Source organism: Lissotriton vulgaris, chromosome 7, assembly GCF_964263255.1.
Source record: "Lissotriton vulgaris chromosome 7, aLisVul1.2, whole genome shotgun sequence".
Classification (NCBI taxonomy): Eukaryota; Metazoa; Chordata; class Amphibia; order Caudata; family Salamandridae; genus Lissotriton; species Lissotriton vulgaris.
The window spans coordinates 988,845,251-988,917,339 of record NC_141695.1 but is presented as its reverse complement, the minus strand read 5'-3'; positions in this window follow the sequence as shown (position 1 = coordinate 988,917,339).

The following is a 72,089-nucleotide window of genomic DNA, read 5'->3' as shown; positions in this document are numbered from 1 at the left end:
TCAATGCCGTCTCATCATTCTGCTTCAACACCCTGCGAATGCTCCACACCACCCCAGTTCAGACATGGCCATATGCAAATCAGTCTGACCCTGTGCCTCATGGGAACAGTCCAGCCCAAACTGCCAAGCCATGCCTTCCCTGGACCGGAAACAAGCTTCCGAGGACCGGTTTCTGGCATTCCAGCCGTCTTCATCCCGGCTTGCTTGAATCCAGTGGTGTGGAGAGCATGCATGATGGATGGATGGATGGGTGGATGGATGCATGATGGATGGGTGCATGTATTGGTGGCTGGGTGGTGGATGCCTGATGGATGGATACATGATGTATGGCTGGGTGGATGGATGCATGATGGATGGGTGCATGGATTGCTGGCTGGGAATCATACATTTTAAGTCAAGTTCATATGTTTATGCTGGCATTTATTAAATAGCGGTAAAGAGCTTTTTAGGATAACATGCTAAATGAAGATGTGAAATCATGGAATAAACAGTAGAAACATTATTTACATGTAGGAGAAAGCTATATTGAATATTTTGACAGCCACCAGAATCAGAGGAACGGTCTGTGCGCCTCTCTTATTGATTTCTGTTGGGACAGGAATATCCTGTCTGTTGTTGATATTTAATAGTGGGTGTGATTGATTTTGTGTCAGTACATTTGCTGTGGGTGGATAGATTGGTGGCTGGTGGTGGATGCCCGATGGATTGGTGCATGATGGATGGATGGGTGGGTGGATGGGTGGCTGGGTCATGGGTGGGTGGGTGGGTGGATGGTGGATGGATGGATCGGTGGATGGATCGGTGGATCGGTGGATGGATGGATGGGTGGATGTGTGATGGGTGGATGGATGGATTGCTGTCTGGGTAGTAGATGCCTGATGGATGGATGGGTGGATGTATGAATGCATGATGTTTGCGTTGAACTGTGTGTCACTTACAGAGTGTAAACTTCATGCTATTTGTATAGCCATTAGTATCTCTAGTACGTTTTACAAAAGATCAAAATCTTGTGCAGACTGAAACACACGAAGTAGGGGTATGACCAATGGGTACTTAAGTATTTAGTACTGATGAGATTGATGAGTGAAGAAAAGCTGTAGAAAATATAACGGGTGAAGTAAGCAGACAGGCCATTTGAACAGACCCTGTTCCATGATTAGGAGCCATTTATGAAAGACATTGATATTATTCTGTTTGCTTCCAGGTGAGTTAGTTTAAATCAATACCTCAACAGTGAGTTTGACCTGCAGCAATTACTTAATTCAACTTACTGGAAATGGCGGGGTCTGTACGCAGGGACATTGGACTCACGTTTGCCCAGCTGGACAATACACTCCAACATGGCTGTGGGCAGGGTGGGCAACTCCTTTTGTAATCCCCCCAATACGTGTTGAAAACATTGCAAGGTAAGCATTTAAAAAATACAGGCATTTCAATTCTTAAATATACAAAATAAATTTACACACACCCCAAAAAAAATTACACAGAATAAACACAGAAGAATTAACGTCGGGAGACGGGGGTGGGGGGCAGTGGGGGCCAGGGGTGAGAGGTGGGTTCATGCTACTGATCAAGAAACACTGTTGTAGGACACGTAGATAATGCATGTTATGGAGTGCGAGGTCATGTAGGGCCCAATAGAAAGCAACCCATTCACGTTGCAACAGCTAGCGATGTAATAGTACGCGATGTAGGGTTCTGTGAGATGTAAAAAAAGTGTGGTAAACGCACGCGATTAAAAGGAGAGCGATGTATCGTCATACACCCCCCCCCAACAGCCCCAGGGACTGTCACCCCCGGGGCTTTTATTAATTATTTTGCAGGGCACAGGCCCGTCGCTGCCCCGGGGACTGCCACCCCTAGGGCTTTTATTTTTTTTTAAATACACCTGTGTGGGGGGGGGGGCTCGAGCTCGCCGCACTCCCCGGGGATCACCATCTACCCGGGCACTAATATGCAAATGCAGGGGTCTGTTACGATGCCCGAGCCCCGGGGACCCCCACCTCCCCGGGGCTGTACAATAGGTGGGAGGGGGGCTGCGCAGCCCCCCTCCTGGAACCTTGGGCCAGCTCCTGCAGTGTACCGGGGTGCCCACTGCTTTTTGCAATGGCAGGGCGGGAGCTGCGCGGCTCCCCTCCTGTCATTGCAAACTGCTTTGCTTCATTGAAGCGAGAAACCTGCTCTCTTCAATGAAGCAAAGCAGATTGCTTTTCCACAAGGGGAGCTGCATGTCAGCAGCTGCCCATGTCGAAATGCAATGCTGGCTCCTGCAGGACGCGGGGAGCCGGCCGGACCGTGGGGGCATTGGGGATTCGCCCTCGGTCCCCAATGGATAGGGTCTGCCCCGGGAGATGGGGAACCCAGGGCTAGAAGTGTCCCAGGATGGGGGCCCCATGGCCCCCACCCCAAAAATAAAATAAAGCCCTGCCCGAGGGATGGGGTCCCCGGGGCCAATTGAGGCCTCAGGAGGGGGGCCAGGCATCCCCCCATCCATAAATAACAAAAACATACGTGGCCATGCTCCGGGGGATGGGGTCACCGGGGCTCGAATTGGCCACAGGAAGGGGGCCCACCCGGCCCCCTTCCCATTCATATATATATATATATATATATATATATTTTTAATGGGGTCAGGCCCTGGACGATGGGGTCCCCAGGACCCAAAGAAAGTAAAAAGAAGGGGGTGCCACAAAGCTCCCCTTCTAAAAAAAAGACGCGATCATGCCGGAGGCCCTGCTCCCTCTCAGCAAGAACTCTGCAAACACGCCCTGTGGTGCATTTTAAGTTGGGGAATTAATTCCTCTTCAATCCTGAGGGTCCCTGGGGGCCAACTAGCCCACCAGGTACCTCCAGTAAGCGCCACAGGGCTGTGTTGCAGAAAGGTGGTCCAGGCCATGCCCCTTTTTACACCTCTCTACAACGCATCTCAGTGGCGCTTACTGGAGGTACCTGGTGGTCTAGTTGGGCCCCAGGGACCCTCAGGATTCAAGGGGAGTTTATCCCCAACTTAAAATGCTCCATGTGGTGCGTTTGCACAGTGTTAAAGGGAGGGGGCGGGGCCTGAGTGGACATGTGTGCAAACACGCCCTGTGGCGCGTTTTAGGTTGGGAATTAATTCCTTTAAATCATGAGGGTCCCTGGGGGGCAACTAGCCCACCAGGTACCACCAGTAAGCACCACAGATCTGCGTTGCAGAGAGGTGGTCCAGGCCACGTCCCTTTTTACACCTCTCTGCAATGCAGTTCTTTGGCACTTACTGCCGGTACCTGGTGGGCTAGTTGGACCCCAGGGACCCTCAGAATTCAAGCGGACTTAATTGCTCAAGTAAAAAAGCGCAAGGGGGTTCTTTTGCAGAGTGGTGGAGAAAGGGGGCATGGCCTTTGTCTACCTCTCACCAATCCCACTGCTTGGGGCTTACTGGAGGTAATAGGTAGGCTAGTTGGCCCCTAAAGGACCCCCAGCAGTGAAGGAGACTTCCATCCCCCTCCAAGAGCATGCCAGGGAGTGCGTTTGTAGAGTGGTGGGCAAAGTGGGCATGGCCTGGTATGAGTACTTACCAATGCCGCTCTCTGGGACTGACTGGAGGTATCAGTTTGGGAAGTTGGCCCCCTAGGATGTCCTTGGGGGGCCAACTCCCCTCTTGTTACCTCCAGTAAGTCCCACACAGTGGGATTGCTAAGACAACTTGGGAGGCCATGGCCCCCTTTCTCTACCACTCTGCAAATGTGCCTCGTGGCAGACTACAGGATGGGGATGAAGTCCAATTTAGTCCTGAGGAAATTTGGAGTCCAAGAATCTCTCCTGGTTCCCTACACCGCGGAATTCCTGAGCGTCGGTTGGATGCTCAGCACCCTTTCTTCACCACTCTGCAAACGCCACTACTAGTTAAAGTAGCATATTTCTGCACCTCTGATTTAGAAGTAGTTTTAATTCCCCGGCCCTATTATGTACTAGGGCCTTACAGAGGAGGTCAATGCTAATCACATCGGTTACCCAACGCATAGTGCTCCCTAGTGTATGTAGGTGTTTTCACTGTATTCTAATTGTCTTTTAGCATAGCACTGGCTCTAGGCCTGGTTAGTCAGAGTCAGTTACCACCAGTACCTGTCTGAAAAAGTTGAGGGCACAGGATGATTTTGCAACACGTCCTCTTTCTGCTTCTCTGTTGGTTCTTTCTGCACATGTCTTGCTTCTTCCTGCACTTTTCTTTGTCTTATTGGACTTCTGTTGCATCTTTCTGGATTTCTTTTGCTTCTTTGTTTGCGTTTTTTTCTTCTTTCTTCACGTCCTACCTCTGTAGGAATAGTTAGAAAGTAGCGTTTAAAAAACCTTAGAAAACACAAGGTTGAGGCAAGATGGCGGCCGTGGGCGTGGGCTGTGTAAGCAGCTCGATCCCCTCGCTCCGGACCGTGGAGAGAGAAGCAAGTCAGCTACTGTTGCGGCGAGCGGCGAGTTTACTTTTGTGTAAAGACGTGACACTGCGGTGCTGGAAGCATTCGGAGTCGCTTTCTCTTCTTTGGGTGTCCGAAGGCGGACGTCTTTTTTCCCCGGTTGCTGGTTCCGCGTTGAGCCTGAGGAGGAGCCCTCTGTTTCTGTCGGACATATTGGAGGTGCTGCTCTACACCGGCTTACTGGAAAAACGGCTGAATGGTGTCTGGACTATTGCTTTTCCGTTTGATTGGAGCCCCGGCTTGGCGGCTCCCTGCTCTTCTTTTCGGCTTTCAGAAGAGAGTGGCTCGAGGGCGCGGAGGCATGCAAGGAGCCACTTCGAAAAAAATGCCATCCAAGGTAGTGACTGGAGGTGGAAAAACAAAAGCTCCGCCGGTGGCAGCGGAGAATAATGAAGGCAAATACGGTGAGAGGGGGAAGGCGGAAACGCTACCCCCCAGACTGTTCCGTGAGTGCAGGTTACGTCTATGACAAAACAAGGGGCTCAAACTTTGCCGGCATTATTCGAGAAGCAGATGTTGAAAAGTGCCCCATTACGGTCTCCACGTGATATAACAGTAGCCGCGGGCAGTTTTGATACACTGAATCAGGAAGCATACAGCGCTTCCCTGCCTCGTGAAATTGTATCTTTGGAAATAAGCGATGAAGCTACAATCTTGCTGATAGCTAGCTCTGAGCAGGAGAAAGAAATCCTAAACAATGAAAGCATAGAGGGAGGCATTGTGGGAGATGTGGTCCTCAAGACTGTTTTATCCGGAGAGCTGCTTGCTAGTGTAGATAGCCTGGTGGCAGAGACTAATGTATTGTCACTGCAGGAGTGCACATCCTCTCATGATTTGACTGGGTCACAAGAATCAGTCGATAATTTCTATTCCATGTCGGATCCTTCATCTGATGAAAGCACTAATCTAAGCAAAGACTGGGCAGACTACCATGATGAGGGTAGCAGTAAAGATGGGCTAAGATCGAAGGAGGACTCCCCTGTCACAACGGTTAAGAAGTTGAAAACCAGAGGAGCGCGAGGCTCGAATTTAAAGAATGAGCAGCGAGATGGTGAAACAGTCTTTGCTGAGAATATGCCGGTTGAGATTGAGATAGAGCCAGTAGAAACTATAAATCTTGATTAGGAGTAATCAGGGCTGAACAGAGCTCGGCTCAGGAAATAACCTTGTCTATGATCTACAACACTATGATGGAGCATAGAGCTGAGATAAAGCTAAAGAATACCCGCACAGAAGCAACATGCCGCAAGGTACAAAATGCTGTTCGGCGAGTAATCAAAATCTGTTCTGATACGGCCCTGAGAGTTACAGAAGCTGAATCTAGAATCTCAGATCTAGAAGATGATCTGGATGCTCAGAAATCGGAATTAAGCTCTATTAAAGCTCATCACGATGACATTAGCTACAAACTGTCTGAGTTGGAAAATCAAGTGCGTATTTTAGGCATCCCAGAAAAAAAGGAAGAAGCGGATGTTCGGAAGTTTGTTTGTGAACTTTTTACTGAGGCATTTCCGGAAATGACTCTTTGGGACTGGTCTATAGAGATATCAAGGGCACATAGATTTCCATTTACTGTGAGGAAACCCAGGCAAGGCGAAGAAGATCGCCTAAGAGCTATTCTTGTGCATTTTAAGAATTTCCTTGCAAGGGAGGCTGTTTTTGGGCTGGCAAGGCCGGATAAAAAAAGGCTTATGAAGGAATGTAATTTTTTCGTCAGACCTGTTACTAAACGCTGGCATTTGCGCCAGTTTATACCTGGGTTCCAGGAAAAAGGAGTAACTGTTTATCTCCAAAATCCTGCCAAACTTAAAGTTATAGCCAAAGGTCAGACAAGGTTTTTCTTTTCCGAGATTAAGGCTAAAGAGTTTTTGATTTCTCTGTAACCAGTGTTGGGTCTGGTATGCACCTGTTACAACGCATTTTTTACAACGCACTACCACTACAACGCAGGCATTACAACGCATACCATTACAACGCATAGCGCTGGGGGGCGCTCTAGGATAAGAGGTAAGTTTAATTTACTATCCAACACCTTCCCTAGGGTCCACGGGGACTGGAGTTAGAATAGTAAATTATACTTACCACTATCCAGCACCCCAAAGCGCTATGCGTTGTAATGGTATGCGTTGTGAATACCGCGTTGTAATGGTATGCGGAGTAAAAGTATGCGTTGTAACGTCATACATCCGTTGGGTCTTGTATTCAGCGATTTCGTTTCTTTCTTTTGTATAAGATACTGTCTAGGAAAAGCTTGTTTTTTTATATATTAAGATTTGGTATTCTCTCTTCAATCTGGTAGGGGGGGGCGGCAATCCATCTCTTCAGGGACTGACAGTCCTTGTGTCTCGTGTGTTGGGTTGGGTGGGGAGGGTGGGAGGGGTGGTAGAAATGTGCCACAGGGTGGGGGATGAGGGGAAGGGGTGTGGGTGCGGGTGGAGGGGGGGGGGTGAAAAGTTAGCAACAGTCATGATGGTCTTCAAAATAAGTTTATGTTTTCTCCAAAAATCATCTCGCAGGGATGGGTCAGATAAAAAAACGGTAGAAAGGCCGATAATTATGGTTTTTCATTCCGGGAAATGTTTCTGTTTTCTGTTGAGATATGGATAGAAAATTAAGGATATGTTCACTTAATATCTGTGGGCTTAATGATTTAAAGGAAAGAGAAATGTTAGCTAAAATTGTTCAGCTGTCATCAACTGACATATTATGTTTGCAAGAGATGCATATAGCATGGGGAAGAGGGGATGTCTGAAGAATTTGGGGTTAGACCTGGTAGCTTGTTCCAAACAAACTGGGGTGAAGCAAGGGGTAGCTATCCTCCTGAAGCGGGGTCTTGGCTCATGTATAAGGCTCATGGAAGACAAATGGGGCCACTGGGCAATCGTTGAGATTAAGATTGGTCAACAAAGATTTATGTTGTGCACAGTGTATGGTCCGAATCTGGATGACTCTGAGCTCATGAGGTTTTTGAATACGGAATTGGCTCAGTGGCCTCAACCAGTGGTTTTATGTGGTGATTTGAATATCCATATTGAGGCTAACTTTGGTATTAGAATGAACACGCGGCATATGGGGAGAAAGCAGCGGGTATCTACAGCTTTACGAGAATTAGTGATGGATCATGGGCTGTTTGATGTCTGGAATAGTACATATGTAGATCAGCCAGGATACACATTCTTTTCGGCCCCACATAGCAAATTTGTTCGGCTGGATTATTTTTTCACTTCATCACAATTTAGAGGGAAAGTTAATTTGGAGATTTTACCTAAACTTATTTCTGATCACAATCCCATAATCTTTGAAGTTAAATTGGACTCCCAGATGGGAGAAGGTATCCGCCCTTGGTCTTTTGACAGAAGTGTGTTACTGGGTGATGAATATTGCCAATCTATGGCAAAGGTGCTTCAGGAGTTTTTTAGATTTAATAAAGGGACGGCATCAAGTAAAATAGTTTGGGACACTTTTAAGGCCACTCTTAGGGGAGAAACTCTTAGCTATGCAAATATGCGGCGTAAAAAAACACGAGATAAATATAAGGACTGCGCAATGGTGATTTTAGCAGAACATAAGTTAGCAGATGTAATTAGGCAAGGGCTTGACGTGTCCATAGCTCAAAGAGAGCTTATATTAAGAGAGCAGCAGTTTACTCTAATATGGCTGATCAATTGGCGGCAAAGTATTCCCAAAATAAAAAAGAGGCATATGAATTTGGGGAAAAAAACGGGCAGAATTTTGGCAAAAAGACTAAGGCAAAAAGTAGCGTTCAGTGACATATCCAAGATTATCGATATAAATGGTGTACGTCAAGAAACTAATGAGGGTGTTTTAGAAGCATTTCAATGTTTCTATCAATCACTGTATAGTGCTCCGATTGATGAGATAGGGGGTTTAAAAGTTGGGGATTAACTGAGAGATTTAGAATCTATAGATCTTATAGAAGTGCAAAGAACACTTTTGTCTGCACCTATAACCTGGGAAGAATGTGAAATTGCTATACTAGGTTTAGCTTCAGGTAAGGCTATGGGCCCTGACAGTATTCCTTTGGAGTTTTACAGCACTTTTAGACATATTCTTAAAAAAGAACTAGTAGAAGTCTGTCAGCAATCCTTTATGGGTAACCCCCCTGATTCTTGGTCGGAAGCTGTTATAGTAATTTTTAAGAAAAAGGGTAAGTCAGAATTGGATATGGGGTCTTATAGACCAATTTCACTGCTTAATGCAGATAGCAAAGTCTATTCTAAAATAATTGCAAATAGGTTAAATGATATAATGCCCAGTTTGGTTTTTAAAAGACAGCATGGGTTTGTAAAGAATCGAGACACAACAGACCATATTAAAAGAATTATTTCCATGTTAGATTGGTCGCAAGCCACTAATTTCCCTGTACCGATAGCCCTGTTAGGTGCCAAAAAGGCATTTGACAGGGTTTCGTGGTGGGTTTTATGGTCTGTCTTAGTCGGAAGGGTTTCCCGAGAGAATTTATAAGGGCAATTCAGGCTTTGTATGCTCAGCCAAAGGCCTCTATCCGTATTTCGGGTAGGCTTTCCGGAAATATAGTAATAACAAGGGGGACGAGACAAGGCTGTCTCTGTTCCCCCTTGTTATTTGCGTTATACATTGAGCCCTTTTTAAATAGACTAGAAAATAACATTGGAATTGAACCTGTCAGGATACATAATGTAGCATACAAGGTGTTCGCATATGCGGACGACATTGCCATAGTTACGGCAGACATTAAGAAGGCGATGCCCACGATAATGGAAGCTGCAGATATATTTGGGGTACAGTCGGGGTATAAATTGAATGTAGCAAAGACACAGTTACTTCTTTCAGAAGCTGGGCGTCCAAATGATATGGATTTTGACTCAAGTGCCATATATTTAGGAATTAAAATCTCACCAAAAATATATAAGATTCTTCGCCTAAATTTTGACCCAATTTTAGGTTCAGCGAAAAAGACCTTAGAGCGTCTAAATAATCTTCATCTTTCTTTGTACGGGCATAGTAATGTTTTAAAAATGCTCATATTTCCAACATTTTTGTACGATTCCTCTACTTGTCCCTGCGGCTGTTTTTGCAGAAATCGATAGAATGTGTGGTAGATTTTTGTGGAACTTCCGCAGGACTAGGAGGGCCATGAAATAGTGCATACTACCTATAGTCAGAGGAGGTTGGGGGATACATAGCTTTCGTTTATATTATTGGGCTGCTTTATTGCAACATATGGGGGTCCTGTTGTTACCAGATGTTGATAGGGAGGAGGCATTTAGCCCTTCAATATATGAGATGGTACTGGGTGAAAAGGTCTGACAATGTTTAGTACGAATAATTAAACCTAGTTATTACAAAAAGACCAAATTTAAAATTATTTTGACGGCCTTTGACATATGGCGTAAGGTAAAAAAGAAAATTGGCTTACAATTGAATTTGAGTGATTATACTCCCTTAAGTAACCGTCCCTTATTACCAGACATCTTTAGAGACCAAGTAATTATCAGATGGAACCGGGGAGGTATACGTCATTTGGGGGATTTAATTCAAGGGGGTCAGGTAGTTTCTTTTCTATTTTTACAACAGAAATATAATATAGCATGAATGGAGTTTTTTAAATATCTTCAGATTCGAAGTTTTGTCGAACAGAAAATATCTCAAAATCAGGTTATATTAAATAAAGTCAAAATTCTGGAAGCTGTTTGCTCAAGATCAAGAATTGGTACAATTTATCAACTAATGATTAATAATTTAGAGGATGATATATCAGTTTGGGAGGAAAAATGGCAAGGTAGATTAGTGGTGGAAAAAGTTGACATGGAAAGAATAATTGAAGTGTCTATTAAAGTATTATTCAATGGGTCGCTGAGGAGTCAGCATTTCATGTCAATATTTGACCTATACTATACCCCCGGAAAAATAGCCAAATGGAATTCTGATAGAGGAAGCAAATGTAATCGATGTGGGGAAGTCACCGCAGATGCTATACATATGTTCTTTCAATGTCCTAAACTGAGTAAGTTTATTAAGGATATAGAATAATTTTTTAATATCAGTTTAGGCATTTGTATACAATTGTCGGCGGAATTTGTTATATTTGGTTTGCAAGAAAATGTAGGGGGGGCTAGGTCTGATTTGGAGGAAGGGTTTATTTTCATATGTATGTCAATTTATCGACTTTGTGTAACAACTCAATGGCTTGATGTAGATCCACCTGTTTTTAATAACTGGCAATCCAGACTACTATCTATATATCACCTAGAGATGGCAATGTATAAGTCAAAAGGCAGGAGAAGAAAGATATTTGGTCAGAAACTGTGGTCCCCTGTATCAAAATGGATATGAAATTATGAACAAATGATCTACTGTGTGTTTTAAGGAGGTAAACTTGTAACTAGAAATCAAGGATCGATTGTAAGCTTTGTTATCGGTATTTGATCTGTTCCTTTTTGGTATTTTCGTACTGTGTTTTTTTGACTGCTGACAAAATAATTAAACAATTAAAGAAAAAAACCTTAGAAATTCACTTAAAAAACCATAGGGGTCAGGCACGGTATAGTTAGAAATTAGCATTTAAAAAACCTTTAAAATTCACGGAAAAAAACAGGTTTCAGGAACGTTATAGTTAGAAATTAGCATTTAAAAAACCTTATGAGTTCACTGGAAAACTTTACAAAAAAAAATCATCCACTTAAGCTCTTTCATGGAAAGTTTTTGGGTGCTCCATCCAGCGAAAAGGGAATTCCCAAAATGCAATTCTGCGCCTGTGTGGCACATTCCGATCGCGGGTGCTGTCATGACGGCCGGGAGCCGTCATCAGCACACGAGCACTGTGTGCCATGACGGCTCCCGGACGTCATCAGCATGGAAGGGGTTAAGGGTCAAACCAATATTGATATCTTGACGGTTGGGCCCGCGAAATTCTCGAGAGATACTTGTGTGGTTGGAAGTATAAAGTCGGAGCATTCTAATTGGCCCAAGGGGCTTTATTTCCCTTATGGCATCTCATTCCTGAGGGAGTCAGACACCAGAGGGAGCGGATGCTCTGATTGGCTGCCAGTAACATGAGAAAATGAAGTGTATTGTATAGGGTTAATGTTGCAAATAACACATGCTTGCTTTACCTATGGTGGTTGTATGGATGATAGCAATAAAGGCGCATCATATTTGTATGGATGATAGCAGTAACTGCGCATCATATTCTGAGCTATTTTGCACTTTCTTTCATAGCTCTAATAGTATATCCATTAATAGAGCAAAGTGTACAAAACAAGTTTGGATGAGGTCACTAGTGATATCATCAATGATGTCATGACTGATGTCATTTGAAATGTCAAGAGTGATGTCATAAATGATGTCATGCAACATATCATGAGTGGTGTCATGTGTGAGGTCATAAGCAGTGCATGGCGGTGGTAAAAGTTATAGTTAGCAGTGCTTACAATAACTGGTGAATTTCTGTGTTTTTTCAGTTCAAAACGTTATTGTTGGCAATGACAAATTCACCTAAATATAAGGCTACTTTAACCTATACATGGTCCCCCTCTCCGAGACTTATTATTCTGTGTGATTGCATGTGGGTTTGTGAGCGTGTGCATGCATGTGTGTGTGTGCGAATATATGTGTGTGTGTGCGAATATGCGTGTGTGTGTTCCAGGGCACAGAGTTTGAAGTACTTGGGTTTCCTAAATTTCTTATCCCGTTTGTAACCCTTCAGTCATTTAAGTAAACAAGTGAAGCACAGAGCAAGACTCCGATAAAAGGTTGCTCATTTTACATTCTGCGGTGAAAGCTCCATATTCATTTCATTCATCACTCAAAGACAGATAATCAGGAAGTCATTACGGTGCTGAGACCGGGCCGCTGCTCAATTGTGGTGTAATTGAGCACCACAATATGCAAATATTAGAGATAATAAAGCAGAAAATGGGCTGCAGTATTGGACTTGTCCTTTAATGCATTAGGGTGTCATATTCAATTCCTGTTGGGGATGCGAAACCGGAGAGAGCCGTTGAAGGTCACTCCTGGAATGGATCCTGACAGCCATCAGGATGCTCTTGGCCCTCCTCAGAAATGTTTTTGCAAGTTTTCTTTCTTCCAGAAAGCTATGCTAATATGAAGGTAAATGTAACAATAATTACGCCCATTTAGGACAATTTCAGTAATAGTCCTGCAAATCATCAGTCGGCATCCTGCTCGGAACTAGGTTAGGATACGAAATTATCTTTAATTAAGGAGAGACCACTTTTACTTTTTGTAGATGACCTTTAATTATGCTGGGCATTACTTTTGAAAAAAAATCTATTTTGCAGCGTATTGACTTGCCATACTGAAAAAATACTGCCCTGTCAGTACTGTTTTGTCACTTCTGAATGTAAAAAGGGAATTATTGTACATTTATAAAGGAGGCATGAAATGACAATCCATTTAATAATGCATTGCTCTTTACCGAACATTTTATTATGTTTACTCTTTTAAGAACCCTTTCTTCTAAACAGACACCATTTACTTTTAAAGCCTAGGATATTGAAAAACACAAACACAGACTCCTAAAGTACTTTTTGACCTTTCTTTTTAAACAGCACTTCGTGTTCCAGAGCGAGGTTTTCTGTGTGCTCTGTGTCCCGTTCTGCACTTTCAGAGGCGAAGAAAGTTACAGCCAGTTTTATACGTAGTAGCAATATGTCCCAATGTGGCATTTGTTTTTGTTCATTTTTTGGGGAACGTTTTCATAAAGGGCCAAGATTTCCGAGGGAACCTCAAGGCTTTGTAGGGTCTTCTTTGAATAATAATCCTTCACAGACACCTCTTTGCACAGGTATCCCGGTTACAAGTGGTGTACAGTTAATCGATTCTGGCAATTAGAAGGTGCGATAAAAACCCACCTTCGGAATATTTAGGCGGGGTAAACTTACTAAAATTTAGCAAGGTACGCTGCCCGCCAAATGGTAAGCTCCATTTTTTACGTCAGCAATTGCAATAGGTGCTATTTACTGCCCCTGCTACTTGGGCATCAGACTATAAATTGTGCAATAAATAGCCCCTTCTCTTCCAGGACACTACTATTAAAGGGTGGCGCATCCAATACCGCAGGGAAAAAGAGAGAAGAGGGCAGGTTTTATCTTTTCAATATTATCATTACATTTATTTGGTATTACAAACCTAACTCTAAAGAGCAGCTAGATTTTCACAAGATTTTCACAATTCAAAACCATTCGCACACAACACAAATACAGTTATTAAATGCATTTATTTAAGTTTAGAAACATAGAAATATAATGTGATTTGACAAAAGTTTCACGGTTTTTTGTCAGTAGTTGAGGACAAATGGGAACTCAGATTTTCCTCAGTAACGATGTCGAGTGGATAAAATATATTTAGATGATGTTCCAACACAGCAAAACTTGAAAGAGATACAACTCCCTCTCCAAGCAGAGGGAGTCTAGCTGAAAGACATGCTTCCAATTGAGAAAGGAATTTTACTGTGCTTGGGTTAAAGCAGAGATAGGGCAAACCTTACTTGACATACCAGGAGTCATTTTACAGATTCTCCTATACCTGTATTATTTAGCGGAGACAGCTCGTAGCCCCATACAACTCCTGCTACAAGCATCCACACTTGAACGCATGATACAAGTATAAATGCGATTTTGAGAGGAAGGTTTACAAATGGATCAGTCATTGACTAATTGGTCTGCTGAATGCAAATAAGGCAAATAAGACCCATAATTATCTATACAAGGTTGACTAGGGATAGAGCGAGAGAACCACGCACTATAGTCTGCTTTCTGTCAGGGCCAGCACATTCGTGTTTTTTTTGTTTCTATTATAAGTAGTAAAGCTAATTATAGTTATACATAGCATAGGGTGGGCATAGGGCTACAGTTGATCATTGTATTGGATTAACAACCAGTAGAACACTAAGCCAGGTTTGGAGGTAGTTTATGATAGAAAATTCCCTGAATTTGTGCACATTCCCGGTGAAAGGACTGAGCCCATAAGTTCTGGAACTGTTCTGGAATCACAATCCAATGGTTCTTTTTAGCAGCATGTAAGTGTAGAGGTGAGAAAATAGTTAATAACGCAAATCAATCCATTAAGAATTTCTCGAGAAACATAGTAACCACAGACAACTACGTAAAGATTTATTACAAAAGCCAAAAATAACTGGACATAAAGACACCTACAAATGAAAGTGTAGAAATACATTGGAATCAGCATAAAGACAAATCTACCAAAGCGAAAGTAACTAATTTGCATACTATAAAGTATATGCAAACAGGCACCCATGATTACTAATTCTATACATTTGACCCTCCAACCAAGAAATATTGTCTAACCATGACATAGACTCAGCGACAAAACTGTTTGATTACGTGCCTAATAATTCACCTACCTGAAATTCTCTCAAATTATTTACAATTGACAAACCATGGTGTCCTCCTATGCCTATTGTGCCATAATATTCACCTATACTTTATCCAAGTAATATTATATAACTCTATGCAACTACCTACACCATCAATTGTGATGAGAGTGTTCTCGGTGTTTCAAAAGGAGATATGTCATAGTGCCTTATGGTGAATTGTATTACACCACAAATATTTATTGCAGCATTCCCTTACGTGGGCATTTAATTAAACAGTTAACAGTTTCTCTTCTCTCTTTGGCTTGTGTATCATAGAAAGGCACTAGATATTGGCAAACTCTGTGGTTCTAAAAATCCTTCATAGTTTCATACTCTAGTCATAGGCATAGTGTAAAAGGGAAACCCTGGAATTTCTAGGGACTTAGGCTATGCATGTGTTCCAGAGGTCAGTGGTCTCTACTAAAGATCAACACAATATATTACATCCAAATGGTTTTTTATTCATAGTCAAAAAAAATGAAGGAAGCAATAAAAACAGTAACACAGTGGGCGCTTAGTGAAAAAACGTCATTAGTGCTCTCTTATAAGTTATACACACAAGTGAGAAATCATGATCATTATGTGTATCAATAGAACAAGAATTGCACGGTTCTTTAAAGATGTAGGGGCCGTGTTTAAGTTTGACAACATTTCTATCCTTGTGAGAATCTATGGATAATTATCAGGACAGAGTGTAGAGGAGCCAGAAGAAGAGATAGTTAAACCGTACTCTGCGGTCTCTAAGTCTTGTAGAACGCCTAACTGATTTTTATTCGAGAACCTACATCCTGACAACGCGGACAGCCTGTTGGCCATTTGGCTGCCACATCTTTAGGTATCATATCGCCCCTGTCCCATCAATCTCCATTATACAGGCAGCTCCATTGGTTATATTCCTGGCTCCATCACAGCCCATCACAGCCCTTGGTCCTAGACAGACCCTCTTTTAGTGTGACCTGCACACATCTCCAATGCTTTGAACTGTGTGTTCTCGGTGGGGGGAGGGAATGGAGATCTCATGCGGCAGTCCTCCTTGGAAGCAGGGCTTTTGATAACGCTAGTTGCGCCAAGGCTGGAAGGGGGGGTAGGAACTGTCTCTGTGTACCGCGCAGACCGCAGACTCTGGCAGGGATACCTTCTTGAATGCAAGGGGCGGTCGTGTAAATCACCACGATCCGCAATTTGAGAACAGTGTCTCGATGGCCGTGCAGGGTTGCACTGAGGGATCTGCGCTGAAGCTTGTATGTGCTACTCTGGGAAACACTGCTAATATTGATTATAAACAGTGCCCAGTTCTCTCACTCTTTTTGCCTGAAGAACCTTTTCTCTGACTTCCTTCCTCTTTATTCTTAATTCTCTAGTACGGTGCAGGACTGAGCCTTACTGAAAAAATTGTTTGTTGCTAAATGTATCTAAACTATTAAACACTTGGATTCTTTTATATTAAATTCCCTGTCCGGCTGGGCAAGGAAAATATATAGCAGCTTATTGTGGTCTATATAGCATTTGCTCTTTATATTCCTTTTCAGCTTTGGACCCTTGTTTTTCTTAATATTTGAGAGAGTCCAGGGCCAGTGAGGAGAAGCCTGAGCCACTGCGCAAGGAGAAAAGAGGCCAGAAGTAGAGCCAGGTAAAAAGGTTGGTGCAGGTAGTCAGTGATGACAGCTCCTTGAGGAGCTCTTCCTCCTGGAGGTCAGGAGGGTGGTACAAAATGCTCCAGGTGGCAAGGACTGGCCACCAGGGCCAAGGAGAGACCAAAATGGTGCAAATCGGTCCCCTGGGGGCTGAGATAATCCCCCAGAATGTAGGCAAACTTAGACCTCTAATCGGACTGATGACGAAGAATGTGGGGCTCCACTGCCGGTCTTGGATGTGCCCCCGGTGTGGGTCAGGTCCCACGGGCTGAACCCGGAAGAAAGGAAAGTCAGGAAGCACCCTCGTGCTCCCCATGAATGAGCCCCAAAGGAGGGACCAGGAGCCTACCTTGGCTTTTGACGAAGTAGAAGTCAGGGAGTGCCATCGTGCTTCCTGTGAAGGTGCCCAGGATGTGCCAGGAGCCTACCCCTGCCCCCGACGAAGTGAAGTAGTCCCAGGGGCCGGGGGTCTCCAACTCAAGGCCCTGCCAAAGGTGAAGTCGGGAAGGAGAAGAATTCTGGGTCCCTGGACCTCCAACTCTGGGCCCCGGTGGCTGCCTTAAGGAGGGGGGAGTGCCACTGCACTCCCCCGCAGTATGGGGAGATGAAGCTGGTGAGTGCTGTTGCACTCCTCATAAAGACCTCCTGAGGGCCCGGGGGCCCCAACTCCTGGACCTGGTGAAGCTGGAAGGGGGGGAGTGTCACTGCACTCCCCAGAGCAGGAAGAAGGCAGGGGTAGTGCTGTTGCACTCCTCCGCAGGCCCGCCAGTACAGGAGCAGCCTCCGTGTCTGCCCGCAGGATGCTGGCCAGACAGGGAGCCATCAGTAGCAGCAGGGGGTGGGCTCCTCGAGCTGCAATGAACCTCACCTGCAAGAAAGGGGTCCGGGTCGGACCGGGCCCCAAACAAAGGTCGGATACAGCGTGAGACTGCCAGTCAGGACAGCACGGATCTCCCTGGGGCAGCAGGAGAGACGTTGCTCTGATATGTGCTCTGCACAGAAAGCGCCCCATAATGCCATGCAAGGCATAGGGATTGCTGTGTATTTAGGGTGCAAGGTGGCCCCCGGAGGAGGGGGCTACCCCCCTTTTTTGGAAAAGAGGCAGAGGGAGCTGCAGGAGCATGCAGACACCACCAGCACAAAGAAGGGAAGTCCCTACCCTCAGTCTATGGAGGACTTAAAAGAAAGAACCCCTCAAGGGTCAGCCATGGTTTGTTAAGCTAATCCAACAATGGAACTTTTGTTCTGCAGCTGGGAGCTGAAGCTTGGGACTGCAGCGAAGGGTGCACGGTTAAACCTGGATGGTTACTGAAGTGATACCTCCTAGAGATGTTGTTTCTTTTGGGGACTCGAAGTCACATGTGATATGTGAATTAATAAGTCAATTGGGATGATGCTGCTAAGCATTCCGGCTAGGGTACCTGGTTATAAATGCTGAATTCTGTGGTCATAGCAGTGATGCCTAGTAGGAGTTGTGATTGACTTGCATTATACCTGTTACCAGACATGATTGGTACCGTCATTCTATGTGATGCTTAAACATGTATTCTTTCCACTGTGTTAGGTGAAGAACAGCACAGACTGTCAGCCACTATGGTTTAGAGGTGTATATTGTATGGTCAGTATGAGATGCTGAGTCAGGGTTATGTGTCGCCGTGGTAGGTGTTCCAATTTGAAATGCTTGTTGGTTGTGATACTGTGGAGGGCCGCCCCCTGGGATGATGCCAGGGGGAGGGCCCCTCGCTCCCCGTTATGGTTAACTCACTGCATTTGGGGGCAAGATTATGTGCATACATGGGAGTGGTGGTACTAGACCCCCCACCCTGCAGGAGGGGTGGGAATGTTATGCAATGTCCAGAAGTATTTACAACAGCTTATGTATATTTGTAAATTGATGCATAGTATTGAGTACTGTGTGTGCAATAAATGTCTTTTTATAAAGCAAAGTACAGACTGCACAATCAATTACTGAGTGTATTTTCTGCGTACTGGTAAATGGCGATTACGAGTCACGCCACTTTCCTTGAGTAAGCCTTAGACTGCTCTGCAACGCTAACCTCTTAGAGTCAAGCGCTACAATGGGGTGTTTGGTTCCCAGTGAAGGACAAATGTAGACATGTTGTTTGTGCAGGCCTCACAGATACTGCCTTGTTTTCCAAAACATATTTAGCAGGGACCCTTAAGATTCTCTGGTTTGGAGTGCTAGGTGCAACCTCTTGCTGCATGTTCTAGATAAAATAGACAAGAGATTGCCTCATTCCTGTCAGTGGCACTAAGATGTTCTTACTGATTGGGTCCTCCATGATTGGGGCCCAGGTGTTGATTTGGCTGGCTGAGACTAAAACAAGAAACATGACAATAACAAGCTGGTGCCATGGACAAGACACTCTCTATAGCACACATTTCAGGCTAACAATGACTGATCCAGCATGAGAAGTCACTTACATTTCTGCTTACTGTCTAGTAAAATAGAAGGCTGTATGGGTTTGGGTAGATTTGCCCTGTATTGAGCTCAGAAATCCTGTTTTAGGTGTCTAGTAAGAATCTAAAATTACCAAAGTGGTAGGCATATTCTTTGAAAGTCATGAGCCACACTACTTATTTTTACACTGATTTGTAACCCTGACATTTGCATGCAATAATTCCATTCCTCCTGAACAAGTTGAACATGTTAGATCCCTGCTTTCCGGTATCTCCTTACTTGCCACACATATTTACCCCCTGTTTGGTTCAGTAAGGCCTATCAGCCTCTTCATTCAGCGCCTTGGGTCGATATTGGCTTTGTTTTGATTTTTCTGTTGAGTCGTAGGCACCTGTAAATAGGACGTGATTACCTGGCCAGTGGCTAGGCAGCACTGGTTGCTCAATTATTAAACCGTACTGGGTTAAACCTTTAGGCAATATTGAGGACCCTGAACTCTGGAACTCCTTACTCTTATTTGCAAACATTGCTTAAACTTACCAATACTATTTTATTGTAACTGCACTGTTATATCTTGTGCTTTTCATTTCTTGTGCATTCATATCAGGATTGTGCTCACATTTATAATCATTCAGTGATCATGAGCAGTATATAGCGTGCCATCCTTTTTTTGGATTGTTAGTTTCTTACTATACACTTAACACAGAACTGAAAAACGCAGAAGTTAGAAGAAAATCAAAAAGCAAAAGATTTAAAAGGGGCATATGCAGGTCCCAACATTCGATTAGGATGGTTGAATGCCATGTGGCGAACGGAAAGAACAACACCAACAAAGTTGCAAAGCATCCAATGTTCCCTTGTGGGCTGGATGACAGTGATTCCAAACCCATACAATAAGCTATGTTGATAGACAGTAATTATAAATTTAAGCCACAGTTTATGCGCTCAAAATTTGTGAATAATATACAAGGAAAAAATACCTCTGTACCCATGGATGTTATATATATATATATATATATTTACTGAAAAAAACATAGGTTTCACACACGTTATAGTTAGGAATTAGCTTTTAAAAAACCTTAGAAATTCACTAAAAAAACCATAGGTTTCACACATGTTATAGTTAGCTGGACATTTCACTCATACAAAACCATTGAAATTCCACCGTTATAGTTAGTTAAGCTAATTATAATTCGCGCGCCTGCAATGCACTGCTGATGACGTCACATATTACATCACTCAAGACATGGTCAGTGACATCATTGATGACATCACTGATGCCATCATCCAGTGAATGTGTGTCTTTCTGAAAAATAAATATTTTTTATATATGTATATCTAAAGGTCGATGGAAGAATAAATGGGTAAATAAGGGGTCCATTAGGATGGCGGGCGGGTTGCCCCCGCCAAGCTGGCGGTAGCCACCGCCAGCCTGGCGGGGACAATTTGCCAGCTTGGCGGGGGCAATTCGCCCACCATCCTTCCCTGTATTCCTCCCCCATATTAGAATGGCAGGGCGGACCACGGCGGAGCAAAACACCGCCAGCCACTTTTCCCCCCGTCGCATTGCGGCCAGGGCGGAAAATGATTAATATGGTGGCGGTGTCAAGCAGACACCGCCAGTCATATTATGATGGGCTGAGGGTGATGCCCATCGCCGCCACGGAAAGGCATGCAGTCTTCACTCAACGCAGCCCCCTGGCCCATACTGGAGGCTCCTGTTGGGCTAGTTGGCCCCCAGGGACCCCTAGTATGCAAGGGGAATTAGTTCCCCCTCTGCAAACGCCCCAGGGGGCATGTGTGCAGAGAGGTGCAGGGAGGGGGCGTGGCCTCCTCCCGATCCCATAAAAAAAAAAAATTACTTTTAAGAAGAGGGTATTTTTTTGGCTCTGGGGACCACATCCCCATGGCCTCACCCCAATTCTTATTTTTTTTTTAAATTGTACGTGAAAGGGGCTGCCTGGCCCCCCTCCCGTGGCCAATTCCGGCCCTGGGGACCCCATCCCCGGGGCATGGCCAACTTTTGAATTATTTTTGTGGAGGGGGGCTGCATAGCCCCCCTCCTATGCCCACTTAAGGCCTTTGGGACCCCATCCGCCGGGGCCTGCCAATCTTTAAAAAAAAAATCTTTAATGGTGGAGGGGGGCTGCGTGGCCACCCTCCTGGATGACTTATGGCCCCAAGGACCCCATCCCCCGGGCCCTGCCCTCTCTGTTGGGGACCGTGAGGGTGGTACCCAACCCCCCACGGTCCCTGCCGGCTCCCCGCATCCTGCAGGAGCCGGCATTGCTTTTCTGCATGGGGAGCAGCTAACATGCTGCTCTCCATGCAGAAAAGCAATCCACTTTGATTTTTGAAAGAGAGAGCAGGGACTCACGTCTAGGCATAACCTGCCAACTTATGGCGAACAAAGCGGTACAAAAGGGGTGGTGATGGACCTAGCATCTGAACCAATCAAATACTCACACCCAGTCAACAGATCTGGGTTTAATCCATCACCGTTCTTAAGACCACTCTGCCACCCGAGTTCAGACATGGCCATATGCAAATCAGTCTGACCCTGTGCCTCATGGGAACAGTCCAGCCTGAACTGCCAAGCCCTGCCTTCCCTGGACTGGAAACAAGCTTCTGAAGCCCAGTTGTTAAATGTGGTGGTGGCTATTAAATTCCTGATTTTGCTTTCATTTTTGCCGATGTGTCCGCGGGGATCACGATTACCAATGTCTTTGCGATCTCCGGAGTCACCGTAAAAACAGAAAATAGGTTTTAGGGATGGTTTTTATAGAAACTCTTTAGAAAAACAGGACTTTAGAGAATATTGTAAAAAAAAAACCTAATGTGTACAATACTGTAATATGTGTGGATATATGTGTTTTAAACTTTAGGTCATTGCAACATCTCGAAGAACTGCAAAAATGGAAAATAGGTCTGAAAGATGGTTTTTATAGAAACTTAGTACAAAAATATGCTAGTTTAAACGTGCTTTGAAGGAAGCATGCATTTAGTAAAATGTGTAGTGCAATATTCAGAATGGATATTTTTACATACTATTTTTGGATGTGTTGGTGGTCATTGAATATCTGCTTTTGTTTTCAGTTTTCGCAAAGTGTCCGGGGGATCGGGGTAACTGTTGTCATCGCGACTTCTGCTATCATTGGGAAAGTGGAAAAAAGTGTATGAAGACAATTTTTCTGGAAACTCACTACAAAAATGAATGTGACTTTTAAAGGTACACAAATAAAGCTCTACCTTTAAATGTACTGTAGAATTTGTCTGTATATATGTTTTACACTGTGTACAAACCACATGCTCGTTGCAACTACCGACATCACAGCAATGACGTCGGCAGTCACAAATAAACATCTTTTTGTGTAAAGGTGGTTTTCTCCTCAATTGATCACAGAAAGAAAAGTTAAAACAATATCTTACTAAATATTTGGACTTTATTTAAAAAAATGCTTTAAGTGTATTTTTCCATATGTGAAATACATTTACTGATAACAGATTATCCACAGTAAATGTGAGAATGTTATGTGGACTTAAAAAATTGTTTAAAATAAAACCAGTTATAAATGTACTTTCTGATAAACACAAACCAAATAAAAAAATTAGTGGTATATAATATAAATATAATATACAATACCCAATTATAGAAAGAAAATAAAAAAATCATAGAGGTTTACTTGAAAAAATGGATGTTACGATTAAGAAATAGAATTTAAAAAAACCTTAGATCTTCACTATAAAAAGCAAAGGTTACAGGGACGTTATAGTTAGGCTGACATTTCACTCTTACAAAACCAGAGAAATTCAGCAGTTACAGTTAGCTGGGCTAACAATAACTCACACCCTCACAATGCACTGCTTATGACCTCACATATTACATCACTCATGACATGGTCACTGACATCACTGATGATATATCAAATGACATTACTGATGACATCATCCACAGAATCTCTGATGTGCCCACTCACACCTCAATATAACCTTTCATACACCCACTTTAACTTCTACATTAGCATTCTCCAATCCATTGACACACCCATGCCAGTACTTACATACCCACTCACCGATTTAAAGGTCTACATACACATACACTCAGTCATCCATACAACCACTCATACACCTACTTACTCACCTATTGAGTCAATCACACAACCATTTACTCACCTATATACCTATGCACACACCCACTCATTTATTCATACAGATACTAACACATACTCACTCACCTAAACAGTCAGTGACACAAGCACACACGCACCCATATGACCACTCTCGCAATCACTCAGTCACACATATAGTCACTCATTTACTCCAACATTCACTTATACAGCGTTACACATATGCAGTTACTCACACATATGCCACTGACACATCAATTTACTCACAGACACAGCCATATACACACACTCGCTCACCCATTCAGCCCCTTACACACACTGACTAACCCATAGAGCCACTGACTCACCCATGCACTCATCCATACAGGCAGTTACACACACCCTCATTCACACACCCTCATCCACACACACAGACATTGAGACACCTAAACACATGCTCAGACCCATACAGAAACCCACATACCCACTCTAACACCTATTCAACCACTTAAACACCAACTGACAGACAAATACAGACATTCACACAAGTCACTCACCCATATATTCACTGAGACACTCAATTATTCACTCATACAGTTACTCACGCACCCACTGAATTATTCAATCCCCCACTCTGTTTCTTACCAGACGTTAACATATATACATATAAAATTATTCATCGTACTCACGGATGTTGTTCTCCAACAAGTTCTCCCAAATAGGCCTAATTTTACCTATCCCAAAGCGCATTCAATGCGTAGTGATCTAGTTAGGAACAGTCCCAAACTTAACAACAAAGGCAGTTAGCTTTCCCCCAAAAAAGGTTTCTTTAAATGTAGCACATGCCATGCTTGTAAGGTTGGGGTGAACACTAACTCATACACCACTGCTTTTCCTGATGTCCCTATCAAAAAGGCTTGACATTATACTTGCCAAACTGATCACGCAGTTTATGTTCTCAAATGTATCTGCGGATTACAGTTTGTGGAGACCACAAAACTTCAGGTCTTCACACGCATTTTGCAACACCTTTGGGCAACTGTAAACGCAGATCCCACGTACCCTGTTGCCAGACACGTAAAAATGGAACATAACAATAATCTCAATGTTTTACAATACTATGTAATTGACAGTGTCCCACAGACCAAAAGGAGTGTCAACAGGGAAAAGATCTTGAGACAGTTAGAGACCAAATACAATATTTTAGCTTGACACAAAGACCCCCAGAGGACTCAATATTTGTGACGATTTGCATCATTATCTTTAGATCTATAGGTAGGTAGCACAGCGAGAACTTGGATTACGCTTACTATTGAGATGCACTTTAGTTCTACATGGATTTTATTTCTAATGATTATATATTTTTAGACCAAATGCTTTTAATTTGTTTAGTCTTTGCAATTTGACCAGTTTTTAAGTGTTTTACCATTGGTTTATATTTTCTAATATGAATGAGTGGTTTTATGCTATTTATTGGCACATTTGCACGGATTTTTAGCATGAATATTGTCATTTGGGTCTGGTTTGATATGATCTGCAGTCCTCAGGTCACATGCATTATACCTTACTTTTGTCACTTAGGGTGACCCCTTAAATCAGATAGCCAGGGTGGCTCTCCTGGTTTATTATGATTTTAACTGACTTTGCCAGCGATGTTTGGATTTATGATGTGGGCTCTTTTTCATCAAATTTTCCTTTCAGGAATCAATGTAACACACCATTTATGACTTTCTTTCTCCCAGTACAACATCTAATTGTTTACATTTATTATTCCCGGATGGGATTCATGAAACAATTGTTTTTAGCACTTGCACTTTATTTACATTATGGCTGTCTATCAAAGGTAGGGCAACTCTAACATGGAGGCTACAGAGTACTTATGGTTAACACACTTGCAATTTTTTAGTAAGTTGCAGTGGGAGTACTAAGGCAGTGATCAGGCTTTTTCCAATTAATTGGAGTATTTGTACAGTAATATTATTAGCGATACCAGTCAATCTGGTATATTATTATGTATTTATAAGAATGTACACATTACCTGGTTTCAGTATTGGCACTGTTATAAAATGTTTTTTTTAACTTTTTAGCCTTTTTTAACATGCAAATGTTTCATGTTCCATGTGGCCAGTGCCCAGTTGTGAACTTTGTTGTACATGTAAGTTTGTTTACAGTGTTCACCACTAGTCATTTGACAGGCTATCACATGATGGTCTGGGTGGGTTCAAATACCAGTTGGTAACAATGCACTAGCGTTTTTGTGAACAAGGCAACTGGGATCGCCGAAACATGTCTTTCGACTTAGCACATAGCAATTCATTGAAAAAATACAATAAATATCACCTGCAACTTTGAGCGCATTGAAGTGCCCGTTTTCTCCGTAGTTGCCCGAGAAGCACTTTAGAGCTTAATGCGATATATATGTATAAAACAACATTCCATATCCTCCAAAGACGTCGGGACACTTCTGCAGCAGTGCACTTCAGGATCAGAGGTTACCCTGTACTCCAAACACTCGCTCACCAAGTGCAAACATTCACGAGTACACTCCTTCCAAATGAATAACGCCAGTCCCAGATCCTTGACACAATGTCTCTAGGCCTCTATGTGCAATGCAGAGAGCCTTGAATTGCATTTGTTGCTCAATGAGAAATCATTGAAGGAAGAGTGCACCTACGAGACGGGTCAAAATTTCAGAGCTTACAGACAATTCTGAACTACTAGGTTTCAGGTAAGTTGCACTTTAGTTAGAATGTACCCAACACCCAACAGGCCCATAGACTGTCACAGGAGTTTAGCTGTGAGAGCACGAAGGCCGATACTACTGTGGCACGTTTGTGGGTTGCATAAAAGGAGTCCCGTTGGAACTGGGGGTTGCTAGTTGGCTAAGGTAGGTACATGAGGCTAAACAGGGACCCTTGCTTCCACGTCAGGGTAAGTAAGGACACCTTCTCAGATAGCCCCTGCTCACCCCCTTGGTAGCTTGGCACGAGCAGCCAGGCTTATCTTCACGGCATGTGTGTAAAGTATTTGCAACTGCGCTCTCAGTAACCCAAAGATGACACCACAAATGGACTCCACAAGACAAGTATATATTTATATAAAAAGATATACAATGAGACCACATGATATAAATCCAACATATGCGTATTTGTAATATTCCTCCTGGCCAGTTATTTGGACAGTCAGCCCTTGTAGGTTCTGGTGATATTAATGAGCAATTCTAAATGATCCACTGCAGTCCTAATGCAATGCATTGCAGTTTCTAATGCAAGAATCAGGCACTTCGCAATGTAAAAATAAGGCAGTTCGTTATGCAACAATCAAGCAGTTCATAAGGCCAAAATAATGCAATGCGTAAAGCAACAATCAGGCAGTTTGTTTTGCAAAAATAGTGCAATGCATAATGCAACAATCAGGCAGACCGTAATGCAGAAATAATGCAATACATAATGCAAGTATCAGGCACTTTGTAATGCAGAAATAATTAAATGCCTAATGCAACAATCAGGCAGTTTGAAATGCAGAAATAAAGCAATGTGTAATACACTCCAGCACTGATCACAGTGCTTTACACGGTCTCTCCGCCACTCGTTCTGACTCACGGTCAGCTTCCGCCAACTGATGCCCTCAACACAGGTATGTGGTCAACCAAAGTGCAGCTCTGCACTCTGGCCCCAGTACTGCCACCCCTTGGCAAGTACAGCCCACAATATGCGCTGAAGAAGAGGCTCACGCTGCAAGAATGGGAGAGGCCGAGAGCTCAGGTGGCGATACATGTTACCTGGGGGGTGCGACCTCGCTCTCCTCTCCTTTTCCCACGACTTGGGCCTCCGATGCGACTTTGTGGGTTCCGAGCAGTGGGACTTGGGCCCTCCCCTGGCGGGGTTAGTTTGAGGTCCAACTCTGGCAATGGCGGGCTCGGGCCGGCGGCACAGCTCCTCTGGGGATGCCGGTGTGGGCCACTGGTGGTAACGAAGTTCTCAAGCTGTAAGAGGGCACATGCACACAACGTTGCTGAGACTCACTCGGGTGTACACAATCACAGGGCAATCCTCATGAAGGTCTCAGGCTGCACTAAGTACACGCACACACCATTGCTGAGACTCACTTGAGGTCAAGGTGCACACAATCACAGGGCAATCCTCAGGAAGGTCTCATGCTGCAAGACGCACACCCACACAGCATCGCTGAAACTCACTTAGAATCTGGGTCTGCACGATAAAAGGGCAATCCTCACGTAGGTCTCAGGCTGCAAGAAGCATACGCACACAGCGTCCCTTAGACACACTTGGACTCCGGGTGTACACAATAACAGGGCAATCCTCACGAAGGTCTCAGGCTGCAGAAAGCACACGCACACATCGTTGCTGAGACTCACTTGGATTTCAGCTGTGCATGATTGCAGGGCAATCTTCATGAGGGTCTCAGGCTGCTAAAAGCACATGCACAGAGCATCGCTGAGACTCAACATGGATTCCGGATGCACACGATCACAGGACAATTCTCACGAAGGGCTCAGGCTGCACAAAACACACGCACACAGCATCACTGAAACACACTCCTGGAAACTTTTGCGCTCCTGAGTTTCCACAACAGGGAGCCAGCTCTCTTCGGGCCCTCGGGGTTAAGTTACTTCAGGACTCAGCACACAGCAAAGTCCTTTCAAGCAGAGGGACACAGCACACAGCAAAGTCCCTTTAGCCTCTCCTTGATTAAAGCAGCAAACTGCAGGCCAGCTCCAGAACACACAGCTAGGGTCAGTCCTTTCCTTCAGTCTCTTTAGCTGTTTCTTCCTGGGCAGAGGTTCCTCTTGACCAAAAAGGAGGTTAAATCCTTTTTTGTCTTGATCAATCCATTTCTCCAAAGTCCATGGGTTTCAGCTCTCATAGTTATAGCCCTAAATGTCTTTGAAGTCTTTGTGTTCAGGGGGCACTGACCCCTGTCCCATTCTGGATATCTCCCTGCCAGTGACACCTTCTTCCTTTGATAGTGGGGGCCTGGATCCTTAATCGCTCAGCAGGAGTTGGAACCATTGTTTTATGGCAGCAGCCCAGGCCTCTTTACCGCCAGAGGCTACTCCCCCCCCTACACTCCAGTTATAGGTCAACCTGTTGCTGTCTCGCTTCTTTCCCTGGGTGAACACATTCCCCAGATCCTTTCACATTTACATCGAGAGAGTCAATCCAAAACCAGGGAGAGACACACAGAAATGTTAGAACACAAAAAAACAGCCACTTCCAAATGTGTGGTTTCTAAACACACAATGCACAACTCACCTTCACAAAAAGATGTGTTATTAAATTGTGAGTTTAGGCATACGCAACTTCACCTCTCCATCTTAAGTCTTTGGGAAGATAGGCTGGAAAACATATTACACAACCTTCCACATTCTTTCCTATGGGCAAGATGGTATTTCAACAGTAAAAAACGAAATGGAGAGTATTTGACTGTCTGGACATGATGCACATATCAGTACATGTCCTACTTTTCACATACTCTGCACCCTGTGCGGGGGGTACCTTGGGCCTACCATAGGGGTGTCTGATGTGCATAGAAAGAGAAGGGTAAGACCTGGTAAGTGGGTGCACTTGTCAGGAAAACATGGCAGTTTACCAAACTGCATGCAAGCACTGCAGTGGCAGGCCTGAGTTCTCTCTTTAAGACTACTTGTGGGGGTGACACGATCAGTGCTGCAGGCCCATTAGAAGTATTTGCATTACCAGCCACAGTGCACTTCACTAGGAACTTTTCTAGTAAGGAAAACATACCAGTCAGGGACAACCAATTACCATTACACTTTACACAGGGAGCACTTGCACTTTGACACTGATCAGCAGTGGCAAAGTGCCCAAAGCATCTAAGTTGGCAACACCATGTCAGAAAAAAGGTCTAGGGGTGTAGTGTAGTTCCTATATTACCAATAGGCCCTGCGCATTGGAATAATATATCCTATAGATGTGACGTAGGACTTATGTCTATAGGTTTATATCGAATATATTAAACTTAATTGTGAGTGCTAGCTCAGAGGTCACTAGAAACTTTCTCGAGTTCACAAGAGGGGATTAGTTTCTGACAACCGCATAAACATGACAACTTTGTTTCCCAAAGATAAAACTGATCTTCAGAGTCGTGGAAACAATAGGTAGATATTTTACTCAGTCATTCGTGCATGCTTCTTTTCACCAGAGTGCAGAGAAATAGGGGGACGGGCGTTTTCAATAAAAGTATTTATTGAACAGTCTTCTTTCTCATGCAGAAGAAATGAACTGCTACAATCGTAAGACTGGCTGTAAAGCATAAGGCGTACAGCAAGAAGAGTATTATAAAATAATACTGTAAAAGCATGGTATGGTTTCTAAGCCATAAAATACATACATAAATAAATAAAGACTAAAAGTACTCAACTGGTGCTTCTAAAATATGCCTATCTTGATGTACCTAACCTACGTCTAGTACAAGGGAAGAAGTAAGTGTGGTGTAGCATAAGTTTGGTATTCTTTTGCCAAGAATCTATCCAAGATTTCTCTTAGGGTCTAATCAGCTCCGTACCTTGGTTTAGAATGAAGGAGGTCTGTCTCAGGACTCGATTTCCCAACACCCCGCAAGGGGAGAGTGGAAACACTGGGGCTGGAGCTGGATTTATTGGCAAGAGAAAAGACAGCATCTCGGTGTGTCTGCTGGAGGGTCAGCTTCCTTCGGCACTTGCTGTAGCGAGATGTGTTGGGCAAGTAGATAGCCGAACTGCACCAAACCACTGTGTGTTTGCTTGGGCAAGTGTGGGCATATTTATACCTTGAAGGTGCCGAGTTTGAAGCAAAGGTGGACATAATAACTTCATCAAAGAGTCTCACTTCTTTGAAAACTCCATGAGTTCTTGGAAAAATCAATATTCAAGCAAGGGGAAGTCCCTAACTGCTGAAGTCGAGTTTTCCAAGAAATCGTTGTAGATTTTCGGAACTAGTGAAAGTAGCCATGCCGTATTTAGACTGCATGCGCTATGTCTAAATATAGTTATTATTTCTATGCCTATATAAGGACATGGTGATTTATACCTATAAAAGGACATGAGTCAGGAAAATTACACTAGGGTCCTACAATGCTATACAAAAGGGGGAAGGCAAAACGTTTAGGGAACTTTAGCCAAAAAGGGCCAAGTCCAACAAGTCCTAATTCAGGTGTTACTGGGATAATAAAAAATGCCAAGATCAGAGAATTGCCAGTGACGAGTCAGGGTTGGTGATTGCTCCTAGTACTTTGCTTTAACGCACAACGGAGTGCCTAAAAGAATAACTTTTTATTGATCAAATGTGTACTAAGCATCATTAATGAATGTAGAACAAGAGAAAAGAAAGAGCACATTAGGTATGATTCCTGAAACTCTTGAACTCAATTATTGAAAAAACGTGCATATACCTTGTAACAAATATCGAATTTCACTGACTATGTAAAGCTCAGCGCAACCGACCTCCATCTTATTCACGGCATATATGTTTTCGATCAGTGTCTTGATAGGCGAAGAATGTTGATATAAAATGTATTTTCTCAAAACAAATGTTCAATACATATCCCAATAAGAAGCTATTTGTCAACAATAGCTTGATACAAATTTGACTCAATGCAAGCTAATGTATTATATTATCATACCAGGATTACACCACTTAGATCCCAGAAATTGAACGCCTTCCATTACAATTGCAAATCCTACTTAGTGCAGTATAAAATCTGTGGCAAATTGCATGGTTTTATTTCTAGCAGAACATTAGCTTGGCACTCGTCATTGCTCGTTTGCACCAACGCTCCTGGAACAAATTGTGTTGAGCAGTGCCCAAATGGTCTCATAAAGCACAGTAATGGAACTTTATTATTATTATTTTCACATAAACTGCCAATTTCATCAATGCGAAAACTCTCAAAGCACTTTAAGAGTTCATGAAGCAAAAAATGTCTGTCTAAATGTTAACGTAAAAGTTGGTGTATTTCGGAACTTCCCTGTAAGTTTTGTTCAAGTCACATTATTTGGTGCACCAGATGGGCTAACAACTAAAATCCCTCTTAACCTAAAAAGAAGGTGAGATGAACTATAAATCAATGAAGGGATAAAAAAAAATATTAATTAGATGAATTTAAGACGACAACATTTACATTCTTATAATATTTCTGCTGCTAGCTGAATGAGTGAGCAATGAGCAATGGTGCCACACTCAGGCTACATACACCCTGCCCCCTCTCTTCTATCGCTCTCACATATTGCGCTGAATTGTTATGTGTACCCTTACCTATGTAAATGTTCCAGTGTGTACACTCTTACCATGTAAACCTGGAACTCATCTTCTAGTTCTTTCACTTTGTTTTGCTTTGAAACTTTGTTAGCAAAACTAATTTGCATATAATCTATGAAGCAGGGTCTAGGTCTGTGGTTCTCACATGTAATTACTGATTTCTCGACCAAATAGAATTATGGAGTGATAAATTTCAAAATCGGAATATAATATTAACGTCGCAAACCGCAGGAGTCCTGTTATCAAATTGTGATCGTTTTAAATGTTGATATTTGCATTCCCAATAACATTTTTCTTGAACTGTTTTTTTTTTAAATTCCATTCAATACATTTTTAAAGGCCAAAAAGAAGACCAGGGGGAACATGTATGAGAGGGATTTACACATTTTGTACCAATGGGAAACTGTCAGGCAACGGAGATGTGTTCACCCTTCTCCAACAAACAGGGACTCAAAGGTTTATATGTGAATATCTCATTGCAATTGCAGAACCTCTTCGAGAATTATAAAATGTCTTAGGCAGTTTCTTATCTAACCAGCATAAGAACTCCATGAACTATTGGCATCAAAACAGGTATATCATAAGCAACATGGGCATCATAGCTTAGAGAGCAAACCTAATGCCCAAAGTCTAGTCAGGCAAAGCAGTAATGGTGAGTTTAATCAAGGACTGGCTTCAAAATACCAGCAAATCTGCTATCAGTTTAATTATGAGAATGTGTCTCCATAACATGTCCCCTAGACGAGACTTCCTTGCGATATTGCTGGATTTTAAGGCACCCAGCACTGAAAGAATGAGGCTTCCGTTGCTACTGAAAGTCAGGGCCAATTAAAACCACTTTTGCCTCTCAGCATGAAATCTATTCGGAGGTGGAGGGCATACGATCTTATAAGAGAACGTCTGGAGTCGCTCGGATGGTTTAACTTAGCTTATATCTGATAGCACTTCATATCAATCTTTTTCTTTTTTTTAATAGTTTTAACAAAGTGAGATTACAGCAAATAACACAACCCCATCGCAGAGCATTCAGCGGTGCACAATAGTCATCAGTGGCACTTATAGGGAATATCCCCGTTAATGCCCCCATAATTTCTTTTTAGGCAAACATATGTCATAAGGATCAGAAATAGTCTCCTGTGGGAGCACAAAGTGTCCCTAGCTGTCACCCATCCTATATCGCAGTTCCCAATTGTTGCATTAGAATCAGTACAGAACAACAGCTCATGGGTCTCGCTGTGTGACATAGGTGACAAAGGGAGCCCATATTCCCCCGGGTCAATTCTTTTCAGACAGTAGTTTCCAATATTCCTCAAGGCATTGCTGACAAAAAGGCTGCATCCGCCAGACTGTCTTAAAGTGATGGACAGGTAGTGTGGCACCTGTGCATGGCTATCCTCTACTTGGCCAATAAAAGCAGCTTGGACATCAGTCTGCGAATTCTTTGACATAGCCTAGAAGAGCAACCAAGGTGGCCTGGGGCACAGTGTGCTCAATCATTTCTCCAAGACAGGCATATACAGAAATCCAAAAGACCATCACTGCAGGGCAGTTCCAAGCCAGGTGCAAGAAATCAACATATTCAAAACCACATCATAAGCACTGAGTTTCAGGCCGAATGCCCATCCTATTCATCCCAACTGGGGTACAGTAGGTCTGCAGCAGGTATTTAACAAGAACCAGGCATAAGCAATACTTAGGGGAGAGCACATATATGATATTGCAGAAATATTTCCATTTCTCCCCAGTGAGGTCCACACCATTGTTGTCTTGCAACCTCTCATAGGCCCAAGGCTTAACCTCAGGGGCTTTCTTTTACATGATAGTGTATAGCCACGTTCTCAACCTTTTCAGGGTGGGAGTGTTTACGACATCCTCTAAGGCTAGTAGAGGGATTGTAGGGTGACTGCTCCACAGGCACTCTGTAACCGGTGCTATAGTAATATATCCAAAGAGGTGCTGCTGTTATCCTTCATGAAGTGGAGCTCTTGCAGCATCACAACATTTGCAGCATGCAAACGTTGCCACACCTTGTGGGGATTACTCATTCCACGTGCATTCCAAGTGACAAGAGAGATAACTCTCACAGTTGATGTGTCACTAACAGAATACGGATATTCTATCTCACAGACCGCACAGCCCGCAACCTCAAACTGAGAGATCTGGGAAGATGTGCGCTGAAGCAAGCACTGTATTATGTGGATGAGTCAATAACTGAAAATAATCAAACAAAAAACTCAATTCCCCATACCCCGACCACTGATTTCAACCACCCCAACCGGTTGAAGAATATATCCTTCCCATCTATTGTCTAAAACAAGGAAGAACAAAATGGAAATCATTAGCATGGCGGAGGCAGGTGGCCCGGTGAGCCAAAAACATCAGGCTACAAAGTGGCATCATCATACATTATCATCTAGGAGGTGAACAATGCCATAGGTGTTGGGAGGGCCTGCAATTGTTGAGACACAGGCCTACTTGTGGAGAAATTTCACAGTACGCTTGGGACCCTTGAAATAGTGTGTTTTGCCATTACAGGGGACATGGAGGTGAGCCAGAGACAGGAGGGCGTAGGTGAGTTTAATTTTTGCAAGAAGTCACTTATCAGGGGGGAACTCTCTGTGAAGTGTCTGTACTGTCACGGTAAAGTCCATATAGAGGGAGGATGTATTGCCTTGTTACTGCATCTCTGCCCTCTCCCTGGCCAGATGGTGTATCTTGCCAGCGTCTCTGTAGTTAAAGAGACGAGTGAGGGAGCAAGATGGCGGCTGAGTGAGAGGAGCCGTGGAGCAGCAGCGCGATGTGGTGCAACTTACCCCCCAGAACTCTCACCCCCCTGCGGGAGTAGCCACTGGTCACTCTCGGTTCTGTGCTGGATAAACCCTGTTATTACTCATGCTCGATTGTTGCTGCCACAGTAAAGCAGCGCGTTCCGCTGGAGCCCGCAGGTGAAAGCAATTCCCAGGAGCAGCCAGAGCAGTCGGGATTCTGAGGCTGCTGACTGCAGCGTTGGCGTTCTGGGCTCGGCATCAACAGCACGCTGGGCGCGTTGGGCGGAGTACGGCTGCGGTTCAGCCCAGAGTGGAGGTAGTGTTCGGAAACGGATTCTGCTGGCGAGGACGGTACTCTGAGCGGACAACGGCAGGCATGGCCCCAAAATCAACCTCTGGTGCGTCGGCAAAAGCAGCGGCAGCCGCAAAGAAGAAAGCACAGGCTGCTCAAGCTGCTCAGGGTGCCCAGGCAGCGGCTACTACAGTGCATTCACAGGAAGGCATCCCGGAGATCAAGCCTCTGACGGAACAATCAGAAACGCCCGAACAAACTAAAAAGGGCAAACAAACGGAGACTCGATCAAGGCAGACTACTTCAATATCGGAGCTTGTCCGCAGTGGTAAAAGTCATAAAAATGCAGTAAAAGATCCAGGTACTAGCGCTGCGTGTGCTCCACTGCTGGGGGTTGTGGAATGTACGTCAACTGAACAGGTTGCTGCGATTTCTCTCGATTTGTCTGATGCAGGGGGCGAAGCTGTAATTCAGTGGACCCCTGAGCCTATTGGGACAGGGACAGATGATCAAGAGCAAGATAGCAGGTCTGTAACCAGCAAAGATGTTACTGGCAGGGCTTTACCTAAAACAGCGTGCGTACCGGATCCGGTGAACAATGAGCTATTAGAGGTTGCTACGGGCCAGGAGCTGGTGAAAGGGGACGATGGCAGGGAGAAAGATATTACCCTTTTATGTCCTCCTCTCGCCCTAATGACCCTAACTGATGGTATGGAGAGTGAACAGGAAAAGGAGAAGGATAGCAGTGAATGCTTCTATTCCCTGACTGAAGAGGCAGAGTGGTCTGACGATGAGAGGAGTTCTTCTCAAGAGGGCAGTAACATAGAGTCGGATAGCGACCTGGAACAGAACCCCCCTAACACAGCTAAAAGACCCGCCGGCAAGGATAATGTTCACATTCAATCGCACAGGGATCTGGCCTGGGGTCACTCTTCAGCTATGCCACTTCAGGGTACCCCTGATGCCGAGGTACCTGCCTCCCATCCACCCCTACTGGACGTTATCTATCAGACTATTCTTACGCACAGGGAAGCAGCCAGACAGGACACTAGGAAATCACAGTCAGCAATGCGTAAACTGCAAGGTGTTGTCAGAAAACTGTCGAAAGCTCATGCCAATGTTGGGGACAGGGTTACCAAATTAGAGGAACGGTTTGTGGCGACCGAATCAGAAGCTGCTTCGGCCTCACTCAAAGTCAACTCCCAGGCAGCACAGATTGTTGATATCCAGTGGAAGCTGGAGGATATGGAAAATAGGTTAAGACGCAATAACCTACGTGTACTGGGGGTTCCGGAGGGGGTCGAGGGGTCAGATATCAGGGCCTTCATGATCAACTTATTCAAGAATGCATTCCCGGAGCTGTCAGATTGGAACTGGTCATCTGAAATCCAGAGAGCCTATCATACCCCGTTCAAAGTCCGCCCAGGGGCAGCTAGCGACAAGCCAAGGGCAGTTGTAATTTTTCCCAGGAACTTCATCCTCCGGCAAATTATATCTGACAAGGCTAGACCCGACGCAAGAAGAACTAGTGAGGGCTTGTCTTTTTTCGTTCAACCAGATTTCTGCCACGCAACGGTTGAGAGGCGATGGAGACTTCGGCAGCTGATCAAGCCCTTCCAGGATAAGCATATGCAGGTCTACTTAGTAAATCCAGCACAGCTCAAGGTAGTGAGGGATGACAAGACTCAATATTTCTAATCTGAGGTGAAGGCAAAGGAGTTCTTGGACTCTTTGTGAACTATAAATTGAGAAAAAGCAGATGAGAGACTAAAAGGGCGTTGTAAATTTCTGATGTCAGTGAGGTGGGATGTAAGGTCTGAAATGCCACTGGTTTCTTTTTTTGTGTTGAGCTTGGTGAGGGGTTAGGGGGCTCTTGGGGTAGGATAAGTTCTTCATATTGTTTGTTTTTTGAAACTGCAGTTGCACCCATGCACCATGCTGCTGCACCCATCCATCAACGCACAGACCTCTGTCTGAGCGCTTCTAGAGGAAGAGAGAGGGGAGGGAGGTTGGGGTGGGTTTCAAGGGGGTGACGGGGTCCAGGTGGTGGTGGGTGGGGGAAGCATTAAAAAAAATGAGAATAGGCGGTATAAAGCTCAGATTGGTGAGGCATAATGTATATGGAATGGATAGTGTTTTTATTCAATCGCTGGTATCAAAAACGAGGAGACAATCGAAAAATTAAGATGTCAAGCCTTAGTATATATTCGGTTAACATAGGGGGGCTGAACGATTGGCGAAAAAGAGCTAGACTGTCGGAGTTTGTCAAGTCCGAACCCATCGATATTCTGTGTATGCAGGAAACGCATCTGCCTTGGGCAAAAAGAAAGTTGTTAAGGGTTGGTGGTTTTGAGATACTGTCATGCTCCTCTCTGACTTCAAAAATAAGGGGAGTGGTAATTTTAGGTAAAACAACCTTGGGGGGGCTAAACGTGCTAAATTGGATCCCTTGGGTAGATGGGCTATAGCAGAACTGGGGTGTGGTTTAACAATCTGTGGGATCTACGGATCAAATCAGGATGACCCAGCTGTATTTGAAATACTGGAGGGGGAACTGTCAACCTGGCCTGTACCTATTCTGGTGTGTGGTGATCTTAATATTTCAATAGATTTGACTAAAAGAGTACTGTATACTGGTAGGAAGCCAATAGTTTCCAGGGCACTTTTTTCAATGATGCAATCACACGGCTTAACTGACATATGGGGACAAAACATCCTGATGATCCTGGGTTCACTTATTTCTCATGCTCTCATCAGAAGTATTGTAAACTGGACAAGTTCTTAATTTCATCGGTAGAAATTGGTAAGGTTAATATTATGAAGCTCCCTAAGGTCCTCTCGGATCACAGGCCATTGGTAATTAAATATAGTGGTCTAGGATTGGTCAGAAAAAGAAGGCCCTGGACATTTAACCGGAAACTCCTGGCTGATGTTCCGTTCGTGGAACATTTACGGAAATGGGCTCGTGAGTTTTTTTATGCAAATCAATACAGTGCCTCAAGGAACTCGGTCTGGGATTCTTTCATGGCAGCATTAAGAGGGGAAGTCATTATTTATACTGCCCAGGCAAGGAAAAAACAACAGGATGGGAAGAATAAGCTTCTAGCTGATCTAGTTAAGGCAGAAGAGCAGCACTGTTTTGATTTGGCACAAGGGAAGGAAGGTAGTGACAGTCAAACCAAAATCTATTTGATTAAAGCAGAATTGCAGAAACAGTTGGCTGAAAAGGCGGCAACAGAATATTGGACGTATAGGAGGAAAATGTATGAGACAGAGGAGCAGGCTGGGAGGGCAATTGCCCTAAGAATCAGGCAAGATAGCGTCAAAAATGTAATAACTAGCATTCACAACGAGGGACAGGTCTTTGTTGAGCCTCAAGACATCTTATCGGTGTTTGCAAAATTTTACCAAATTCTGTATAAAGAAGAAGCAGAGGCTGCTTGTCTGGATGGTCTGGATGGTCATTATCCGGACTTAGGTCCTAAATTGGAGCCACTTGATGCAGCAAACCTAGAGAGTAATATAACTGCCAAAGAGGTACGGGAAGCATTATCTAATCTGGCTGCCGGTAAAGCTGCTGGACCTGACAGCATTCCCCTGGAGCTTTACAAATGTTTGTCGGCTGAAGTCGCTCCGCTGGTATTGGACCTGTTTAATGGAATTATCTGTACGGCAAAATCCCCGAAACATGGAAAGATACTAATATAGTCGTCTTCCACAAAAAGGCAAAGCCAAGAGAAAGTACTGGGTCATATAGGCCGATCTCTCTTATAAATTCTGACAACAAGCTATACGCGAAGATCTTGGCCAAGAGGTTGGGGAGGATCATTGGTGGACTCGTCTCTCCCTGGCAGCATAGTTTCATTCCAGGTCGCGGTACGACGGACCACATTAGAAGAGCAATTTCGTTGTTTGAGGCCCATGCTGAGGGGGGGAGGGGAGTTGCCATGATCCGCCTTTACGCAGAAAAAGCGTTTGATCGCGTTAGGTGGCAATATCTCTGGGATGTCCTTGTGGAGAGAGGTTTTGGCCCTAAAATTCTGACGGCTGTTAAGGCCATGTATTGTGACCCGGTGGCTCGCATTCAGATGATGGGTCAGAGCTCAGATAAAATAATGATAAGCAGGGGCACCCATCAGGGGTGTCCCTGCTCACCTATTTTATTTGCATTATATATCGACCCGCTGGTTAGGCAGATACTGGGGAATCACAGTATCAAGCCGGTAATAACCAACAGGTTCGAGAGCAAAATATTAGCATATGCCGACGATCTGGCAGTCATTACATCAGATCCTGCAGAGACCATGCGAATTTTGGTTGAAGTTACCAAGCAATTTGGATATTCTTCTGGGTATCGCTTAAATGAGGCAAAAACACAGGTGATATGCTCTAAGGACATAGTTAAAATGGATCAGCGATATGTCACCTCTGCAACTTATCTTGGAGTAATTATTAATGCAGATACAGCCTCAATTGTACAAGATAATTTTAATCCACTCATAAAAAAAATCGAGATAGACTTGAAGCGTATGGATGCATTGCATTTATCCCTTATAGGTAGGACAAATGTTTTAAAAATGACCATGCTGCCCAAACTTCTCTATTTATATAGAACCATCCCTCATCTAATCGAGGAGGGGGTAAAAAAAAAACGAGTCTATTTTTAACAGCTTCCTGTGGCAATATGGTAAGACAAGGAGGGCAGCTAAATACATGATTCTTCCCCAGGAACATGGAGGTTTGGGAGTTCCAAATGTAAGATTTTATCATTGGGCCTGTTTATTGACTCAGATGTCCTTTTTATTTGAATCTACATCTACAGAGAAACATGCCCTGGACCCGACCTCTGATTTGTATGCCCCCCCATCAATTTATGAGCTTTTAATGGGGAAAGAAGCCGTAGGTGCATTACTAAGAAAAACTGGGCGCAGATTTAAAAAAAAACAGGCTTAAGGTTCCCCTTGGCGCTTGGGATTTGTGGAAAACACTGCAAAAATCATTACAGATCCCTAGGATTAACACACATAAACCATTGTGGAAATCTGGGTTCTTCCCGAACCTGAGCGCAGACGGGGCTTGGAAAATATGGAAACAGCAGGGTATCCAGACAGTGGGGGATATAATACTGAATGGCAATATTATGACTCTTGATGCCATTCAGCAGAAATGCGGTTTGCCTACCGATCATAACTTCAAGTACCTTCAGATTTCACAAATGCTTAAGGCTGCTGTATCGGCCGTTGCTTTTAGCGCTCGTAGCTTCATACTTGAATATCTATTGAGGGGTGGAGATAGGATTAGGGTCATATATCAGGAGTTAATTGTAAAGCTGCCAGATGATCTGGAGAAACATGAGGCAGCCTGGGCAGCTAAACTGCAAGATCCAGATGTAGATCTTGATAAAGCCCTATATCTGGATAGGCAGGTGCTTTGGTCCTCTAATTTGAAGGCACAGCATTTTAAAACTCTCTTCAATCTACACTACCTTCCAAGTTATACGATTGGGGTATGAGGACGGATAGCAATTGCCCGAGATGTCAGCAAGGCTCGGCTGACCTGCTACATATGTTCTTCTCTTGCGAAAAACTTACTGTAATTAAAGCTGAGATCGAGAAATTCTTAGAGGGGTTGCTAGGCTCCTAGATCAGTCTATCCCCAACAGCGATGATTCTTGGGACCGACAGTAAGCTGGGTCCTAGTAGCAGAGAAACCGAGGCATTTATCTTTCTGGCTGTGGCCGTCCTACGGATCCTGCTGTCAGCTGCTTGGAAGGACCCAAATACCCCGACCTTCTCAATGTGGTTGGCCAGGCTCCTTGCTATCCATAATATTGAATCTATGCTTTATCTGCACAAAGGTAGGAAATTGCGGGATTTTGGATGTAAAATCTGGGCCCCGCTGAAGGTATGGGGGGAGGGTAGAGTTTTTTAATCAGTCAGGTTGGATTGCGGGTGATTTGTTATTTATAAATTTGCTTTGACATAATATATAGATCGCCGGTAAAATCTTAGGTGGTTATGTGTTTATATGCAGCGATGGTCATATTTTTATTTTTATGATACATATTTATATATTTATGTCTCCTATGGTCCTCCATTTCGCTCTTGTAATAATATTGAATTGTATTTATGATCAGATCTGATTTTCTCTATGAATTGTTCTGAATTAATTATTGTATAACTATCTGCATTTACTTTTTTTGATGCCGCTTAAATTCTCAATAAAAAAAAATATATAAAAAAAAGTTAAAGAGACGAGTGAAAAACAGCCGGGCAGGGCTCCAATGCCCGCTAGGCAAGCTCCATTGAAAAAACTGAGGTGATATGGTCTCCAAATAGGGCATGCAGTGGGGTCTCTGTATACTCTTCGACGGTGGTCATAGCAGTGGATTCAGGCAGATATGTAAATCGTGTTTCTCCTTGAGCGTGCTTCCTAGTTCTTGTTTTTGGCTTTAATAAGAGCAAGGCCCTTATCCATCTCAAGGAGCCATTCAGATGTTGCAACCGGGACATCTTGCAGTCCGGCTCCCCATAGCCCCCCACTTAAAATCAGCCTTTAATTATGAAATCGTTTTGGTCAAAGCAAACAGATACTCAATACATCCCTTGTAACTAAACATCCCATTCAACAAAGAAGGCTGACTGAGGAATGCTTGCCGCAGAGTATAATAGGGTGTTATACCAGCTGTAAAATACTTTAGTGTGCACTTCTTTGCTCAGAAGGCTCACTATGAATACAGAGTTACTCTTCCAAAAATGTGCCCACTTTGCTCGAGAATTTTCTACTTCAAAGTTGCATTTCATTTATTTTGTAGGCACAGTGAGAAACAGCTGTGGAAAATATAATAATATCATAGGAGGGGGACATGGCCACCTTGAAGTTTCCCCTCATCGCAGTTCGGAACCTTGGCTCGTGATTCAGACTCCGGCAGAAGTACAGAGTTATTCAGACGTTGCTCTCTGTATTGACACAGACGCCTTCTACCCAGATACGCCGACAATCCCGTATCTGACTCGCACACGATGTTTTCACTTTATCCTTGGAATTGATCACTTCATGACGACTTGGTACAACTTTGAACCAGCGCCTATCTGAACTCCAGCACTACACCAATTCGCCAATCCTGTCCTGAGGAAGATCCCAAATCATTGTGGATCAAAACGCCGTCGACACTCCAGCGCATTTTTTGGGCGCACTACAACATTTGGCTCATAACTGTGATCTAATGTGCTACAAAAAACTTGAATTTATCAATCATTGAGCCATCACTGTATATATCTCTGTCACCTTGCGCCGTTCACGCTGTTCACCCCCTTAACTTGCGCGTCACCCTTCACATGTACATATCACCTTGTCACCAAGTGCTTCTTGGGTTGGCACATGATTTTTCTTGTACAGTGCTGCTTTCAACTGTATTCCCATGTGTAAATATCTCAAAAAATTTGTGAATTACAAGCCATGTACTAACTAATTGAGCCTCCTTGTTTCCTTCATATGTACTGCTTTTTGCATGCACAACTTAATTGCCTGTCAATTTGTTACCTATTGGGACATTGTGTTTTATATACACCTTGAAGTCTGGACATGTCTCAATACACTATTGAAATCTTCTTTGATTCAGTATTAAACTAATAAGACAGAATACATGTATGGAACGTTTGAAAATACATGCAAACTTGGAGAGAACGTGGCCTTACTGTTTCATTGCCTTCAGTAAACATTGAATAAGGAGTCTATCTTTTTTCACATTCCATAAAACTTGTAAATCTCAAAGTGCTGTTTATTGAAGAAGCCCTTGCCAATTGTTAACAGCTAAGCTTGAATTAGGTAGGTCATTTATTTTGAAGGTACTGATTCAGCCAAGCTGCAATAGAAATTTCAGTGCCATTTTTTCAGAGCTGTGATTGAAAGGGGCTAGATAACTATGTATATATAATTTAGTGTAGTCCTGAAGTCACAAGTCTGTATATTGCTTGAGCATGAGATTAAGAATTTCTGATTGTCCTGTGTGGATCTTGAATCGTACCACTTGTTCCAATTTTACTTTATAAAACATGAAGTTAACCGAGTAATCCTTAGAATTAGGATCTACACTTGTTAGTTATAATACAATGGTTCTGTCGGAGAGCTTTATGGAAACGATTTGATAGTCTTTGAGAGGTCTACAGTGATCTTACTCATATACTTTCAATGAAACATATGTACGCGCACCAATCACAATTCTTTAGAAAATGCAACTTATTTCTTTATAGACAAATATAATATGTTTCTAGTACATTTCAGTGCAGAGAAATCTTCTAAAATTTGAGAAAGATTTGTGATACTACGCAATGCTTGTGGAGGCCAAAAGGAGAATGAAGGTACAGTATGCTTGTAGGAAAAACGAATCACTCTGGAAGGCAAACAGATAAGCCAACATTTTGCCTAATCAGTAGTATATGGAAGATGCATTAACTTATTTAACATAGCAATTCTCCCTTTAGTAATATTTTCGATAGCCAGGTCTTCATCAAGCCAAGAGGCACATGATACTATTGCCTCGGGGCTTGTTGGGAGGTCAATAAGGTATTATTTAACCACCAACATATCAGCTTCTTGGACTTAATGGTGGTTGCAGAAAGAATTGGATTGAGCCCATCATCATCAGTATGTGAGGTCTGGAAGTGATGAGGGAGTGGATATAGAAAGCATGAAAGGCAACTTTCTTTCAATCTTTTAACAATAGGTTCCTGGAAGACGAAACAATTTCTCTGCTACAAATTATTTCTTTAATGTACCCACAGATGGTGAGTCGAAAAGGGCCCAGGGTTGTTACCCAGGTAATTGGGATCCTGTTTAAAGTTTTAGGGTGGATAAATATAATTTCTACCCTTTAGTAACCAATGATTGAAATTGTCCATGTGCAGGCAAGATTTATTCATCATCACTAGGGTATTAGCTTTGCTATATTCAATGTCTAGCTGCCATCATTCAGCCTCCAGATTTTGTGTGAGAATCCTAAAAATACATTGTGAGCTGGAAATAAAGAAATTGTCTTTGCCCTGAGCACGTTGATACAACTGGAATCATTGACATGGTGTCCCCAGTCTTTTTGCCTGTACAACCTGTATGTTTAACTGAATCCTGGAATTCGTTTTTGGTGGTTTTTGAACTCTGGGCACTTTACCACTGCGATTCAGTGCTAATGTGCAAGTGTTCTCAGTGTTAATGTTTGGTTATCTATCTATGATCAGCATATTTCATTCTCTAGCCAGTCCCTAGTAAAGTACACTGTGTGCTGTCAGTGTCTGTGAAACTAATGCTAACATTCACTGCAGCAATACAAGAGGAGATAGTACAGCCACCCTATTAGTATTTGCATCTTCTTTCTATCATTCTCTTGTCATCATATCTCCTTAGAACCCATCGTCTAATGTTGAGCCAAAATACCGGTTGCATCGTGTGCCCAGAACTCTGCTCATACTTCACTCATCGCTCGCCCGTACATGATCTAATATATACATGAAACGAGCCCTTACAATTATCCATGTCCTCACATTTTGCGTCATCACTCGTACCTTGTACCTTGCCCCCTCGATGTTCGTGGGACCATCATTACGCTACAACCTACGTCTCATATTGTCTAAGTGCCCCCACTCAAATATCAAAAGCTTGTCTTTTTTGTTGTTCACTTACCGAGTTTATAGATTTTACAAACTCGAACTAGTGTCCGGTAAGAAGGACGCCAAAGAACACAATCTGAAACAAAATTAATATGGGAGGAGATATTACCTTCAATACCTCCGTCTCCCGATGCACACCTGAGTTTTAAAAGGCTAAGTCTGTATATAGCGTTATGGTGCCTTCATCAGGTCCATTCAGCCACATGCGCTCTATGCACTCTATGCGCACATCCCCTTGAGCCCCCTCCCTACCGTTCTGTAGGCAAGTCCCTGCTCAATCACCTGCAAACCGTGACACCGCGCAGGTCATACGCGCCGGGCTGAAGAGAGGTGTTACCTCGAAACCGGTCCGGTCCTCGGATGCTTGATTCCGTTCTGGGAAGGACATGGCTTTTGTAGTTCGGACTGGACTGTTCCCATGGGGCACAGGGTCAGAGCTGATTTGCATATCGCCATTGTCTAACCCAGGGTGGTGTGGAGTGCAAAAAAACGATGGATTTGGGCCCAGATCTTTGGACTGGGGTGAGTGTGTGACATTGATCCACATTCGGTCCATCGCCTGTTGTTTTTGCATATTCCGCCCTAAGTGCGCTGGGGATGCCCAGACGTGGGTCCCAGGCACTCCACACCACTGGAGTCAAGCTAGCCGGGCTGAAGAGAGGTGTTACCTCGAAACCGGTCCGGTCCTCGGATGCTTGATTCCGTTCTGGGAAGGACATGGCTTTTGTAGTTCGGACTGGACTGTTCCCATGGGGCACAGGGTCAGAGCTGATTTGCATATCGCCATTGTCTAACCCAGGGTGGTGTGGAGTGCAAAAAAACGATGGATTTGGGCCCAGATCTTTGGACTGGGGTGAGTGTGTGACATTGATCCACATTCGGTCCATCACCTGTTGTTTTTGCATATTCCGCCCTAAGTGCGCTGGGGATGCCCAGACGTGGGTCCCAGGCACTCCACACCACTGGAGTCAAGCTAGCCGGGCTGAAGAGAGGTGTTACCTCGAAACCGGTCCGGTCCTCGGATGCTTGATTCCGTTCTGGGAAGGACATGGCTTTTGTAGTTCGGACTGGACTGTTCCCATGGGGCACAGGGTCAGAGCTGATTTGCATATCACCATTGTCTAACCCAGGGTGGTGTGGAGTGCAAAAAAACGATGGATTTGGGCCCAGATCTTTGGACTGGGGTGAGTGTGTGACATTGATCCACATTCGGTCCATCACCTGTTGTTTTTGCATATTCCGCCCTAAGTGCGCTGGGGATGCCCAGACGTGGGTCCCAGGCACTCCACACCACTGGAGTCAAGCTAGCCGGGCTGAAGAGAGGTGTTACCTCGAAACCGGTCCGGTCCTCGGATGCTTGATTCCGTTCTGGGAAGGACATGGCTTTTGTAGTTCGGACTGGACTGTTCCCATGGGGCACAGGGTCAGAGCTGATTTGCATATCGCCATTGTCTAACCCAGGGTGGTGTGGAGTGCAAAAAAACGATGGATTTGGGCCCAGATCTTTGGACTGGGGTGAGTGTGTGACATTGATCCACATTCGGTCCATCGCCTGTTGTTTTTGCATATTCCGCCCTAAGTGCGCTGGGGATGCCCAGACGTGGGTCCCAGGCACTCCACACCACTGGAGTCAAGCTAGCCGGGCTGAAGAGAGGTGTTACCTCGAAACCGGTCCGGTCCTCGGATGCTTGATTCCGTTCTGGGAAGGACATGGCTTTTGTAGTTCGGACTGGACTGTTCCCATGGGGCACAGGGTCAGAGCTGATTTGCATATCGCCATTGTCTAACCCAGGGTGGTGTGGAGTGCAAAAAAACGATGGATTTGGGCCCAGATCTTTGGACTGGGGTGAGTGTGTGACATTGATCCACATTCGGTCCATCACCTGTTGTTTTTGCATATTCCGCCCTAAGTGCGCTGGGGATGCCCAGACGTGGGTCCCAGGCACTCCACACCACTGGAGTCAAGCTAGCCGGGCTGAAGAGAGGTGTTACCTCGAAACCGGTCCGGTCCTCGGATGCTTGATTCCGTTCTGGGAAGGACATGGCTTTTGTAGTTCGGACTGGACTGTTCCCATGGGGCACAGGGTCAGAGCTGATTTGCATATCGCCATTGTCTAACCCAGGGTGGTGTGGAGTGCAAAAAAACGATGGATTTGGGCCCAGATCTTTGGACTGGGGTGAGTGTGTGACATTGATCCACATTCGGTCCATCACCTGTTGTTTTTGCATATTCCGCCCTAAGTGCGCTGGGGATGCCCAGACGTGGGTCCCAGGCACTCCACACCACTGGAGTCAAGCTAGCCGGGCTGAAGAGAGGTGTTACCTCGAAACCGGTCCGGTCCTCGGATGCTTGATTCCGTTCTGGGAAGGACATGGCTTCTGTAGTTCGGACTGGACTGTTCCCATGGGGCACAGGGTCAGAGCTGATTTGCATATCGCCATTGTCTAACCCAGGGTGGTGTGGAGTGCAAAAAAACGATGGATTTGGGCCCAGATCTTTGGACTGGGGTGAGTGTGTGACATTGATCCACATTCGGTCCATCACCTGTTGTTTTTGCATATTCCGCCCTAAGTGCGCTGGGGATGCCCAGACGTGGGTCCCAGGCACTCCACACCACTGGAGTCAAGCTAGCCGGGCTGAAGAGAGGTGTTACCTCGAAACCGGTCCGGTCCTCGGATGCTTGATTCCGTTCTGGGAAGGACATGGCTTTTGTAGTTCGGACTGGACTGTTCCCATGGGGCACAGGGTCAGAGCTGATTTGCATATCGCCATTGTCTAACCCAGGGTGGTGTGGAGTGCAAAAAAACGATGGATTTGGGCCCAGATCTTTGGACTGGGGTGAGTGTGTGACATTGATCCACATTCGGTCCATCACCTGTTGTTTTTGCATATTCCGCCCTAAGTGCGCTGGGGATGCCCAGACGTGGGTCCCAGGCACTCCACACTACTGGAGTCAAGCTAGCCGGGCTGAAGAGAGGTGTTACCTCGAAACCGGTCCGGTCCTCGGATGCTTGATTCCGTTCTGGGAAGGACATGGCTTTTGTAGTTCGGACTGGACTGTTCCCATGGGGCACAGGGTCAGAGCTGATTTGCATATCGCCATTGTCTAACCCAGGGTGGTGTGGAGTGCAAAAAAACGATGGATTTGGGCCCAGATCTTTGGACTGGGGTGAGTGTGTGACATTGATCCACATTCGGTCCATCACCTGTTGTTTTTGCATATTCCGCCCTAAGTGCGCTGGGGATGCCCAGACGTGGGTCCCAGGCACTCCACACCACTGGAGTCAAGCTAGCCGGGCTGAAGAGAGGTGTTACCTCGAAACCGGTCCGGTCCTCGGATGCTTGATTCCGTTCTGGGAAGGACATGGCTTCTGTAGTTCGGACTGGACTGTTCCCATGGGGCACAGGGTCAGAGCTGATTTGCATATCGCCATTGTCTAACCCAGGGTGGTGTGGAGTGCAAAAAAACGATGGATTTGGGCCCAGATCTTTGGACTGGGGTGAGTGTGTGACATTGATCCACATTCGGTCCATCACCTGTTGTTTTTGCATATTCCGCCCTAAGTGCGCTGGGGATGCCCAGACGTGGGTCCCAGGCACTCCACACCACTGGAGTCAAGCTAGCCGGGCTGAAGAGAGGTGTTACCTCGAAACCGGTCCGGTCCTCGGATGCTTGATTCCGTTCTGGGAAGGACATGGCTTTTGTAGTTCGGACTGGACTGTTCCCATGGGGCACAGGGTCAGAGCTGATTTGCATATCGCCATTGTCTAACCCAGGGTGGTGTGGAGTGCAAAAAAACGATGGATTTGGGCCCAGATCTTTGGACTGGGGTGAGTGTGTGACATTGATCCACATTCGGTCCATCACCTGTTGTTTTTGCATATTCCGCCCTAAGTGCGCTGGGGATGCCCAGACGTGGGTCCCAGGCACTCCACACCACTGGAGTCAAGCTAGCCGGGCTGAAGAGAGGTGTTACCTCGAAACCGGTCCGGTCCTCGGATGCTTGATTCCGTTCTGGGAAGGACATGGCTTTTGTAGTTCGGACTGGACTGTTCCCATGGGGCACAGGGTCAGAGCTGATTTGCATATCGCCATTGTCTAACCCAGGGTGGTGTGGAGTGCAAAAAAACGATGGATTTGGGCCCAGATCTTTGGACTGGGGTGAGTGTGTGACATTGATCCACATTCGGTCCATCACCTGTTGTTTTTGCACTAGTGGGCCTGCAGCACTGATTGTGCCACCCACATGAGTAGCCCTGCAAAGATGTCTCAGGCCTGCCATTGCAGTGTCTGCAAATGCAACTTTAAACTACCATGTCGCCCTGGCAAGTGCACCCGCTTCCCAGGCCCAAACCTTCCCTTTTATTACATGTAAGAATTGCTTAAACATTTTAAAATAAGCATCTTGAATTCTGTATGTTGGATTTTTTATGTTTTGGTCTTGTTTGCTTAAGATTAAGGGTGTTTATTTTTCTAAACTAGTGTGGTGTCCTTTTGTAGTGCTTTCACTGTGTTACTGTATATGTTTTGCACAAATGCTTTACACATTGCCACTGACATAAGCCTGACTGCTCGTATCAAGCTACCAAGGGAGTGAGCAGGGGTTATCTTAGGTGTGTAACTCAATTACCCTGACTAGAAGGAAGGGTGCCTACTTGGACAGGGTGCATACCACTGCCAACTAGAGACCCCCATTTCTAACAACTATCTTGAAAGCATTTAATACCATATATTGGAAAATCTCAACATCCGTATTGTGATCAATGTAGTCTTCATGAAAGTTCACACATTAATTTCACAGAATGGGTCACTTGGGAGGCTGGATGTGGCCTCCACTTCTTATTTCACTTAATGGGATGGCCAATGTGAAAACTTAGAGGTTATCCCGTCAGTATGGAGTGATCATAGTTTAATAAGCTTGACTTTGGCCTTTAACCTACCTGCACTGTATCAAGGGCATTTGTGCCAGGGCTCGATTGATTTTAATAAGTCTAATAGTCGTTCATTTTGGACACAAAAAAATACAGTCGAGGTAGGTGCGATAGTGAAAAAAACATTCCAAGAACAGCACGGTAATGCCTCCGTTAATATCAAACAATGTTTGAGGCACAAATGAGGAAGATAAAAAACTTAAGCTGAGTATCCTCTGGCCGATGCAGAGTAAATCAGGTTCCCCTATCCTGTAGGCCTTAAACCTTGAAATTCACAAGTTAGTGCGAAAGCAATGCAAACATTTTTCTACAGCGTGCAGCAGGAAATTAATCGCCTTAAGCGAGTTAGAGGCTGCTATAAATTAAGAGTAAGGAGAGACGAGATGGATGCTAAATGGATTGGGTTGAGAGAAGCAGCAAAAGCCAAAGATTCAAAAAAGTATTGCCACCTGTTCGCAGAGTATTGTGACTCCAAACAGAGGGCACTCCCGATTCCGATCCCAGAAAGTTAGTGGGTGGACTATATTTCTCTACTATATAAACTTAATAGGTCAGTCCCATTTCAGATGCCTGTAATAGAGGAGGCTGGATGTGGCGATTATGGTCCCCCATCAAGGGCTGAAGTGATGGGTTACATAAAGAATGCTAGAACCCCTGGTGCTCAAGGCCCAGATGCTATACCTTTCATGCTAATTAAATGGGATCCAGTTGCATGGGGAACCTTCCTGGTGCCACTGTTTAACTTTTGTTTTTAATCAATTAGCATTCCCTCATCTTGGAAGGGGAGTATCATAGTCCCGCTGTATAAAAAGGGCTCAAAAAGGTCACCTACTAGTTTCACACAGATCACGCTGCTGGACGCTGCGGGCAAATTATTTGCAAAAAGTATACTTCAGCATCTGCAGCAGTGGGCCCAAGACCAGAACATCTTACCGGCAGAACAGGCAGGTTTCAGAAAGAACCACGGAACGCTGGATAACATAGCGGTCGTTCAGACTATTGTGGAGAAATATGTTTTTTTCAAAAGGCATGTTAGTCTACACAGCTTTTATTGATATCTCCACGGCGTTTGACAAAGTGGATCGTCAGACTCTGTGGGGAAAGCTCCCTCATCTTGGTATGCCATACCATCTCCTGGACCTCATAATAGAATTACACACAGACATCTGGTGTCAAGTGATGATGGGTGGCTCGAAGGGGCTCTCCTGCAGGATTAATACACATAATGGCCTCAAACTGTAACTCCACTAATGTGATCTACTGTATTAAATATCTGTGCAACCTTATATATGTAGGCCAGACTACCCAAAAGGTGAAGACAAGAATCAGTCAACACAAGAGCAGGATACGATGCAAAGTGACAACTGAACCTCAAGTGGAACATTTTATGGAAAAAGAACACTCAGAACTGGACCTGCAAAGGCAAGTGATCGACATGATACGCCCTAACGACAGAGGCGGTGATACTCAAGTGATTCTCAACAGACTTGAATGCAAATGGATGTTCTACTCTCGGTCCATTGAGAACAGACTCAACACCTTTGATAAATGGAATATGATCCTGTAACACTACTTACAACATCTAGTAAAGAGGCCTCCATGAACTTTAGCCTGTATTACTGCTTACATAGAGTGCTTCTTCTTTTTAACCAGTACTGTGCCTTAATATTTTGCGTAAAACAATTCTCAATGCCAATCCTATATTGCCTCCCACGAATGCTGATTCCTTCACATGTATAGACTTTCACAAATTGTTATTTCTCCCACCTTGCATTCTGCAAATACAATTGGGTCTGTCTAGATTGTTTCTATATGTATCAAATTCTCACACTTCTGTATTTAGTTCTAATATTCGCGCAATTGCCCTGGCTGTCTTTACCCAGGACAACCACCAGCAGTCCTTGATTCCTCTCCTAACATGGTGCCTTCTGAATGCCATAATGGGTTGCTTAGGCTTCAATCTATGCGCATGACCAATACTCGCGCATGCGGAACCTCTTGGCGCCGTGACTTCTTAACTCCGCTCCTTCACGGAGTAGACCTGTGATTTAATCCTCATCTGACACCGGACCACACTGGTGCACCACTACATACCTCAAGTAAGTCGATCCCCGGCCCCCGTGAATCCCACCCCACGAACAAGTCTCTGACAGCCGCTCACTCCTATCCCTCCCCCTTTCTTGTTTTTTATTTATTTATTTATTTAATGCATTTTTATAAAGCGCGGACTTTACTCGAAGGTGTCAGAGCACTGTACAATAGATCCAGTTAGTTACATGAGAGAACTGTTGCAGGAATAAAACAAAGAAAATAGCAGGCCATAGAATCGGAGCGACGCAGCCAAAAGGCACACAATCTCAAGCACAGCATGAACAGACTGCACAAGCAAAAATTAGAATAAATTGGAGGAGGAGCTTTGCGGGCAACCAAGATGGCCGCGTGAGCTCGGAGCTCCGAAGACCTTCTGATCCTCCGTATTAATCCTGTCATATATCCTTATCAGTGTTTGTGGAATATTAAAGGTGAAACGACGCTGACACGGGACCCGTTGTCCGATTTCAAAACCAACGTTCCTGGGCGCAGTTACACCGTGTTGAAGTTCGCGGACTGCAGTGGGACCAAGATCCAGGCCTGGGCTGGTGGATGCAACATAGCCAGACGGAGGTGACGAGGCTCGGGTCTGACCACTCTGGCCCACAGCGGAGCTGGCGTAGTGGCGGAGTGAGCACGTACCAGACGGAGTGCGGGATAACTAATTCCTGACGTTGGTGGACCGGTGAGGCCCGTTGTGTGGACGGACCAGGTGGCCTGGTGACTAACTATGGCTGGCAAAGGTGGTCCCAAAAAATCACAGCCTCGGGTCAGCAGAAAGACTACGTACTCACAGTCCTACAACATGGAGCGATACGCTCATCCGAAGGGCTCGCCGGGTGCCTCCGCGAGACCAAAAGACCTACATCGGGAAGTGTCGCCGGAGGCTCAAGACCCCACGCTCCGCGACATTATGGGCGCCATTGAAGGCATGAAGGCCGAGATGCACCAGCAGCACGAGGTGATGGCGCACAAGGTGGACACTCTGGCGATTGACGTTAACCTGATCAGAGCGGACTTGGGCAAAACAAATGAGCGAGTCAAGTCGCTCGATATCAAGACTTCGAGCCTCACCACGGACATCTCGGACCTGCAAACCAAGGTCCGGAACTTAAAGTCGGCCAACGACCTTTTTGCGAGGAGGCTTGAGGATTATGAGGGGCGGGCCAGGTGGCAGAACGTCTGCATTATTGGTGTGCCGGAGGGGGCCGAGGATTCGGCTGTGGGCCTTTTCGTTGAGGACCTGGTCCAGAACCATCTGGCCCCTAAGGGACTTAGTAAGTTCTTCTCCGTGGAACGGGTGCACAGGATGCCTGGGGGCCGGCCGAAGGAAGGTGCCCCTCCGAGACCTATCATCGCCCGCGTGTTTAATTTTAGGGACCGTGACTCCATTCTACAGGTCTCAAGGAGCGGTGGGCCCTTGAAGTTCCAGAACGATGCCATTAACTTCTTTCCGGACTTCACTCAGTCCATGCAGAGACGGAGACAAAGCTTCATGGTAGTGAAACGGCGTCTGCGGGACATGGGCATGAAGTATGCTATGCTGTTTCCTGCAAAACTGAGGATCGAACATGGCGGCCGGGCTCTGTTCTTTGACTTGCCGGAGGTGGTGTCGGACTGGCTTGACACCTTACCCCAGCGGCGTGAAGACATGGAAGAGCGGTCAGAAGAAGCTACAGGCGGCCACGACCGGCAGGAGTAATGACTGCCTACAAGACCTTTTTTTTGGACAATGGGTCTTCCCTCAGCTGTTTGGTTTGGTAATCCTGTACTCATGGGGGGGCTTCCCCCGTACTTTTCTATTTGGAGGATGGGGGGATAGGGTTACCTCCTTTCTCCTCGGGGGCTTCTCGTAGATTAGTTTTTTTCTAGGGGCGACAGGCACACTGCGAGTTGGGTGGGCTTTTTAGTCTAATGCAGGGGTGCAGGGTGGGGGGCGGACGGGTCCCTTGTTTTCGTTCTTGGGTTGAATTCCTTTTTTCTTTGTTCCCTTTTTGGCAAGGCAATTGGAGGTATGACTCTGTTCATGTAGCAGCAGTGCCCGTCGAAGGTGGGATGGGGGTGGATTTCAATGATGGGGGGTAGGAAATTGAATGTCTTAAGCTGGAATGTCAATGGGCTGGGGGACAGTATCAAGAGGGGTATTGTACTACAAATGTTTAAGAGGTGTGTGCCGGATGTAATACTGTTGCAAGAAACGCATTTGGTAGGGAACACGTGCCACGCACTTAATAGAAAGGGCTTCAAAATGGTGGCACACTCGGGGTTCTCCTCGGGGTCCCGGGGGTGGGGATTATGGTGCGCTCGACCCTCCCCTTGGAGATTGACTCAAGAGTGGTCAATGAGCGAGGACGCTACGTCGCCGTCACGGGGAGATGGGAGGGGCGTACCCTGGCTCTAGTTTCGATCTATGTCCCCCCCGGGCTACAGATTGACACCTTCAAAGACCTTGGGGACGCCATTTTAGGTCTTCCCGAAGGGCTGCTTCTTATGGGAGGTGACTTCAATGCAGTAGGTTCAGGGACGTTAGATCGGTATCCATCCAGAGACCTCCGAGGTGCGCAGACCTGGCTTCCCGACTTTCTCGACACCCTAGGACTTGTTGACTGCTGGAGACTTCTGCATCCTACCCAGCGCCAATACTCATTTCACTCAGTGGCTCACGGTAGCCTCTCCAGGATTGATTATGTCCTGACACTGGCGGCCCACGCATCTGTGGTCTCTGAGGCCAGATTGATGGCGAGGGGCATCTTGGACAATCTCCGGTCTGGGTATCCTTCGATTTTGATGTTGGAGCGGCCGAGAGGTTGGTGCAGATGAACCCGTGGTACTTTCGTGACCCCAAGACTCGTGGACTCCTTGCCAAAGCCATGGAGCTCTACTTCTCCGAAAGCACGGGCTCGGTTACCTCCGCTGTCTCCTTATGGGAGGCTTTCAAGACCGTCCTGAGGGGGGAGGCGTTCTCCCTAATAGCTGAGGTACGTAGACGCAGAGACGTAGAGGTGGTGACTATCGAGTCCGATAGAGCGGTGATAGACACTCAGTTGGAGGTCGGCCCTACGCTGGACCTCCTACACGCTCTCTCACTCAAACAGTCGGAGTACGAGCTATTGTTACGGATGCGGCGAAGGCCATGCTCATTGCACCATCAGGATTCAAGCAAGCCGGGCCGACGACGGCTGAAATGCCAGAAACCGGTCCCCGGAAGCTTGTTTCCTTCCCAGTGTAAGAATTGGCTTGGTAGTTTGGTTTGCCCTGTTCCCATCATGCAATGGGACAGGAACAGACTAATTTGCATATAGCCAGGTTCTGAGCTGGGATGGTGCAGTGAGCTAAAAAACGGTGTTGGATCTAGCCGTGATCTCTTGACTGGGTGAGAGTATTCTGCTTAATTCAGAGACTCTGTCCATCACCACCCCTTGTTGTTAAATATTTTGTCCACCATAAGCGTGGAAGGGTATACTCAGATGTGAGTCCCTTGCTCATTGCACCATCAGAATTCAAGCAAGCCGGGCCTACGACGGCTGAAATGCCAGAAACCGGTCCCCGGAAGCTTGCTTCCTTCCCAGTGTAAGAATTGGCTTGGTAGTTTGGTTTGCCCTGTTCCCATCATGCAATGGGACAGGAACAGACTAATTTGCATATAGCCAGGTTCTGAGCTGGGATGGGGCAGTGAGCTAAAAAACAGTGTTGGATCTAGCCCTGATCTCTTGACTGGGTGAGAGTATTCTGCTTAATTCAGAGACTCTGTCCATCACCACCCCTTATTGTTAAACATGGGTAGGGAGCAGCAGGGGCGAATCTATGAGGTCGGAGACAAGGCTGGTAAGCTCATTGCCTGGCTTGACAAGAAGGAAAGGGCCAGCCGCGTTGTCCAAGAGGTGCTGGGGGGGATGGCACGGCTGTCACCGACCCTAGCGCTATTGCTCTGGCCTTCGCTGAATATTTTTCATCCGTCTACGCCTCAGCCTCAGAGATGTCGGAGGAGGACTCGGGCGCCTTGCTGCGAGACATAGAGGTACCGTGTCTGTCAGAGATTGAGAAAGAGGACATGGATAGAGACATCGCGGTGGACGAGATCGCTCAGGCGATACGCTCCCTGCGATCTGGCAAGGCTCCGGGCCCCAACGGTATCCCAGTGGAGCTGTAGAAAATCAAACCGGACCTCGTTGATTCGCCACTGCGGGCCATGTTTCTTAAGGCAGGGGAGTCGGGTGCACTTCCCCCCGACCAGAGGCTGGCCACCATTGTGGTCATTCATAAGAAAGGAAAGCCCATAGATTTGTGTCGGTCGTATCGACCTATTTCGTTACTGAACGCCACGCCCAAGATCTTGGCTAAATTGCTAGCCAACCGACTGGTTGGAGCGATTGGCGACTTGGTGCACCCGGACCAATCTGGCTTTATACCACACCTAACACTGCCCTTAATTTGAGAAGACTTCACAGTGCCCTCGCGAGGGTCCGCACCCTTCTGGAGCAGGCCATCTTGGCGTCCTTGGACGCCACGGTGGCCTTTGACTCCCTTGAGTGGCCATACTTGTGGGCGGTGCTGGAGAAGTTTGGGTTTGGGCCGGGGTTCATAGGATGGGTCAAGCTCCTATACGCCAGCCCGCTTGCCAAAGTGACGGTTAACGGCCGCGCATCGGCTCCATTTGCCCTCGGCAGGGGTACCAGGCAGGGATGCCCCTGTCCCCCCTTTTGTTTGCACTGGCACTGGAACCACTGGCGGCGTGGTTGAGAGGGCATCCGGACATCAGGGGTATCAAGTGGTCCCCGGGCTTTGAGGATAGGGTGTCTCTGTATGCAGATGACATCCATCTCACCTCGCCGTGTATGTCCCTTATTGTTGTGTGTGATGTCATACGCACCTTCGGTAGACATTCTGGACTCGTCATTAATTGGTCGAAGTCTCATTTGTATGTCCTGAGGGGTGAGGTCCCGAGACTCCCGCAGGACTGTAACATACAGGTCGCGAGGCAGGGGTTCAAATACCTGGACATCTACATTTCTGCTGATCCGCAATATGTTACATGAACAACTTGCTTCCCCCTCTTGCGCGCCTTCGGCGTGATGTGGAGGGGTGGCGGAAGTTGCCGCTTTCCCTGCTTGGACGGGCGGCCTTGTTCAAGATGATGTCCTTGCCCCGGTTTCTATCCGTGCTTCAGAACACCCAGGATCTCGTCCCGTCTGGATATTTTAGAGAGGATGAGGGCCTCCAGCGGACCCTGCTCTGGGGTGGCAGGCCGCGCATCGCTATTACTAAACTGACCCTCCCGTGGTACGACGGAGGGATTGCGCTGCCTGACATCCGCAGGTAATATTGGGCGTCTCAACTGGCAGCCCTTAATCACGGCTTCTATGGACCAGCCATAAATCCGGGCTTTGCCATGGACCGGTGGCTCCTGGGTGATGGGAAATATTACAGGGCTCTGTACTCTAGGTCTCTGGATGGAAGAATGACAGGTCCCACTAAGACATCGGTCCACATCTGGAGAGCGGTGACGAAGGCGCAGGGACGGAAAGGCAAACTCACGATGGTGACTCCACTCTATGACTCCGATCTGCTGGGTAACTTGTGCTATACCAAGGGGTTTGACCGCTGGGACCTGATAGGCATCTCCAGGGTGGAAGACATGATTGCTAAGAGACAGGTCAAGCCCTTCGAGGTGCTGCAGAGAGAGTTTCAGTTAGGGGAAAGGGAGTTCTTCAGATACGCTCAGTTAAAATATGCCCTCCTGGCAGTTATGCCAGAGGGTGAAATGATCCCTGAATCTTCCCCGCTGGAGGACAGGTTGCTGGACGGCTACATGCCCGATAGCGCTATCTCGCTGACCTATAAGAAGCTGATTAACGTTCGTACTGACCTTCTTCTGGGGGTGCGAGATCAGTGGATCCGTGATGGAATTGAATTGGACGATGAGGATTGGCAGTGTGCGGTCTCGTCTCCGAAGGAGGTGGCAATCCCGGCCAGACTGAGATTTGTACAACTAAAAATCCTCCATAGGGTTTATGTCACTGGCCACCGACTGATCTACATGGTTCACTCGGAGGATGGTCTCTGTCGACGAGGGTGTGGTTCATTAGAGACCTTCATGCATATTATATGGGAATGTAGGACGGTGGCTGCGTATTGGAGGCGTATACACATGGTGATGGGTGAAGTGACTGGCGTTGACTTGCCCGCTGAAGCCCGGCGCTGTCTGTTACATGTATGGGGCCCCACGGATTATACTAGTTCACAAACTTAATGGGTCACTCTAGGCAACATGGTGGCTAAAAGGGACATTGCACAGAAATGGGGAGTGGCTCTGCCCCCCACAGTAGAGATGTGGAAGGCTAACATGGACTGGTGCATGTTCCGGGAGAAGACTGTGTATGTTGCCAGAGGTAGGCCCAAAAAATGGAATAAGATTTGGGGGCCCTGTAATGAGTATAGGGGTGATATCTGCCTCCCTTGGAGGAGCGACTGTCACCTTAGCCCTTGAGTCCAGCTGGATTACTGATACACAATGTCCTGTCTTCCTTCCCCCCCGATATCCATGCATGTGACCTGTTCACGTATCCTATTCCGCATATAGGCCCATCCTGCCCTGAAGTGGGGCGATGCCACATTCACGTTCCTTTGCCTTGCCCTCTTGCACCGTTGTAGGTGCTTTTCCGTTATCACACAGTTTTCTCTCTTTTTATAACATAAAATAAACCTCATGTGATTTTGTACTGTATTCTGTGTACACCACTCACGCTACGTAACTACTTGCTGCCTAGCCTCCGGGATGTATGGCTGAATAGCTGTGTTCTACTGTGTCGTAAATAAAGGTTTTCCAAAAAAAAAAAATAAGAATAAATATGATAAATTATGCAATGACTAAGGAACTTCCTGGTGAACAATAGCAGGCCATAGAATCAAACCAACGCAGGCAAAAAGGCCACAATATCAAACACAGCAAGCACAGGATGTACAAACAAAAATAAAAATGTTTGTGACAAATTTATAATGACTAAAGAACTTCCTGGTGGGGTCTGAGAGGGAGGGAATTAGTTCTGAAGGTGTCTTTGGAATAAAAGAGATTTGAGGTCCGCTTTGAAGATCTGGATGGAGGTGATGGCACGGAGCGAAAGAGGAAGCGAGTTCCATATTCTCACAGCATTACCTGAGAACGATTGTGCCAACAATTTTTCCCTTTTGAAGGAGGGGGGTTCAAGAAGGAACTTTTCCGCATTCCGATAAGGTCTTGAGCCTCCAGACAGTTTGTGTTTATTCGCCAGATAGCGAGGGGAGATAGAGTGCAAGCTTTGTGGGTGATGCACGCTGTTTTGTAGATAGCTCTAGCCTCGATGGGAAGCCATTGGAGAGAAGACAGGATAGGAGTGATGTGGTCACTACGTTTGGACCCTGTAATGAAGCGAGCTGCTGAATGGAGGATGGATATGAGCGGGGGAGAGGTGAGATTTGGGAAGGCAAGTCAGAAGAGAATTACAATAATCTAGTCTAGAGAGAACTAGCGTTGGATTAAGGTTTTTAGGTAATTTTCCGGGAAGAATCGACGAATCCCCCATAAAAGGCGCAGTTGATAATGTGCGCTCCTGGCCATGGAGTTGATGTGTGAGATTAGGTTGAGTCTTTTGTCATGTATGACACCTAAGGATTTAGCGCAGTCCACAAAGATGGGTTTACTGTTGATTAGATTCGATTGATCCATCCAGGATAGAACAGGAGGTGGAGAGAGCGAGCTAGATAAGAGGAGGAATTCTGTTTTGGAGGGATTGAGAATGAGTTGGTGAACTAACATCCAGTTGTGAATAGTATTGAGAGTAGAGCTGAGTAGTGAGAGATCATGAGAGGAAGACATATTGAGGTAGATTTGGGTGTCATCCACATAGAGATGGTAGAGGATTCCAGATTTGCTTAGAAGGTTCCCTAATGGTTCCAGATAGAGATTGAACAGAGTGGGAGCAAGGATAGAACTTTGAGGGATGCCTTGACCAACCACCAGTGGAAACGAGAGACTGTTTGCAATCTTGATTATTTGGGATCTGTCCGAGAGGAAAGAGGCAAACCATTTGAGTACTGTGCCTTCCACGGCCATTCTCTGTTGAGGAATGTTAAGGAGGGTGTTGTGATTAACAGTGTCAAAAGCTGCAGAGAGGTCAAGAAGAATCAGAAGGCACGATTCCCCCGAGTCGAGAATATGCAGCGCATCATCAATCACTTGCAGCAGGGTTGTTTCAGTGCTGCAGTTTTGAATAAAGCTTGACTGGAACATGTTGAGGAGATTATTGTCCATAATGTGTTGGGAGAGTTGTTTTGCAACACATTTTTCTGTGATCTTTGAAAGAAAAGGGAGATGGGTGATGGGGCGGAAGTTATTGAGGTCATTTACATCTGCAGAGGGTGTTTTTTAGAAGGGGGGTAATCTGTCCTGTTTTGAGGACAATTGGGAGGGATCCTTGACTGAGGAAGAGATTGACTAGCCTGGTCCAGTAGGAGAGAGTGTTAGTATAGAAATAAATGGTGATGCCACTGGAAATGGGGTCGGAGGAATGGTTGGAGGGTTTGGTTTCGCGGATGCATTTGAGGAGATCAACCTCTGAGATGGCGGCAAAGTTCTGCCAAGTGACTACGGATTTTCGCTCCTCGATGGGGGTGGGGTCGTTGACCTGTTACACCAGAGATTTTAATTTTTGATCGAAGAATATACCGAACTCAGTTGCTTTCTTAGAAGCATCCTCAGGCTTGATGGTTTGGGGAGAACAATTAGGGTTTTTGATGAGGTCGAAAAGATTTTTGGGTCTGTTTTTAGCTGAATCGAGGAAGGATCTGAAATGTGATATTTTTTCCTGGAAGATGTGATTGTGGTATAAGGATCTTGCTGAACGTAAAAGAGAGAGGTTGGGGGTGCATGGAGATTGTCTCCAGTGCTTCTCCAAGATTCTAAGGTTTTTCCTTTTGTCATAGAGAGCTTTGTTGAACCAAGGAGCTGATGGGGTGGGCCTTTTCCTTTTGCTTTGGAGTGGAGCAACCTTGTCGATTTCAACTGCAAGGATGGAGAGGCAAAGGGGAGTGAGATCATTGACATCCGTACTGGGGTCTAGACTAGGAAAAGACTACATAGCAGAGTCACAAGAGTCTCAAGAGGAATGTTTTTTATGTTGCAGAACCACGTAGAGGCTCTTTTGGGTTGGCCGAGAGTTAAAATGTGAGAGAGGTGAAAACAGAAGGGAATGTGAAAATGGTCAGACCAGTCAACACGGATGGGTGAAACAGTTGTAATCTGGTCTGATTTGGATATCACAAGGTTCAGAATTGAGCCCTTGGCATTTGTAATTTCCAAGCTGTGTTGTGCAAGATCGTTAGCTGAGAGAAAGGTTGCAAGCTTGTTGGCAGCCGAGTCTTCCACAGAGCCCCAGTGGAGATTGAAATCGCCTAGGAAGATCTGCTTGTCGCTCTGTGAATATTGGTCACTAATGAAGTCGATGAATTCCTCCATGAAGGAAGAGCAATTACCATGCGGGTGCTAGATGATATGGAACCTGAAGGGTGTGCCATGATGAACTTGGAATTCTAGGGAGAGGCATTCAAAGGTGCGAAAGAGGGTGGTGGGCAAGGCTTTGATTTGGAGGGTGTTTCTGAAGATGATCGCAACACCTTCTCCGATCTTGCCTGGTCTGTCGTTTCAGAGAATAGAGTAGTCAGTTGGTAACAAAAGATAAAATGAAGTGTGAGAGGAGTCATTAAACCAGGTCTCGGTGAGAAAGAACATGTCGAGATTGTGGTGAGTGATGGTGTTGGAGATTTCCAGTTTGTGTTTGGTTGCAGAACTGCAGTTATAGAGCATGCAGTGTAGCTCTGACGCAACTGTTTTGTAATGACTCTGCCCCAGTAACTTTGGACACCTTTAACTGAAGACTACACTCAGCTCCTCAAGTAAGTTTTAATGTGCGCTGGTTCCCAGCAACGACCCACTCCCTCCCTCCTTCTCCCTCCCACAACTAACATTTACACATTCTCCGTAGATTGCCGGAGCATGGTTTCGGCTCAATTCATAATGCCATCCCGCACTTGACGCTGCCTTGATCGTTACAGCTTGCTCAACCTCTCTGCTAATTAGCCTTTCACGACCGGATCCCAACCCTAGACGGGACCGACTGGAATATTTTGATATACCTTTGCACCTCCTTTCAATAGACGCTCGAAGTACTCATCGCAGCGCCTGCGTAAAACGTTTTTTCCACTGCTGATCTAATTCATGTAGAATATCTGCTGGGCCTCATCCTTGATACCAGCCTACCCCCTCCCTTCACTTTGTGAGATTGAAACGCCGTCGACCTCGCCAACAAAAACTCCATTAAATTTATTTAGGAGTTTTTCTGACTACTACTGTTGCTGTTTTTCAATGCAATGTTTTTTTTATGTCACTATCACTTCCCCCACTTCACGCACGTCCACGTTATATGTGAGCACTGGAACTATTACTGAAGTATATGAAACTCTATTTACGAAGATAATAAATGAATTGTCATTTAAAACATTGTGTCCTAACATATATTAAGTATGCAAGTCCCCATGGGACCTCCATATATTATTTCATTTGATTGAACCCTATTTAAATTATTCATAGCCCAGGCTATCTGAGGACCCTTTTTTGGCCTCCACTAGACCCCTGTCTTATACACCGCCTTAGCGACCCCAGGTCTTACCATAGGTTGTACCCTTGTATTTCTAAACATAGTACAGCGACTGATGGCAGAGAAAATGCCTTTTCCAGGCAGGAATAGCCTCTTTTAATATATCATAACTAAGCCCTAACTTTACAATGTAGGACTACAGTGAGAATTGTGTCCAACCACCTGGGCATAGCCATCCAACAGGCAACTCTCCATGGGCTGCCAAGCCTGCTGTGGATAACTTGCAAAATGGCAGTTAGCTGCAATGTCTGGTCCACTAGACTCCGGTCTTATACACCGCCTTAGTGACCCCAGGTCTTACCATAGGTTGTACCCTTGTATTTCTAAACATAGTACAGTGACTGATGGCAGAGAAAAATGCCTTTGCCAGGCTGGAATAGCCTCTTTTAATATATCATAACTTAGCCCTAACTTTACAATGTAGGACTACAGAGAGAAGTGTGTCCAACCACCTGGGCATAGCCAACGAACAGGCAACTCTCCACGGGCTGCCAAGCCTGCTGTGGATAACTTGCAAAATGGCAGTTAGCTGCAATGTCTGGTCTATGACCAGACCATTTTATTTTGTTTTATTATTTATTATAAATACACCGATATCCCCAAATATTGTATCTGATTTTAAACACAGGGTTGCCTCCTTTTGGACTCCCCAAATGGTACTGGGGTGGCATGTGCCTTTTGTTTTACTTTTTTTAGATCTCATTGGAAGAGTCCGGTAATAGAGGCTCAATCATTTTCTCTTATGTTGTGGCCAACGATTCAGATTGCTCCTGTAGAGAGAATCCTTCTCCAAATCCATACTGCCAATCAATCAGAAACAAATATTTTTGCTTTTGTGACCACATATGTAAGTTGGCATCATATAGCTCTAACTTTTAATCCTGTTATGCTCTCCCAAATCACCTTTTTAAATGTGAATGTTTCAAAAATAACAGAGCAGATTAGTATGCCAAACAGACCCTTAAGCCAGACTCGATTTTTTGCCTATTGAGTTAGCATACTTACCTTTGGACAAATATACCACATGTCCTTATCCTTTTTGGAGCTTGTGAAAGTGTCAAGTCATCCAAAAAAAGGACTTTGACAAACACCTGGGGCGACCTAAGTCTGCTATTTTTCCAGGTTAGACAGTGAATGTTTAAAATAAATGTGTATTCTAAATTGACCTACTTTTTGTCATACTCGTTCATACTGATAATGCCTTGAACTGAGTGTAAAGTCCCTTAATGTATGGTAATAGTCAGTGGTCATCCTTTTGAAATCCCTGCAAAGGGGCCACTGATCCAGAGAGGTCTTAGCTCCAGGTTATCGCAAGAGGTCTGCCAGACTGCTGTACTGAAACAGCATAGATTGTCCTATGCTAATGTCTAATATTGAGCCAATATCAAGAGGAGAGACGCTGAGCCTAACGTTTGTTTCTATTTCAAGGGAACACTCTCTTCCTGCCGACCGGCCAAAGTCTCAGAACCACACCTTCCCCGCTGTGAAATCATATGCAGGGTGCTGATTTCCAAGAAATTCTAGAGGCGAATTAGCTACCCCATGCTCTACTAGTTTAGATCATAGAACTAGTCGTTAGGGTGTTAGGTTGTGGAGGAAAAACCGATCATGTAGGAAATGTTAATGATATTCTATCTGTTTGTGACATGCCTCAGTGCTGGTCTAAATATATTCTGCGTGGTTATTATTCTTTTAAGAAATTGAGTGGATGGTTGACTGAGACCCTGGTCAAACAGCAACCAAAATCCTTGTCAGGATGTGGCAAAAGCCAACTGTAATTTAACCTCTGCTCAACCCTTTGGTTGGCAGAGAGCAGTCAGGCTTAACCTAGAGTCAATGTGTAAGATATTTATGTAACACTTCAAACAGTAATACAGTGAAAAATGCCATAAAAAAGAATCCCACACAGATTTCTTTAATAAATAAAACAAATCCAATCAGTAAAACTGTAGATATGCAGTTTGACATATTTTTGTGAAAATAGCGCAAAAACCACAAGGTACCAACTGTGGATATCTGGTCACGCCCGACCATGATAAAGTCACAAGTTCAGCTGACCACGACAAAGCCCAGGCCAGCTACAATGACCTAGGTAGGCCCACTGAAGTGATGCAAGGATCTACGTCAAATTAAAATTGCACTACTGAAACATTGCATTAGTTCCAAGGTGCCTCATGGCTGTGATGGGAGGTCCAGTATCGTCATTATGGATCCTGTTGACGGGGGGTTGTGATGTGAAGTCCGGTGCCGAGGTGCACTGCGCCGTCAGGAGGATATATCACTTCCAAGGGGCTGTGAGGCTGCACTGCGGAATCCTGAATATATATATATATTGATATATATATTGATATATATATATATATATATATATTCACAGCTCCTCTGCCAGACCAAAGTCGACACACCAGCACTCCCAGTAAGTCAAACCAAGTTGGTTTATTGCACAGAAAAGTAAAAACGCGTTTCGGCACTTGCCTTCGTCACTTTCAACTGTCGACGGCAAGGCGATTGTAAATAACGGCAACATAATAAACAGAAAGGAAGGACCAAAGTCCAAAATCATAGGCGCCATCTTATAATGGCAAAATAAACCAAATAATAATGAAGTTATATACATTTGGGTACAAAGTACTGCCTAACCAATCCATGAGATATTTACAAGCAGATATTACCGCTCTAGATGGGCATTCATAAAATTACAATTGATTAATTGTCAATTAAACAGTTAGTACAGGCAGATATTGTCAATTGTAACCCAAAGTTTTCAAGCAGAGGAAGGAGACAATATTGTCAAGGCATGCAGCAATAATATATATATATATAGATATATTCTTCCACTCTCACCCTCGCAGGCAGACATGAGCCGCACTCTAGCGTCTCTTCAAATGAACTGGAGCACCATGCCGAGTCCAGACTTGCGCCAGTGCCATGCTGTACCCTATTCGTTTTCACGAGCTGTCTGGATGGTTCACCTTCGGGCAGCTTTGGCACACTTGCTGGCGGTGCGTGACTCTCGGCAGAACCAAGCCGAAATATATTCTTCCACTCTCAACCTTGTGGGCAGACATGAGCCGCAATCTAGCGATGCAATTTAACCTCTTCGCTGCGGCGGCTATTCCGCCGCAGCGCTAAAGGGGCGGAGCGGCCGCGCGGCCGCCGCATGCTGGTGACAGAACCGCTCCGTCACCAGCTACAGTTGAGCTGTGCTGGTGACGGAGCGGTTCCGTCATGACCCGCCCCGCTCTTTAGAACGCCCGCGCAGGCGCGAAATCAGCGCCGCGCAGGCGCGGCGGCCGGGCCATGACGGAACCGCTCCGTCATCAGCACAGCTCAACTGTAGCTGATGACGGAGCGATTCCGTCATCAGCATGGAAGGGGTTAAAACCCTTTATTTATTGCATTTGTGGCAACCTGATGCGTTTCAGTCAGAACTTTGACCTTTCTCAAAGGCTAACGCCTCACTGCATCAGCGAACCAACTAGCAGTTCCTTCTATTTGAGTTTTCAAGCCTCCAGTGGCTATTTAATTATCCCGTTGCATGATGGAGCTTGTGGTGCGATTACAAATTGTTTTCATCCCTCCAGTGGGTGATGCTTCCAATAACTACATTGCTGCACGGTTTTCATCGCCGCTCACTTGCATATGTCTCTTCATATGAACTGGAGCACCATGCCGAGTCCGGTCTTGCGGCAGTGCCATGCTGTCCCCAATTCGTTTTCACAATCTGTCTGGATGGTTCACCTTCGGGCAGCTTTGGCACAATTGTTGGCGGTGCGTGACTATCGGCAGAACCAAGCCGAAATATATTCTTCCACTCTCACCCTCGCGGGCAGACATAAGCCGCACTCTAGCGATACAATTTAAAAACCTTTATTTATTGCATTTGTGGCAACCTGACGTGTTTCAGTCAGAACTTTGACCTTTCTCAAAGGTTAACGCCTCTCTGCATCTGCGCACCAACTAGCAGTTCCTTCTATTTAAGTTTTCAAGCCTTCAGTGGCTATTTAATCATCCCGTTGCATGATGGAGCTTGTGGTGCGATTACAAATTGTTTTTATCCCTCCAGTGGGTGATGCTTCCAATAACTTCATTGCTGCATGGTTTTCATCGCCGCTCACTTGCATACGTCTCTTCGTATGAACTGGAGCACCATGCCGAGTCCGGTCTTGTGGCAGTGCCATGCTGTACCCTATTCGTTTTCACGAGCTGTCTGGATGGTTCATCTTCGGGCAGCTTTGGCACACTTGCTTGCGGTGCGTGATTCTCGGCAGAACCAAGCCGAAATATATTCTTCCACTCTCACCCTCGCGGGCAGACATGAGCCGCACTCTAGCGATGCAATTTAAAACCCTTTATTTATTGCATTTGTGGCAACCTGGCGCGTTTCAGTCAGAACTTTGACCTTTCTCAAAGGTTAACGCCTCTCTGCATCTGCCCACCAACTAGCAGTTCCTTCTATTTAGGTTTTCAAGCCTCCAGTGGCTATTTAATTATCCCGTTGCATGATGAAGCTTGTGGTGGGATTAAAAATTGTTTTTATCCCTCCAGTCGGTGATGCTTCCAATAACTTCATTGCTGCACGGTTTTCATCGCAGCTCACTTGCATACGTCTCTTCATATGAACTGGAGCACCATGCCGAGTCTGGTCTTGCGGCAGTGCCATGCTGTACCCTATTCGTTTTCACGAGCTGTCTGGATGGTTCACCTTCGGGCAGATTTGGCACACTTGCTGATGCAAAAATGACATGATTACAGAAAATTGTGCAATTCATCAATGATATTTAACCCTTTTGGTGCTCTTGAATCTAGCAGCAAGATAAAATAAGTTTCTTTTTGCCTGAGCAATTTTTCCGGGTCACCCTCCGTGCGGGGTTGGAGACCGAACCCAGAAGATTGTATTGCATATCTTGGAGTTTGTTATCATGGACAGATTTGAAGTGGCGAGCCACTGGATAGTTACTATCCGAGTTTACAATGGCTCGCACGTGTTGCAGTATGCGCTGATTCGTGGGCAATTTTGTGCTTCCAATGTACGAGAGATTACATGTACAAGATAGTTGATAAATGACAAACTCGCTACGACAGGTCAAATATTCATTAATGGCAATTGGTTTTTCGCAAAAAGCTGATTTATAATGCGTGCCATTCTTGGCAAATGTGCATGCACAACAGGACGTGCACTTAAAAAAACAGTTTTCGCTAGCCAAGTGCTTTTGGGTGTTAACTCAGGCATAGTCCTATCTAGTGCATCTTTTATGGAGGGTGCCCTCCTAAAAGTAATGGCCGGTGACTTGGGCAACACAGGGCCTAAAATGATGTCCGTAAGGACAATTAGCCATTCTGCATTGATAATCCATCTTATTTTACGTTCCTGTGAACAGAAGGTGGTTATCAGATGGACAGGGCAAATAGAGGTTGAGTCAGTAGTGACTCTGTTCTTAGGAGCTAGTAGTTCATCTCTCGAGCGCAATGATGCTTTCGAGAGAGCACGGTTTAATAGATCTAATTTGTAGCCGCGCTGCAGAAACCTCTGAACAGACTCCGCTAGGCACTGGTTAGAAGTGGTTGTATCGCTGCAGATTCTCTTTATGGTATGCTTTTAATGGTATAGGACGGGTGGGCACTGCGGTCGTGGAGAATAGAATTCCCGGCCGTTGACTTCCTGTGAAGTTTTGTGTGCAACTTTCCCTGCTCAATATATAAATGCACATCTAAAAACTCAGCCGAGCTAAATGGAATTGAGGCAGTGCATCTTAAATTACGATCATTGATGTTAATCTCATTTACAAAGGCTTGGCCTGTTCCTGCGAACCCTTCCAAATTACACAAATATCGTCAATTAAAGGCCAGTAGTAAGCTAGATGTGGTAACCAATGGCGAAGGACTTTGTGTAGCACGTGCTCCTCCCACCAGCCAACATGTAAACATGAATAGCTGGGGGAGAAGCATGAGCCCATGGCGACACAACGCTGTTGATGGTAGATGCTGTTATCAAAATGGAAATGATTGTTGGTTAAACACATTTTTGTCATTTCCAGCAACATAATGTTGTGGTCTCGCAGGGCTGCATCGCTCGTGTCTAAAAAATATTTAGTGGCTTCAAGACCCTGACAATGATGAATACTTGTATATGAAGATTCAATGTCCATAACCAAAAAACAGAAATCAGAACACCAATTTACAGCTTTGATTTTAACTAAAAAGTCTGTAGTGTCCTTAAGGTAAGAAGGAAGTGAGGTCATGTGGGGTTGGAGAAAAAAATCAACAGAGTTGGACAAATTTTCATTCATACTCCACATGCCGAAATAATAGGACGTCCAGGGACAGGGGTGACAAGCTTGTGAATTTTGGGAAGAAGGTAAAAGGTTGGGGTGATTGGATGTGCGACACTCAAATACTTGGCCTCGTCCTTAGTAAGAAGGCCCTTTCTTTGCCATTGGTAGATATTGGTATATATAAATATATATTGGCATAAACCCCTGTAGCATCCAGAAGGAAGAGGCCTCGCGAGGATCCCTTTGGAGACTTTATTCAGGACAGCAGATAGGCATAATGCATTTCGGTCACAGACCTTCCTCAGACGCCTCTACCAACCAGGAACATAGCCACAGCCCCACCTTAGAATGTTCCTGCCGCTCTCCAATAGGTGAGAGCACACACCTGTCCCCAATCACGTGATTGCTCAAAAGGATGCAGCGCTGTAGGCACTACATCACCCAGGATGCATCATTACCGGGCAGGAGTTGCATTGAAAATCTCAAAGGGAAAGTCCATGAGGGCTAGTGTTAAGCCTACATGGACTCAACACACATATATATATATATATATATATATATATATATATATATATATATATATATATATATATATATATATATATATATATATTACCTACTGGCTATCGCCAGTAGGTATATATAGTTAGGATTAATTCCCTATGGGATTTCTGAAAATTCTATGTCTAATAACTTTGGCGTTTGTGGACGGAATCGGCTGAAATTTTCAGGAAAATGGTACATTTTGTTTCTGAGCAGCCCCTGAAAATTTGGTGGGGTTTCGTCAAGGGGGGGCTGAGAAAAAAGGGGGGTCCCAAAACGCGTTTTTCCCATGTTAATTTCCATAGGGCAGTTGGACTCACTTTTAGCTCGAACGGCTGAATGGATTTGCACGAAACTTGGCAAAATTGTAGGGACTGTTAGCCCAATGTGCCTTTGCTAGGTCTCAATATATGTGCTTCAGTGGATTTTGAGAAATTAACGTTCAAAACAAGATATATATCTGTAACAGCGCTCCGGGCTGCGCTCCGGTCCGCTTACTTTTCGCGAAACGGAACTTTGCGCGCAGAAAGCTGATTGGCTCTCCGGTGTCTGTCAACATTTTAAACAGTCCGGAGCGGCCGCCATCTTATCTCTCGGTAGGATCGAGAGAGAAGAAGAGGTGAAAAACGAAGGGGGAATTTATTGAAAGGGGGCAAGGTATACCCCTCTTGACCCCCTAGGAATGTTGTTGGGGTTATTAAAGGGTCCCGTGGGGAAAATAAAAAAAAAAGATTTTTCACGGTAGAAGCGCTTCACGGGCCGCGAACTGGGCCGCAAACTGGTAGCGAAACGGGAATTCGCCATTTTGTGCTTCGTTTTAATTAAATTACTAGGTATAAGGGGGTGCGGGAGACGTATCTTAATCCCCTTATGTTTTCTGAGGGTGGCTGAGGAGGCTCATATATGTTGATACATCTCTTCCAGCGGCTGTGCGTGAGCTTTTTTTTTTTTTTTGCTGCGTGACGTCTGTTAACGTTCGATTCGATGGAAATCAGGAAGTGTTGACCGCCAATTTGTCACTGCGATAAAATATTTTGTTATAAATGAATCCTTATTGATAAACATTGTCTGCGCCATCTTGCCTTTTTTACAATGCCACAATTTTGTCGTGCACGGCAGCCATTTTAGATGCCTTGACCAGGCCCACTCTCTGCACGCCGTCGATTCTCAGCACGGCTCCCCACCCTCGCAAGCATCTCCCCCACGCACTGGTCACCCCCGCTCTCTCTCTCGTGCATCGGCCATATACTTCCCCCAATCTCGCTGCTCTTCCCTGAGAATCACACCCTGTGCCCGCCCGACACCTCCCTTTCACCCTATTCACTACCGCACCCTCTGACACTCCTCTTCCTCTGTGTCCGATTGTCCAGGCCGGACCCAGGCTATCACCTAGCCCTGCGGATGTAGTTTATGGCCCCAGCTGTAGAGTATCCAGACATGCCAACCCTCCCGATTCAGGCGTGAGACTACTGATTTCAGTGCTAGTCTTTCGCCTCCCGATTCCTGCAAGGAAAAATCCGGGGGCATATTACCAACAACTAGCGATAATTTTTGTCTCTAACTTGTTTAGAGACAAAAATTATCGCCGCACATCGGCGAATTTTATCGCACATAAACCTTGCTATTAGCAAGGTTTATCGCAAATGCGATAAAAAACGGCCGCAATGCATGAATATTGCTGAAAAGTCAGCGATATTCATGCATTATCCAGCAAATGCTCTTAGCCATGTTATCCACTTCCCATTGGATAACATGGCTAAAAACTTCTCAGGGCAGGTGTTAGGTTTTGGAGATATTCGCGCTTAGCGCGAATATCTCCAAAAGTTGGTAATAGGAGATAGTGATGGTTAGGGACTGTTTCCAGTCGCTAAAATCTTGGCACGCCCACTTTGCATGTCATTAGTGATAAATATCACTGATATGCAAAGCGGGGCCCAAGATGGTCGCTATCTCCTTTTAGCTGTCACTAACTGGTGTTAGCGACAGCTTGGTAATAGGGAGATAATAGCCTAAAAAGCGGAAATAAACCCCCTTGATAATATGCCCCATGATTTCTCGGGGGTTTCAGCTGACAGGGCTTGGTATTGTGTTACGTGCTAATTCTTCCAGGAAACGTCAGAGGGTCGATGCAGGGGTTCTAGAAGGGGTGATAAACCATTTAAGCCTCATGAACAAGCGCATGGTCTTTTAAAGATTTGTGAAGTACTCGGGGCGGCGGTGTGTGTGTGCCCTCTTTCAGGAGCGGGCGGGGGGGCACTGCCAGCAACTTGCCAGGCCAGGCAGTGTTCAACACGTGCATCACCCTTTCTCTGCCTGCTATTGCGCTCCATGCTTCGGAAAGGTAAGAAAAAGAACGTGCATTTGAGTTTGAAATGTCCGATCCTGTAGCAGTACACTTGCAAAGCCCACACATGACAATAACCCGATTCAAGGCCCCATTCACCCGATTTTTTAAAAATATATTGCACTCCAACAAAGTTAGATTTTAAAACTTTATTAACTTTTAAATATAACGAACGCAACAAAAACTGTAAATATATTTAAACATTTTTTGAAATTAACCAGAACTATAACGATAACAACAACAACAACAACAATAATATAACTTTTATGCCTAAATTACGCAAACATTTAGCTAATCTGCTAAAGGGGGGAGTCGCCATTTCTTTACAATACTCAATAATGAAAAATCAACATCAATAGGGTTGTCCGTTTTCTCGATGCAGCACTATAGTGCAACATACACAGCACCTGGGGTGTCAAGAGTGAACAGGTCCTAGCTGCTTAACCAATGACTGACAAATGCTATATTAAACACTTACTATGTATAATACTTGCGTTCACAATAGTTTTACTTTACAAAATAGAACAAAAGATGTCCCCTGTAAGTAAACCCATATTAGCTGTTTCAGTTATTGAACATCCTAAGTTTTTATGACATGGGGAACAGTGGTGATATCCTGGGCGGGTGATGGAAAAACATCTACAAAGAAAACTATTACTATAACGATAACAACAACAATAATATAACTTTATTAACTTTTAAATATAACGAACGCAACAAAAACTGTAAATATATTTAAACATTTTTTGAAATTAACCAGAACTATAACGATAACAACAACAACAATAATTTAACTTTTATGCCTAAATTACGCAAACATTTAGCTAATCTGCTAAAGGGGGGAGTAGCCATTTATTTTGATAATTTTGATAATCCATCCGTAGCCTCTCTAATCTCCATTAGAATATGTTTCTTGCTGTTGCTAGCTGATGAAAAAACTAAAGTGATAACTTCCTCATCCTTATTTTGTCTTTCTTTGTTCCTTAAGATGTTATCTGTGTCAACCTGTTCCGAGAATGCTGATGCGTTAGGGATTTCCTTGTGTTTCTTAATAGCATTGGTGTCTGCACACTTCTTTGTCAATTCTGTTAACATGATAACTGCTTCATAAACAGACGATATCTTTGTTTAGTCATTAGTGTTAAGTGTGTCTGAAACTACAGTGCCCTTCTGTTTTTCTTACTTCAGGCTCTACAGAGTTT